The sequence below is a fragment of the Gastrolobium bilobum genome, unplaced genomic scaffold (assembly GCF_033153095.1).
Source record: "Gastrolobium bilobum isolate Gb01-03AN ecotype WA unplaced genomic scaffold, APGP_CSIRO_Gbil_v1 utg128429, whole genome shotgun sequence".
Taxonomy (NCBI): Eukaryota; Viridiplantae; Streptophyta; class Magnoliopsida; order Fabales; family Fabaceae; genus Gastrolobium; species Gastrolobium bilobum.
The window spans coordinates 2,894-74,982 of record NW_026899390.1 but is presented as its reverse complement, the minus strand read 5'-3'; the positions used below and the strand labels follow the sequence as shown (position 1 = coordinate 74,982).

At 35.3% G+C, this 72,089-nt stretch overlaps 5 protein-coding genes across 5 annotated transcripts; 2 read left to right on the top strand and 3 right to left on the bottom strand.

Moving 5' to 3' along the window:
* The first annotated feature begins 13,116 nt into the window (after positions 1 to 13,116).
* LOC133290155 (protein CHROMOSOME TRANSMISSION FIDELITY 7) lies at positions 13,117 to 16,081 on the top strand. The gene is made up of 7 exons (XM_061488211.1): positions 13,117 to 13,491; positions 13,594 to 13,695; positions 13,781 to 13,849; positions 14,437 to 14,786; positions 15,149 to 15,283; positions 15,617 to 15,713; positions 15,803 to 16,081. The coding sequence occupies exons 1-7, from the start codon at positions 13,117 to 13,119 to the stop codon at positions 16,079 to 16,081; spliced, it is 1,407 nt and encodes a 468-aa protein (XP_061344195.1).
* An 8,323-nt stretch (positions 16,082 to 24,404) lies between these two features.
* On the bottom strand, positions 24,405 to 25,897 carry LOC133290154 (small ribosomal subunit protein uS12). The gene is made up of 4 exons (XM_061488210.1): positions 25,798 to 25,897; positions 25,156 to 25,311; positions 24,922 to 25,048; positions 24,405 to 24,801 (listed from the first exon to the last, which is right to left on the bottom strand). Exons 1-4 carry the CDS (start codon positions 25,800 to 25,802, stop codon positions 24,661 to 24,663), a joined length of 429 nt encoding a protein of 142 aa, XP_061344194.1. The 5' UTR covers positions 25,803 to 25,897; the 3' UTR covers positions 24,405 to 24,660.
* A 2,236-nt stretch (positions 25,898 to 28,133) lies between these two features.
* Positions 28,134 to 32,876, bottom strand: LOC133290153 (interactor of constitutive active ROPs 2, chloroplastic-like). Its single transcript, XM_061488209.1, has 4 exons — positions 32,816 to 32,876; positions 31,340 to 31,442; positions 30,461 to 30,623; positions 28,134 to 30,244 (listed from the first exon to the last, which is right to left on the bottom strand). Exons 2-4 carry the CDS (start codon positions 31,357 to 31,359, stop codon positions 28,574 to 28,576), a joined length of 1,854 nt encoding a protein of 617 aa, XP_061344193.1. The 5' UTR covers positions 31,360 to 31,442; positions 32,816 to 32,876; the 3' UTR covers positions 28,134 to 28,573.
* A 15,311-nt stretch (positions 32,877 to 48,187) lies between these two features.
* On the top strand, positions 48,188 to 55,051 carry LOC133290151 (uncharacterized). The gene is made up of 6 exons (XM_061488206.1): positions 48,188 to 48,822; positions 48,918 to 49,106; positions 49,221 to 49,460; positions 52,649 to 52,866; positions 53,597 to 53,851; positions 54,494 to 55,051. The coding sequence occupies exons 1-6, from the start codon at positions 48,417 to 48,419 to the stop codon at positions 54,728 to 54,730; spliced, it is 1,545 nt and encodes a 514-aa protein (XP_061344190.1). The 5' UTR covers positions 48,188 to 48,416; the 3' UTR covers positions 54,731 to 55,051.
* A 1,172-nt stretch (positions 55,052 to 56,223) lies between these two features.
* Positions 56,224 to 58,033, bottom strand: LOC133290152 (mitochondrial import inner membrane translocase subunit TIM14-3-like). Its single transcript, XM_061488207.1, has 3 exons — positions 57,927 to 58,033; positions 57,184 to 57,356; positions 56,224 to 56,632 (listed from the first exon to the last, which is right to left on the bottom strand). Exons 1-3 carry the CDS (start codon positions 57,927 to 57,929, stop codon positions 56,476 to 56,478), a joined length of 333 nt encoding a protein of 110 aa, XP_061344191.1. The 5' UTR covers positions 57,930 to 58,033; the 3' UTR covers positions 56,224 to 56,475.
* Positions 58,034 to 72,089: the final 14,056 nt, after the last annotated feature.

Genomic DNA, 72,089 nt, shown 5'->3' with positions numbered 1-72,089 from the left:
AGAAAAGAAAGCAAGAAAAAGAAAAAGAGTAAAAGGTGGCTGAAAGGAATTAATTCCCGAAATTCTGTGGGAATGTTAGGGGAGCTACTATCCATATTTTCCTACCTGTTACCCCGGCCAAGTTACAACCTGTGAAGTCCTTTTGATCAATTGATGCATGTGTTTGATTCTTCATTTTTAAGAATTTTGAGAATATGACCAAGTCTATGGTAGTGTTATAGCTTTGAGTAGTTGAGTGCTCATGATATCCTTAAACACTGAGTGTTGAGTGAATATTATTATTATTTGTGTGAGGGGTAATCAATGTAGACTTGCATCTTTAAGAAGATGATGACATTATTGGGAGTTTATGATGTTGAGTCAGGCATGCATATCATTTTGTGTCTGAGAGTATCTCTGGAATGTTATGTTGGATTAATTAAATACTTTTCGGATTGAGTCTTGTACATTGCTGGGGACAGCAACGTTTAAATCTGGGAATGGTTTGATGTGCCTCTGGCAAGTGTGATTTTCTGTGTTAAAATTGATAAGAATTGAGTCATAAAAGAGCAACTTAAATACATATTTGCTAATTATATTGATTCTTTCTTTTCAATAATATTTCTCACCTATTGGTTGTGTTTTTACAGGAAAAAGAGGTTAAAATTATAAAAAGCCTGTTAACGCAATTCTACACGGGTACAACACACTACAAATGCCAGAGAAATTGCGCAACTTGGCGCCACAGTGGCACAAGTTAGCGCCGTGCAGCACACTACAAATTCCAGGAGAATGGCGCTGACTGGCGCCAAAACGAAGCCAAGTAGCGCCGAGGAGAAAAGTGGCGCTCAGTGGCACCAAAATGGCTCCAACTGGCGCCACATTCATCACCAAAATCATGGCGCCATGTAGCGCCTAAACCAAGGAGAACCGGCGCCAACCAGCGCCGAAATGCAGCATACTTTGGCTAGGAAAATGGCACCAAGTTGCGCCAAAATGGCGCCAACTGGCGCCAGTTTCCGAGAAAATGAGTCCGACTTTTCACAACGGCGCTAAGTGGCGCCACACCGGCGCCAACTGGCGCCGGTTTGGGGGAAAACTACTTCGTCTTGTTCCGGGGGGTATTTTTGAGAGAAGGAAAAGAGTCATATAAATAGGATCCTTATGACAGAATTAGGTATTCAGACCTATTCTTCTGAAGAGAGACGACAGAAATAGGATCCTTATTGCGTTCATTGCTTAATACCATGAGGAACATTGCAAGGAATTGGGGTTCCAATTGGGGATTAAAGGGTTAACCTTGCAAGGAATTGAGGGTTAACTAATAAATATTCTTAGATAATAATTTATCCGAGTAATTATATGAATAAGTATTGTGAATCAATCCAAAGTAAGAAGTGGGGATCATAAGGTGAGTGCGCTCTAGCTACAATGTTTTCTCATATTTTTAAAATCAATTCTCATTGTTATTGTTTTATTTCTCTTAAATAAAAATTCAAAAACAAGTCTTTACTTTTATTTCTTATTGTTACTCAAAATCAATTCGCAATTTTTCCAACAACAAACCGAGTTTTCTAACTTAAGAGGACTGGTTATTATAGTACTTGGTTTACAATCCCTGTGGAGACGATACTCTACTTACTTTCTATATTACTTGTGCGATCGGTATACTTTCCAGAGAGCATCACTACTTCCTAAAAATGTGCAACCAACTAATCCTACTCAGCACCTACAACCTAACCCAAATGGTAATCACTTATCCATTTGGGTTGCCTTCTGTGATGCTTGGCCCATCTAGTCTTGGGTGAGACTTGTTGACCTAGCTGGTTCACTTCATCATGGATCATTGGTTCTTCAATTTGTGGGCTCGTATCATCCACTTCCCTATCAGAACACACCTTGTCCTCAAGGCGGAAGGATGGATAAACAGATTGAAGATCAGAGAGAAATTCCCAAGTGGCATCTTCTGAGTGTAATCCTTGCCACTGCACCAGTACATTGTTCTGCGAAGGATCTTGTCCGGGTTGAGTATTCAAGATTGTTAGAGGCTGCACCAACGGTTGGTTATCTATCACAGTTATGGGTAACTGCTATGGCTGATCTGGAATTGGCGCATCAGCAGCATAAAAAGGTTTCAGCACAGAGGAGTGAAATACAGGATGGATTCTTGAACCCTCAGGAAGTGCCAACTCAAAAGCCATAGGGTTAATGCAACGTACAATTTTATATGGACCATAGAAACGTTTGGCTAATTTCTAAGTGTGTGAACCTGTCACAGAAACTTGTCGGTAGGATCGTAGGCGGATCATCACCCAATCACCTTCATGGAACTCGCACTGACGACAGTGTTGATCAACTGACCTCTTCATGTTTTCCTAGGTCTTCAGCAAACGACGCCGCAAGCGAGCTAAAAGGGCCTCTCTGGAGCTAAGTTCAAAATCCACGGCTTCTACTAGGTGCTGCCAACTGCATAAGAAGGAATACTTGGAGGTTTTCTACCACAGACAACTTGAAAGGGTGTCATACCAGTGGACGAATTAATGGTGGTGTTGTAACATGTTGCGAAATCGGCAAGTATACCGATCGTTCCAAGTAATAAAGTGATAAGAAAAGATCGTTCCTACGAGGATTAATGCACTAATTATTATTCTAACTAGTCCCTTTAATTTGGACAATCCAATTTGATTTAGAGAATAAATTTTGAATTAAAAGAAAAATAATTGAAAGTAAATTTAAAATCAATCAAGAACGTCAAAGAAAGTATGAGTAAATAATATAAAGAAACTGTAGCCAGGATGCACTTTACCTTTGGTCCTCCTTTATAAATCTGAATTAATTTTTATAATTAATTAACTCACTAGCTTAGACAATTCATCTTTCTTAAATCAATTAGTTAAACCCTAATGTCTTAAATATCCTTTAACCCAATTAGAATCCTAGTGTCCTAGTAATCCTTCTTGAATCAAAATCCCAATATGCCTATTGTGAGCTCTAACCCTCAAAGCCCTATAATAGAGTGATCAGTTCTAATAAGGATATGGAAAAATTCATTCAAGGTAAAATAAAACTAATTGAATTAAAATAATTATAAAAACAATTCAGAAATCATAAAGGTTCACATCGGATCCATAACCCTAACTACAAAAGAAAATTAGCCAGACATATCTGACTTTAGCAAAATAAAAAAATAAAAAGAAGAAGAAACCATAAAGAAGAAGAAGAATCAATGTTACTCAGTCTCCTTCAAGCTCATCTCTCTCTCAAATCTCCAACTCTGGTGTCCGGTGTTCTCCTCATTTGAATATGCGTGCCTCTGTCGAATTGTGTGTCTGTGTTTCCAAGAGATGCCTTTTATAGGGATGAAACCATATCTTTTAATTTTTCATAATATCTTCAATGAAATCTTCACTAGAATCTCTAATCATATCTTTGATCCAATCCTTCAAATCTTTCCCTTTTATTTAATGGAAAATTTTCCTTAAAAATATTCAAACGAAGATTTGATAAGATCCTGAATGATTTAGAGATTCAAAGCAACTCTACTTGATCTCTCCAATTTATCTCTTTATTGAGCTGAAATTTACTGCAAAATATAAGAAATCTTATGAGATATTATTGAAAATAAAATAACAATTTAATTATAATTCTCATAACTTTTAGATCAATTTCATGCTCATATTGACTCTTAATACATAGTAAATTAGGGACTCGTCAAATAATTCCCAGATTTAGACATTGTTGTCCTCAGCAATAAACTAGAATAAACACTATGAAGTAAAAACTTAATCTTGTGAGAAGAGACACATAAAATTCAAGCATAACATTGCATCAAAACAAACAATTTATAACAAAAGCTTATGAGAGTACTATGCTAAGCATGAATGATTTTCAGTGTTGAGAATTTCAAACAAGACTTTTCAGTTTCAAAGAGAAAATTAGAATCTAACTTGAATACTCCTCACTAAGATAAACAATACACTCAGCACTCAAGTGTTTGGGGTATAATCACTCAATCCATCACTGTAATAGTACTACCATGCCTCTCTAATAGAAATTCTCTCGAAGTCTGCCAATGGTTTTACTGATGCCAACATGTCCTGCTAACGGGGAAGCATATTAATAGAACTGGTTTTAGGGAAAAAGCAGCAGGAATAAAAATCTTATCTTTATACAGAAGCACTCCTTGCACCGCACGTATAAAAGGGTGAGAGGAAGGATTCTCCTCTAGCTCCTGCAAGATCTTTTGCACCTCAGAATCACTTATGTAAGTCTCTTTTAGTTTAGAGTTAAATTCAAATTAAGGTACAAAAAGCACCAATAATGTTACCGACGAGGTTTCCACCCGAGATAAAGCATCAACTACTTGATTTGAAGCTCCCGATTTGGAAGCAATAGTATAATCATCTAATAATTTTGATAAGTAGTATTGTTGTTCTAGGGACTAAATTATCTGGGTCATGAGCTCACAGAGGCTTCGTTGATCGGTGTGAATTGTGAAACGACGACCAAGTAAATACAATCACTGTTTACGTACAACTTCAGTAATGGCATGTATTTCCCGTACATATATAGAAGCTTGCAGTAAGCGATTACAAAAATTTTTGCTAGAGAAGCACACAGGGTGCCCTCCCTGTAACAGCACAACCCCCCATACCCAGGCTAGAGGCGTTTGTCTCCAGCACAAAATCAGAATCGAAGTCAGGTAGGCATAAGACAGGGGCTCGAGTCATCGCAGTTTTGAGGCGCTCGAAAGCATTTTGAGCATTCTCTAAGCACTCGAAAGCATATCGTTTCAACATATTTGTTAGAGGTACAACAATTGCAGTGTACCCCTGCACAAACTTCTTGTAAACACCAGTCAAGCCGAGGAAGCCACGTAATTTTTTAAGTGTCGCTGGCAAGGGCCACTCCACCATCAAGACCAACTCCACCCTTCGAGATGATGTGACCCAAGTAATCCATGGAATCCTGCGCAAAAGAACTCTTGGATCATTTTAGAAAGAATTTATTTTGTAGCAGACAATCAAACGTTTTCCTGAGATGATCCACATGCTCCTCCTCAGTCTTGTTGTAAACCAAAATAATAAAAAAAATAACAAATCGACGAAGATGGGGACGAAACAACTTATTCATAGTCGCCTAAAACATTATCAGAGCATTGCAGAGTCCGAACAGCATCACCAAAAATTCGTAGTGCCCTTCGTGGGTTCTGAAAGCTTTTTTGGAAACATCTGTGTGGTTCATGCGTATCTGGTGGTATCCAAAATGTAGATCTAACTTGAAGAACCACTGAGCACCATATAGCTTGTCCAGGAGTTCATCAATGGTGGGAATCGGGAAGTAATCTTTCAACGTTATGGAATTTAGGGCGTGATAATCCACGCAAAAATGCCATAATCCATCTTTCTTTCGGACCAACAACACTGGAGAGGAGAAGGAACTCGTGCTTCCTTGAATCAATCCGGTGGCAAGCATCTCACGAACTTGTTTTTCGATTTCGCGTTTCTGGAAGAAAGGGTACCGGTAGGGACAAACGTTGACCAGTGCCACTTCTTCGATTAATGGGATCTGGTGATCCACTTCGCGCGATGGAGGAAGATCGTCTGGCATTGCAAAGAGCTGATTAAATTTGTCCAACAGTGTGAGGACTATTGGGGCTACTTCTAGCTTATTCGAAGGTGCTACAGAGGCTGATACCGCTTGTAGCTGGAAAAGTTCCATGATGGATTATGTAGATGACATTCTCCTAAGTTGGGCCAAGGAAACCTCTTGAAGCCAATTAGGAATGGCCTCTGTTAATTGTACAATTTCACCATTCTTCACAAATTTCATAGTGAGGTCCCCATAATCAGTCAAAATGGGTCCCAACATTTTCAACCATCGGACTCCGAGGACCAGATCCGTACCACTGATATGCAAAACAAACAAATCCACTTCAATTTGGTATGACCCAAAATGCAATGGTACCCCTTGACATAATAGGGAACACTCAAGCTCATCTTCATTCCCCACTGCCACCAGAAATCCTTGGGTCTGTTGAGTCTCCAAGCCCAAAAATTTAGCTATTCTATCTTGGATGAAGTTGTGGGTACTTGTTGTGCAATTTGTAATCAATTAAATCAATCACACAAATACGCAAGTGCACGTGTCACAAGTAATAAAGGGATATGTGAGTCCAAGTATCATTCCCATGGAGATAAGTGTCAAGTAATGATTATTTAGGTGAAGAAAGTGAGTAAAGTGATTGATTATGATTGTTGGTTTTGTAGAATAAAAGACAACTAATAATAATAAGAAACTAAAATAATAGGTATTAAGATGATGGATGAGATATAGGTCAGGATCAATTTCCCTCATACAGCAATACTGATCTGATGCTTTAACAATGCTATATCGATGTTTAACTAGTAACCAAACACTAAGGTATGCTGGGGCTTTTGGCCAACCTAACATATATACCCAATAACTAATTCCCACATCTCTATGGTCAAACTAATCACTGAATTGTTCAAGTTCTAGGCTATGTGGTGTGAATGATCTCTCTACCCACAACTTAATTAAGTTAATTTAACTCGATTAATCCACACTATTCAACAAGGGTCTGGATTCGGAATCCTCTCGGCCCCAACCTCCTCAATATCACATATGTATCTCTCGACATGCACACATGAATAAGATTAAGCAAACTCGTTGAATAACTAATTAAACATTAACATAAACAAAGTTTAGGCATACATCTCAATGTTACAGCATAGGTACTTTATCACCTAACCTATGGAGCAATTTAGCTCATAATGGAATTAAATAAAACAGAGAAAAGAAAGAAAGAATTCATTGCAAAACAGAAAAGAAGTTGAAAACATTTTCTGTAGGAAGACGTCGTCACTGCCTTGCTTCAGCACTGCTCCAGCACTGCTCTTCCTCTTTCCAAGAACCTCACTATCTCCCTCTAAAACTCTCCTCCTTGCTTCTGACCTTCTGAACCTTCCACCTCTCTAACTGTGTTTCGAACTGTTTTTCTCTCGTGGAGGAGCTCTTCTTAAATAGGAAAAATGGTTGGGCTTTGGGCTTTTAGAGTTAAGAGTGGAGATTGTTGAATCTGGTTGCTGCAGCCTTATCTTATCCCTAAATTCTTGGGTTGTTGGCACTTGATTAGATAAGATCTTAATCTTCTTGATTATCTTGTGCCAATATTGTTGTTGACCGAACAAGAGTTTTGTTGTCATTGTTCTTTGGGATTTTGGGATAAGACTCAGTCCTTGAAATCGTCCTTGATCCTTGGGATTTTCAGATTTGTTGGCATTTAATTGGATAAGATCTTTATCTTCTTGGTTTTCTTGTGCCAATGTTGTTGACCGAATCAATGTTGTTGTCCTTGTTCTTTGGGGATTGGATAAGATTCAATCTTTGAATTTGTCTTTGACCCTTGTGATTTCTGAACTAAATCTCGAGAAACTTCATTTGCTTGCTGGTGTATTGTTGAAGAATAACTAACTTTTGAAATTCAAAAGTTCGGTTGTCCCTTTGTCCACGCTGTTATGCTGTAGCGCTTTTTATATCATTACTTCGCCAGCTTCTCTACTACAGCATTCCTACGTCAATTTTCCCTGCGAAGACAAACATTCAACAAGTCATCTTTTCTTACGCAAAATCAAGGGATATTGTCTTATTTTCCATACTTAGTCATCTCAAAGCACTTAATCATAAATATACAATAATTAGCTGAAATATCATGCAAAGTGGCTAACTTGTATGGAATTTATACAACAAATTCATCATAAAAATAACAAATTAACTCTCATATGGGAGAGTTATCAGTACTCCCACTAGCCACCAAGATTAAGAGTTTGTTGGGCAAGTGGCTTCTTACACAGGACGCTTACGGAACACCTAGAGGGGGGTGAATAGGTGTTCTAAACTTTTTCAAAAACTTTTTCTTAGTAGATCATTAAATTTGTAAAATCTAGACAAAGTTGAACAATTTAGCTCAATCACCACACCAACTAACTAGTTGACAAAAATCAATTTATATTACTATTTCAATTCAGTAAACAATCACACAATTTTTTCTTCAGTCCCTATATGCCCAAAATAATTTTTCACAATGCTAAGAACAATGAAGTAACAGAATGCGTACCTTAGCAATTTATAGAGTATAAATGCAGCAATGTAATTTTCTTAAACAAAACAGAAAAATATTAATTCTGCTACAACACTTTTAAACCAAAAATCATTGTTACTTTAAGTCTCTAAATGGAATATTTAGAAATTAAATCAGAGAGACAAGAGACACACGATATATCCTGGTTCACACCCACTAAGCCTAAGTAGGGTGCTACGTCTAGACTGAAGTCGCTGCAGATATATTATTTATCACAAGTGTACCTGTTTTACAAACACGCGTCACACAAGTAATCAAACAAAATATCAAAAACCTTCCTAGTGCCTACACTGCTCCAAGCTCTGAGAATACTCTCAAGCCGAACCTACGGAGTTCATCAACTCCTCTCACACAAGACCTCCATTCTCCCTAGTGGAATCTTGAGGCTCCAGGCCTTGAGACACACTCCCAAGCCAAGCACAAGGTTTTCAACCCACACGATTGCACCCACACACCTAGGACAGATTTACAACACACAACAACTCCACTTTAACAACCAATACAATATCTCAGATTTATAATAGAAAATTTATCAACCTATTACAAAGTCCTATCACACTTGATATATCAAATAAGGTACAACAACAAGCTCCAAAATGATATGATGTATGCAAAAAATTTAGAACACAAGTATATGTATCACAAACTATAAATTTTCAACAATAAGGAACTTGTATTTATTTATATCAAGTATCTAAATGATGGACACTAAAAATTCTGATTTAAACAGAAATTATCACACTATATCCAGAAAAATCAAAATTGTAATTTCTCTCAAAATTTCACAAAAAATTCAGAATTAGTTCTAGATAAATCTTTTAGTAATTATCTACAATAAATCTGAATTTTAAACACAATATACCTCAATTAAAACAGAAAATTTAGATTTAATATTCCAACAATAAAATTTCTAGAACAATTCAAGATTAGGTTTCTAAACAGTAAATCCCAAACAAAAAATCTGAATTAACACAATGTATAACAAGAAAAAGAAATTCAGATTTAATATTTATTTTTTTAATCAATCTTTCACAAAAAATTAGAAACACAAATCTTACACAAAGAGCATCAAGATTTCTACTATATTCACTTAATATCAAAACAAAGAAATTTGAATACTCACAATATAAAAAAATAACAGAAAATTAATTCAACAATATCAAGTCTCAAGAATATATCAAAGGATGCTCAAAACAAGGTTTAAGATATTACCTCAACAGATCTCAAATTTTCAGCAAAGTAAAACAGAAAATGTGGTTAGTGTTCTTCAACCTTGGTTCCAAGAATCATGAACAACACTCCAAATCACCCAATCTTGACTCGAAAATCGATGAAGAGACTCCTCAACAATGGTGCACTTTGTATAGGGTTCAAGAACAAAATTATTGATGGAAATTTGGGAATTTTGGGGAAGAAGATTAGAGGAACACCACAGATCACTCTCACACAAGGTAGCTTACAAGACTTGATCTCAATGAAAATTTTCGCTTATAATAGTTGTTGTATATTTTTGCAAATCGAAGAAGATGGATTTCTCTAGAATGATATTAGTGTAAACGAACACGAACGAAGGGGATCTCAAAAAGACGAACTGGATTTGTTTTTCAATTTCTTGTAAAAAGCTTTTCTCGATTTTTACCACTTTTTATACTAATAGAAAACAACAGACTGACTAGTCCTACTAAGACTACATCTACACGCTAAATGAGTTAGAGTGTTAAATTTTTATTATTATTATATAGTATAGCTTTTTTTTTTTGATAACAATATAGTATAGCTTTTAAAGAAATCTAAACTATACGGTGGAAAAGTCAATTTGGTAAAATAATATTTTATATATTAAAACCAAAAGTTTATATATATATATATATATATATATATATATATATAAGGTTCCTTATCTCTGCTGTCACAGCTGATAGAAAAACTTGCAGCAAATATATTTACATAAGATACGGAGCCGGATCCTTAAATTAAAAAAAAAATAAAAAATCCAAGATCCGGAACCGTATCCTGGTGGAAGTAAGTGTTGCTGCAAATTTTCTGATCTGCAGATATCGGAGAGCTATTAAAGCCATATATATATATATATATATATATATATATATATATATATATATATATATATATATATATATATACAATCAATCAATGTAACAAATTTTGAAAAGAACGCTGTAGACGTAAATTTTTGTTTCGTTTCTTTATATATATATATATATTATTTTTACTTTTTGGTTTTTATTAAAACAAATTTTTAATTTTCTTTTTCTTTTTTTATTAAAACAGATTTTTAATTGATTTGGATTTTATTTTTAAAGACCTGTTTATTTAATTTTTTATTTTTTATTAGGTCACTCAACATGGCTAAATACATGTTATGCAATGATATGCAATGGAGCTTGGAATCATGTTTAGTGATATATCTAATGTGTTACAAGAAATCTAAAAATTATCTAATCTGAAACTTTAGAATCTTCAAAATGAGTTCTTCATGCTTTGACATCATTAAAACCACTTAGGCATAATCTACTTGAATTTAGGAGGTCCTTCAGAGTTCACATTTTTTTACGCCCCTTGACCCGTAATGTCCGAGGTGCACTCTGGCCCACTAAGGCGTTGTAGCTGATCCGGGCTGGGTTGTCTTCTTGATCATCTGTGTCATCATTTGTGGAGCAGATTGATTCCATGGGCAGATTCAATTCAGGTTGTGGGCAAGCCTCTTCAAAATCTGGATCAGCAATCAACATCATGAACAGTCATTTGACTTGTGCCCTGGTCGAAACTTCTCGTCGCAGTTATAACACATGCCTTTCTCGCGTCTTGCTGATGCTTCTTCTGGGGACAATTGCTTCACCACGGTTCGTCCCCTTGCACCCATATGTGCTTTGGTGTTTGTGACGAACGTCAGAAGTGTTGATTTTAAGGGGGGCCACTGGTATGGCCCGGTTGACTAATTTTTCTTGCGTCATTACCTTCTCCTCCTGAAGACGTGCAAGCCCAATGACCTGCATGAGAGAATTTGGTTGTAGAGCCTGCACCTCGTGTCGAATATCTGCCCTTAAACATGAAACAAAATAGCTCAACAAGAAAGGGGGTGGGACCCCACGATTTGGTTAGCTAGCATTTCAAACTGAGTTTGGTAGTCACGAACCGAAGTGGTCTGGTAGAGCTTAAACAAAGCGCCTCTGGGGTCCTCATACTAGGAGGGAGCAAATTGAAGATCTAAGGCCTAAAGGAATTGCACCAAAGTATTGAGTTGACCATTGGAATGTATCCATTGGAACCACCCGAGGACTTCTCCCTCTATATAGAAGGATGCGATACACAATCACTGGTCTTCAGGTGTTCTGTGGAACTCCAAAAACTGAGAGATTTTGAAAGACCACCCCAGAGGGTCTGATCCATCAAAACAAGGTACATCTAGCTTCATGGTGGTGCGAAGTCCATATACCGAGTTTTGGTGTGGAGTACCGAAGGCGAGGGGTCTATTTTCTAACGCTGCCATTCGGTGTGTCATGTTTTGTATGTCTGTTTGTAGTGTGAGGTGAGCCTCCAGCAAACGAGAGAGGGTGATCACCATATTTTCATGGAATAATGCTCCCAATGAAAGCACCAGATAATAAGACCTCACTTTGAGGGTGAGAAAACCTCTTTAAAATGATAACACAAAGAATAGAGAAGAATAATGTTGATTGCTTAATTTCCAAACGAGAAGCCAAAGTACTAAAATACAACAAGGTGGGCATCTCACCAACACAACAAAACGAACAAGGTGCTCGTCGCACTACACAACAAACAGAATACAGTAAAACAAAATAACAAGGCAAGGCACAATACCTCTCATGCCAATTACTTCCTAAAAATGTGCAACCAACTGATCCTACTCAGCACCTACAACCTAACCCAAATGGTAATCACTCATCCATTTGGGTTGCCCTTTGTTATGCTTGGCCCATCTAGTCTTGGGTGTGACTTGTTGGTCTAGTTGGTCCACTGCATCATGGATCATTGGTTCTTCAATTTGTGGGCTCGTATCAAAATCTTTGGTTTTTCATTGGGAAAATTATGGAAGAAACAAGCGATTTTTAGGTTTTTATTTTATATATGATTTCTACATTGTTTTTTATTTTTTTTTTTTTTTTTTTGTAAATTGTTTTATTTTTTAATGGGATATGTTATCCTACTTACTTTTTTTCTGTCTATTTTTTCCCTTCACTTTTCAACATAATTATATTAGAATCTTAACTAACATTATCATTTCTCTCTCCTATTGAGATTTTGATCTAATACTGTTAGAGAGTGATAGACAAAAATAGGCAAAAAAAAAGAAGATAAAATAACCTATCTTTTTTGGAAACAGATACGATTACTACCAGAAAAGTTTATAACTTTTACAACTAATTTATTCACTATTAAATTCCGTCAATTTAACGGTTATAATTTATTGAGAATTAATAACATTTGTTTGGTCACACTTATTAATTAATTATTAATACTCAATAAATTATAATCGTTAGGTTGGTAGAAATTAACTGTAATTAATTGTAAGAGTGATAAATTTTTTAGTGGTTAGTATATCCGTCTCCATCCTTTTTTAATATAAAATAATGGGAGAGGTTATACTTACTACCTATTTTTCTTATTACTTATTACTACTAAATCTTAACCGTTGATTTACGTCAATCTAACGGTTATAATTTATGAGATCATACTTATTAATTGATTATTAATTTGTAATAAATCATAACCGTTAGATTAACGGAAATCAACAATTAAGATTTAATAGTAACAAGTAGTAAAAAAATAGGTAGTAAGTATAATCTTTCTCCAAAATAATATTAACGAGTTAGTATGGGTTAATAAAATCTAACCCGAAATTGAAGTTTGAAGCTGGTTTTGGCGGCAAATGAAAAAAGAGATTCATAAAATTACCAACATCAGCGGGAGAAGGAAGGAGCATCCAATCTATGCAGATGCAATCCAAGATCAGCGATTTCTTCAAAAATCCCTCTGCTTCCTCCGCTCCCACAACCCTCACCCACGATGACGACAATGACGAATTGAAAATCTGGGAGAACAAACACCACCACATCTTCAACACTTACCACCGACGAACCCGTTCGAACAACCCTAACGTTGTTTGTTCGAGTTCGCAACCGGAAACGGGAAGAACGGTCGTTAAGAACAAGAAGAGGAGCTATGCCCAGTTCCATCTGGATTTCGGTCAATCCGATTTTCTGTTACGCGATTGTTCTATTTGCGGAGTCAAGTTTACTCCTGGCGATGAGGAAGACGAGAAATCCCACAAGGAATTTCACAAACGTTACACGCAGGGGATTCAATTCCGAGTAATTAATTTCTCTGATTGATTTCATGCATCCAGTCTCTGTTCCATCCATACCCGCAATGCGTGATTTTATCTGATTCCTATTCCTATTTCTTTTATGCAGGGTTGGACCAGCGAAAGGGTTATCCCTATCCCTAACCCAAGCGTCAAACAGGGTCGAATCGTTTTGGTCTTAGAGACTGATCCTTCTGCTCACAGAAACAAGGTGGTTTTAGCTTCTCCCAATTTACTACTACTTTGGTGGGTGGGTTTTGCAGCAGCATTTAATTGACGAGTTGTTATACTAGCAGGTTGAAGAGGTTGTGAAGATGATGGAAATCGACCTCGGAAGTGGATGGATACTTCATGAACTCTGTAAGGTGGTATACAGTGTTTCCCTTTTCATCAAGAAGCTTATTTGCAACACAGATTTTATATATATATATATATATATATATATATATATATATATACACACACACGTGGGGAAAGATCCGTTTACAAACTTTTTTTTACAAATTACACTAATTATGACCGGTCATACTTAGTATAGTTTGTAAACAAAAAATTTGTAAATATAACTTTCCCCTATATATACATATATATAGAGAGAGGTAAAATCATTTCTGCAGTCGCTTTACGTACAGTGACCACAGGTGTATGATTATGATTCTTCACATTTAAAAGCTTTCATCCTTTGTATGATTATGATTCCCCACATTTAAATGCTTTCATCCTTGCATTTAATACTTTCAAATATATATATATATATATGACAAGTATTTGATTGCTGCACGTACAGCAGCTGCATATATATATATATATATATATATATATCGTGTTTGGTGGTTTTGATTATTTTTTACTGAATTATTTTACTTTTTAAGGTTTCTTGGTAAGATTTTGATTATTTGATGTTTTGAATACGAAATAAGTGCTTATTGGCATTATTGTAGTATATATACAGGTCTATATGTTCGTTTCTGTCCAGAGGATTATTGGGTGCCTGATTGCAGAACCAATCGAAGAAGCATTCAAAGTTGTGTCTTGCTCAATTGCTGGACATTCTGATAGTGCAAGGAAAAAGGAAACGAAGTCATATTCAACCTCTCTCCAGTTTGGGAATATTGTTTTCCAAAGGGAAGTTGAAAAAAGAGCTGTTTCTGTGAGTGATTCTGAGGTGATGGACGGATCACATGGTGGAGCAATCTTCTGTGAAAGCAATGCAGTCCCTGCTATTTGTGGGATTAGAGCAATTTGGGTCACTCCCTCCAACAGAAGAAAACGCATTGCTAGCCAATTACTAGATGCCGTGAGGTGAAGTAAATTTTTGCTTTGGTTTTTATATAGAGTAATTCTCATGGTTAACTAAAATTCATGTGACCCAATCCATGGCAATAGTTGGTATTACTGTTTCATAAGTCTAAGGCTGGTGAATTTCTGAAGTTTTTTGCCCCAATTCATCATAATTACGGAAACTTCAAAAATTGTATGCAACCACAATCCCCTGGCGTATTTAATTATGCGTAGATTCAACCGGAAGATGACATTAAGTAATATCATATATTTAAAGCTTTTAACACTAGCTGCATTGTATTAGTGCTACTTGGCTAATTACTCTTCGATCAATTGTCACCTTATTGATTTGTTTTCTTTTGTCTGTATTCAATTCTTTGCAGGAAAAGTTTCTGCATGGGTTTTGTGCTTGAACCTACCCAGCTAGCATTCTCTCAGCCAACCTCAGCTGGAAAGGCATTAGCATCTAGTTACACTGGCACTGGATCATTCTTGGTGTATAAGGACACAAAACAAGAGTCATAGATAAAGAGAAGTGAATACATCAAACCATATCTTGATTAGTGATTAAATTCTGCTGTCTGTTGATTAACACAAACGTAAACTATTATTCTTGCAAAGTATAATTTTATTTTATCACATAGTTTATATGCTATGAATCCGTGATCTCATCCTTTCCCTATCGCTGGGAGACTCGGTTATAATTCTGAGTTTATTTTCCGACTAGGTTCGTGAGTATCAAAGTGTTGGTAACTAAGAACAAGAACAAGGAAGCCTAATGCTTTAAAAGTTGCCGCAGTGGTGTGAGATACTTTGCATACTCTATCCGTATCTGTATTAAGGTTGAACAGGGGCCTAATATGCACGTTAATACGTGATAATAATACTATTGAAGGTTCCTCCGGAGCCCCGTTTGTTTATGGAGGTGCAGAACTTGATAAAGCTTTGGTTTTTGATTTTAATGATGGTATTCAGATTGAACTGGAGTGTGAGAAACCATGAAAGTTACTGAAACTGCCGCTTCGCTGAGCACTTAGGTTGCATCAAATAATGAGACTCAAGGAGTTGATACTGTTCTGAATGTGTGCAAGCAGGAAGTTAAAAATGCTACTTTGGTGAATTTAAGTGCAGTCGTGGAGGATGACTGCAAGATGAAAGCTGCGGATGGTTTGGTTACTAAAGATGGCCTCGAAGACTCTAGCGCCGCAAATTGCATGCTACCAATTACAGGATGGCATTCCATATATGGAAGTCATGGATCTCAATGCCAAATAATCTTTGCATCTGAACGACTCGTTTTCAAGAAATCACCTTGAGCTAGAAACTCCGTATGAGTTTAAACAGCCAGCCTTTCAGGTAGATGCACACGCAGAGGTGATGCAGAATCATACCATAGACGTCAATACGGCTGAAGCAGGGATTTTTGAGAATATTCAAAATGAGTGTCATGGTATTAATCTTGTTGTAGATCTTAATTCTTATAGAAACATGCAGGAGGTTGGCATGTACAGGGAATTGGTGTTTTCAGAACTGAGTTTCTGTGTGTCTGATTTAGTTTGGGGAAAGGTGAGGGGCCATCCTTGGTGGCCTGGTCAGATCTTTGATCCCTCAGCTGCATCAGACATGGCAAAGAGGAATCTTAAGGAAGACTGTTACCTAATTGCATATTTTGGGGATCAGATATTCTCTAGGAATGATGTGTCAACGATAAAGCCATTTCAGCCGTATTTCTCACAAATGGAGAAGCAGAGTGATTTGGAAGAATTCCAGCATGCTGTTGATTCTGCTTTATATGAGGTCTCAAGACGTGTTGAGTTTGGCCTATCCTGTCCTTGCATGCCTGAGGAAGTGTTTTCTAAGCTTAAAACTCAAGCAATTAGTAATGCTGGACTCCGCTAACATACAAGCAGAAGAAATGGAGGGGGCGGGTTTACGGACGCAAACGTCTTTCGAGCCCATGAAGCTACCGTTACAGAATTTTAGCGTCTGTCTCACTTGTTTTTTTTTTTTTTTTTTTAACAAGATTTTATACAAATACAACAATTTAACCCCATAATTTAATTATTCAAAGAAGAATTATAGTTGTTCGGCATCCGGGGTCGTGGACTGACCATAGAATCCTGTTCAAAAAAGCAGAATGCATCTACTATTCACTCTTAGATTGGACAGTAAGAGTTGGAGAAGGGCAATCACAAACCAAAGAATTGGGCGGAAGGGGGGTGAAGCTCCCCATTCCCGGTTCTCCTGTAACTGGATCCTTCATAATCACAAGAATCCTGAGTTAAAATGAGATTCCAACTTAGCATCTTTTGAGATGTTGAGAAGAGTTTCTCTTTGAAGAGAATTATAATAGCTCAACTTAATTAATTAGTAAATCAAGTGTAATTAATTAATTAAGCTTGTCTTACCGAGTGAAATTAAGTATAATGCTTAATTAAATGAATCTGAGTCACTTTGGAGTTAAAAAGTGTACTCAGTGAAAATTAAGGGGTATAAATGGGTACTGGTGAAAGTGCCCAAAATATAAAAACAAAAATAGTAATATTCCTAGAATAATATTCCAGACTTTTGGGTAAAGTTTGGTAATTATTGGAGTTGAATAGATAGACGAACCAATACCCGCTTAAAGCCACCTAACCTATGTTAAGTGACTTAAGCTACCAAAAGAACCCATTCCCCCCCCCCCCCCCATTCTCGTCGCCAGAAAACAGAGAGAAGGAGAAGAAGAAGGAGAAAGGAGGGAGAAGGAATGGAGGAAGAGAGAGAGATCAAACCTTGACCGTTTTGGATGATTCAAAAGCCTAAATCGCTTAGAATCTCGCCCTCTTTCATAATCCAAGCTTAGTTTTAAGTGGGGAGCTTTGTGTGGGGAGATATTGGCTCTCAAAAATTCGGCCCTTTGGTGAAAATTGGGGTTTTGAGAGTTTCTACCTCCATTGAAGCTTGAGGAGCCATCAATCCTTGGTTGTGTGACCATTGGTGGTAAGATTCTAACCCTTGAACCTCATGATTCCTTGAAATTGCATGAGTTAGGGTTTATGAATAGTAAATTGGGATTTTGATGAAATGTAGTTGAATTAGCTATGTTCTAGGAAGAATGGAGCTTAGAGCATGTTAGGGAAAATGCTAGGAATGTCATTTAATCGGTGAAAATGAGCTTAGATAGCTAAATGAGTATACTTGTAAAATGGCAAGAATATGATGCTTGATATTGGATTTCTTGCATTGTTGATAAATGGTATGGCTTGGTTAATTGATGATTGTGTCCTAATGATGTCTAGGATTGAGACATTTGGACCGACCGTGAGTGATCAACCTCTTGAGCAAGCTATGGAGCTTGAGTAGCTCCTTGGAATTGGTAAGCTCATACTTGTGTTGTGTTTTGAATTGAGTAATTGATGGTTGATTGTGGAATACTCTTGGATGCAATGTGTTGATTGCATTACACCATGTGTAGGTGTTGGTTTTGGAGTAGAGTATTGTTGACATTGGTGAGGAACAAAGGTCGACTGAAGCATTGAGGTAAGCCTTCGGACCTTGGGTGTAATTCCCTTGACTGTTCTACCAAGCCCTGAAAGGGTGGAGGTTGTGATTGTGTATATAAATGCAATAAAATAGTGTAATGCTTTGTTATACGTATGTGTATGCACTTGGTGTGGCATAGGATGGTGTTTCCCTATGTTGGTATGTTGCATGACGATGCGTAAATCATACTTGGTAGTTAGCTGGCCAGTAGGACTATTTGCATCTGAGTTTCCTTAGGACAGCTTGAGAGCTCGAGGGATTTCTCCTGGAGATGTATTGCACTTTGCATAGATATGTATTTACTGCATTATTATTGTTATTGCTATTACACTGATATGGAACTGTGGGGTGGAGAGATGCTCCAAGGACCCCTGGTTTACTGGATATATTCGTATATCTCACCCCGTGTTGTGGGGACCCCCTTTCAGGTAAGGATGCTGCAGGAGCCTCTGGTGGCAAGTGGCCATATCTGGATTATGCATGAAATGTGGCATTTCTTTTGAGTTTATGCATGCCTTTTGTAGTTGACATGTATAGGATTTTATTTTGAAAGCCCATGGTCATTTGTATATCTTGATTCATTGGATGAACTTAGCCTATGCTCATGCCTTTGGTTACACCTTTTGTTGATGGGAGCCAAGGGAATGATCATAGTGTTTTGTAAGCTAAGTTCCATGATTTGTAAAGGATATGTAATGTAAATGATGCCTACTTGAAATTCAATATATGCATGCTTGTTATGTATTGAGTGATTGAATTGGTTGAGCTGAGAATCAATTAGGTACCTTTTGTTTAAATTGGAAAACGATGAGAAAACAAAGGGTATGCTGCCCAAATTCTAGCTAAATCTCATGAGGAGAGGTTGGATGAGTGCTAGGATTTAGTTTTGGGGCATGGACAATTGGGGTTTGTAATGGGGATGCATCTTCCCCTAGGCTTGGACTTGAAAACTGTGGGAATTGGAATTCCCTGGCAGCGCGCTTACGCGCCCAGGAGCGCGCCCAAGCGCCCTGCTGCCCCCGCGAGTGCCAATGCATTCTGCCTCCTCGCGCTGGAGCGCCCAAGTGGGGGCTTAAGCGCCCAGGATTGCGCGCTGGAGCGCCCTGGCTTGCGCTTAAGCGCCCTTTGCTGCAGAAAGTTGGGATGCTTACTGTCCCCTCGTGTTTTAGCGCCCAGGGTTGCGCGCTTGAGCGCCCTGGTCCGCGCTTAAGCGCCCTTAGCCACTGAAGGAGGAGATGCTTCTGTCTCTGCGCGCTAAAACGTCCCAGTGGGAGCTTGAGCGCCCAGGATAGCGCGCCTGAGCGCCCTGTTGCGCGCTTAAGCGCCCATCCACACTGGAATGTCTGATGCTTACTGCCTCCGTGCGCTTAAGCGCCCAGATGGAGGCTTTAGCGCCCGATTGCGCGCGCTTGAGCGCCCGGTAGCGCGCTGAAGCGCGCGGGGCCTGTGACCAACACTCTCTTGTGTTGCTTCAAATTGTCCTAACTTGGGCTACAGTGCTCCGATTTGAGCACGGTTTGAAGCCACAGGTAGCTAATGAAGAAACCTACAATATAGTAGAAGTTGTGAATTAAATAAGAAGTAAATTAATGGTTCAAAAATGGAAAATGAACATGATGTTAAGCTTAATTTATCTGTTTCCGCAAGGTAATATGGTTATGATCACGATATTGGGTATTATAAGTTCGGTATGTTTTAAAATGAAAAATTTATCCGGATTTTAATTGAACCCATGTGATTGTAACTGCGCTTAATATCATAATGCGATGTTAACAAACCGGTTCTAGAACGGGGTGTTACAAGAATAGTACAATGAAAGTTGTAAGCTATGTTTAAGGGGAGTTATTGTCTATCGTCGGCCTCTATGATAGAATTAGTCAGGGCCTGGTAGGCGTTGATTTACCCTTTGGCGAATGTTAGCGGTCCGAGTTCGCTTGTCTCCAACTTGTGAACTTAGCCGATACAAAGCTATATGATAGCATCTTATTTTTTCGATTTGGCAGTTTGATCTATACTATGATTTCTCATTCATGAATATTGATAAGATCCTTTCATCTAGCAGCACCTTAGGATGGTACATAGCCTTACAGTGAAGGGTGAGGTTTAAATGAGGAAAGGTTTATGGTGGATACCTAGGAACCCAGAGTGAGGAGGGGCGTAGCAAGCGACGAAATGCTACGGGGAGTTGAAAATAAGCATAGATCCAAGGATTCTCGAATAGGTCAACCTTTCAAACTGCTACTGAATCCACGGGCAGACAAGAGACAACCTGGCGAACAAAACATGTTAGTAGCCAGAGGAAGAGAAAGAAAAAGTGATTCCCGTAGTAGCGGCGAGCGAAATGGGAGTAGCCTAAACCGTGTAAATGGGGTTGTTGGAGAGCTATACAAGCGTCTTGTTGCTAGGTGAAGTGGTGGAATGTTTCACCCTAGATGGCGAAAGTCCATTAGCCGAAAGCATCACTAGCTTATGCTATGACCCGAGTAGCACGTGACACGTGGAATCTTGTGTGAATCAGCAAGGACCACCTTGCAAGGCTAAATACTCTTGAGTGACCGATAATGAAGCAATACCGTGAGGGAAGGGTGAAAAGAAACCCCACTGGGGAGTGAAATAGAACATGAGATCGTAAGCTCCCAAGCAGTGGGAGGAGCCCTTGAAGAATGAGCTGGCGCCTCATAGGCAGTGGCTTAGTTAAGTGAAACTACTGGAGCTGTAGCGAAAACGAGCCTTCATAGTGCAATTGTCACTGCTTATGAACCTGAACTTGGGTGATTTATCCATGACCAAGATGAAGCTTGGGTGAAACTAAGTGGAGTTATGAACCGACTAATGTTGAAGAATCAACGGATAAGTTATGGTTAGAGGTGAAATGCCACTTGAACTCAGAGCTAGCCGGTTCTCCCCGAAATATGTTAAGGTTTAGCAGTCTATGATGCACGGACATTGACACGGGACACGACACGATACGTCGACACGTTAATTCTAAAAAATGTCATATTTCGACACGTTGGGACATATTTTAATATTAAATAATACTTTTAATATATATAATTTAATTTATATTGAATACATATAACAGCCCATAATAAGTTATATAACCAATCAAATACTCAAATTTTATAGCATAAATAGAAACAAAAATTATTTTTCGTACCTTGTTACTTTTTCATGTCAAATTTCATAACAGAAGAAAATTGATTTATAAATTATTTTTTATGTTTAGTTAATAAATTAAAATTAAGACCTAAAAAAAACGTGTCGGATGCGTGTCGGACCGTTGACCACGTGTCGGAAAAAGTTGACTGTGTGTCGAAAAAACGTGTCAGAGAGTTGACCGTGTGTCGGAACGTGTTAGAGCGTGTCGGTGTCTGACACCCAAATTTTGCAAAAGTTAGCATATCGGTGCTTGTTAATTAGCAGTAGACTGGACATCTAGCGGAAAAGCACTGTTTCGGTGCAGACCGCGAGGTTGGTACCAAATTGAGGCAAACTCTAAATACTAGATATGACCTCCAAACAACAAGAGTCAAGGTCGGCAGTGAGACAATGAGGGATAAGCTGATTCGGAATTCTCTTTCATTCCAAGGAATAACTTGTATCCATGCTCTTCATATTTTCCTGGAGTTTGCTCCAAGAATTATAGGCCCCCACCGGGCCGGCTCCCGTCAATCCCACAAGTCGCTTATGCATTCTCAATTATCATTCGACCACACAACATCAAATAGAAAAATGCACATTCGGTTTAGGGATAATCAGGATTGAACTGATAACTTCCACCATGTCAAGGTGACACTCTACCGCTAAGTTATATCTCTTCCCTTGCCTCCATCCAGAAATAGAACTGACTAATCTTAACGTAAAGGGCTGAGAAATTCAACGCCATTCTTCTTAAACAACTTGGAGTCGGACCTTCTTTTCACACTATTACCGATATGAAAATAATGGTTAAAACAGGATTCAATTGTCAACTTCTCCTATCGAAAATATGATTGACTACAGATTCGAGCAATAGCACATGATTTCAAAAAACTGTACGATTTTCCTGATCTAAACAAAGCAGGTTTTCTATAGATTTGGCTCAGCATGTTCTATTCGATACAGGTAGGAATAGCAAAGCGGGTTGCCCGCCCCGCATGTGAAAGTGAGCAAGAAAACTCAACCCGCCCGCCCCGTTTGGGCGGGCGGGGCGGGCTACCCGCCAAACCCGTGAGATTTTACACTAAAAAAAGAAAAAAGAAAAAGAAAAAAAATAAAAATCCAGCCCGGGCGAGCAGCAGGTTTGGAAAACTCAGCCCGCCCCGTTTGGCGGGTGGGCGGGCGGGCCCGGTGGGCTTAGCCAGTTTTGCCATCTCTAGATACAGGTAGGAGAAGAACCCGACTTGGTATTCTTAAAAAACAGAGAAATCAGAACCAAGTCAAGATGATACGAATCAACCCTTCTTCTTGCTTTCTTGCGCTAAAGATCTTCCCATTTTCGAAGTAATTGGAGTTACATCTATTTTTCTATTTCCATGCAAGAGTTCTTATGTGTTTACACCCCCCAACTCGAGACCGCGAAAACTGGACAAGTTCCTTTACTTTGGAACACATACAAGATTCGTCACCACAAAAGGATAAGAATGGTAACCCCCCTCCCCCGCGTGTTAACTACTTCAATTGAATAGTAATAAAAATAATGAATAGTAATAAAAATACATGTCCTACCAATACATAATTTGTAACTTGCTATCCTCTTACCTAGCGAGCACAAATTTACCTCTGTGCAAAGGATGATTCATTCGAATCGACATGAGAGTCCAACCACATTGCATTGCCAGAACCCATGTTGTATATTTGAAAGAGGTTGACCTCCTTGCTTCTCTCATGTTACAATCCTCTTGTCGCGGAGCTCTTTCTCCTCAGTCCACAGAGAAAAAAATTTGAACGGGTGCCAACAATTCATCATGAAAGAAAGGATTTGTTACACACTGCCACTTAGGGATGGCAAAACGAACCAATCCGGCTCGACCCTGCCCAACCCGTTTACAACTCGAAAAAAATGAGCCGGGTTGTGGTTGATTTGAAAAAAAAAAATGAGCCAAAAAACTCAACCCAACCCGACACGAGTTGAGTTAGGGTTGGCTCAAAAAAATATAACCTTTGTCACACTCAACACTTAATATAATCACTATTTACTAGCCATTAAATACGCTAAATATAACACCTATGCATACTCAAGTTTCAAGTCCAACAAAACATAATACTAAACCAAATCAAATTTCATGAGCATTAGATGCTAATGAAGAAGAGCATCTTATTTTCTTTTGTATTTTTTCAATAAATAAAGAAAAGAATAACCCGCGAACTGACCCATTTAACTCACGGGTTGACTCAATTTTTTTTTGAACGGGCTCGAATCAGGCTAGCTCGAGTTGTCATTGTCAACTCATTTTTGCTAATCCAACGCAATTCATTTTATGCGGGTTACCAGCCCGACAATTTTTGCCATCCCTGTTGCCACTAATGTTTTATCTAACTTCATTAAACGTGTTCTCGTAAAACTATCCGAATTCGAGAGAACTCATCCTGTTAGCAAACTCCCAAGAGTGGGAGCAAAACCTCAGCCAAATGAAATTGAAAAGCCAAAGAAAAGCAAGTTCGATTTGAACAAGTGTTTAGATTGGAATAAAGCTTTTTTAATAAGCGCTGGTATGTTAATTATAGTTATAATTACTAATTTTATTTATTGTTCAGTGCGATGTTAAATATGATTCCATGCAAGGAGCTTTTTTGGGTCAGGATGTTACTAGCATAGTTGGGGGTGTTATGAAAGATGAAAAACATGCAACTTAATGCTGGATCAAATGCCTTACATTGATGAAAATCATGCAACTCCATTTTCTAAGATTTTAATAGACAACCTCCACTTTCCAAAACTTTTTTATCCAAAAATAAAGTTTGAAATTGCAATTAGATAAATCTAATTATTTTTAGGGTTTAGAAACAGCTAGAGCGTAGCACCGGTGAAAATAGGATCAGATATCAAACTAGTTTTAGATTAAAGCTGATCTCATGTTGATCAATTCATTAACATTAGAAATTGCTAAATAGAATCGTAGTAAGCCTAACGAAGAATGTTGAATGGCCAGTTTATGCGGGGAAACTGACTGGATTTCATGCAATGGCCAAAAGCAACAGCACGACAGCCAGATAATGGGGAAAAAGCACAAGGAGACTATGACAAGTTACTAAAAATGTAAACTGATAAACTTCAGTAAAATAACTAGAAAAGATACAAAATTGTCGATAAAACCCATTCACCTTGAAACAAAATTCATCATACTTCAGAGAAACTAAAGAAAACGAATAGAAGAGGCATTCCACAAATTCAAGACCTTGGCTTCTCCTTCTTCTCCTTGAAAAGAGCCAGAAGAGAGACACCAGATACCTTCACAACCTTGAATCGAACACCAGGAATATCACCCACGGCATGACCCTTTCGTCCAAATCCAGCTATCAAGACTTCGTCCTACAACCATGAAAAAACAAAAGATTACTACTGAGATATGAAAAACTCAAGACAATTGCAGATGTTACAGTATAAAAGATGATAACAAAACTAGCAAAAATTATGCAAAAGAATACTCACATTCTCTTCTATGTAGTTTAAGCAACCATCATTTGGGACAAATGCAGCAATCTTCTTCCCATTCTTGATGAGCTGAACCCTAGCACACTTACGAATGGCAGAGTTGGGCTGCTTAGCCTCAATACCTCTGCACATAGAACAACATATTAATTTCTTAACACCAACTGTACAAATTGAAAACATATTCCACCAAAAAAAGATAAGCATATCAAGATCAATTTAAACTAATCTTACATCTTTTCAAGGACAATTCCTTTTGCATGGGATGAGCCAGCAAAAGGTTTCTTCCATTCATTGCCAAGATTGGATTTCTTGTATGCCTTGTCTGCCCACCTTTGTCTCCTGCGGTGGGACTTCAGCTTGCGAGCAGCTCCCATTCCACGTGTCTTCCTGTAGACAAGTGATAAGATCTAATTATATACATCTAATGTTCTTATGTGGTAGATCAACCATTTCCTAGTTCCCTTAATGCCAAAGGATATCGTGTCTAAAAGAGCAGATAACTAAATATGCTTCTTCAACGTTCATTGAATTTTTTTTATCATGGTAGCGATTAACATAGCACAATCCCTACTCAAAACGAAGGGAGAGTAAAGGGGGAAAAAACGCAATTTGTATCCTACACTGGTGAACATGAAAAATAAAAGTCCCATGCTAGAAAAATACAAACTTTCCACAGGAAAGAAGCCATTAGAAGATTTGATTGGACACGGATCCACACGAAGCAACCATAAATTTACGAACTGAACCACACACAACATGTTACGGGATTCGCCAAGTTCATCCTTTAATGTTCAATTTTGAGAGCGAGCAGAAAGAAAATGGCCAAAAACATGCAATAAAGTATGTTGAGAATATAGTGCATTGCTTCGTTACCCCATGGCTTCGTTCTTCTGTGCAGAGCTCGGAGGCTATGGAGGTTGAGCAGCAACTGCGAGCGAAACCCTAATTGTTAAAACGAAATTTCAGGCTTTATATAATGGACACAGTACTGGGTGTGTTCGGCCTTGTGTTCTGATGGGCTTGGCCCAATTACTTCAAGAAACACCTACATCACTAGGCCCCTCTTTTTTTAAAGTTAGGTTTTTTTTTAATATTGTATATAATTATCGGATTTCTCTTGTCTTTAGCTTCTTCTTCTTTTATTACAAACGAAATTTCCAGCTTTGTTATTTCATTTTTTTTTTAAAAATATCATTATTTATTATTATATTAATAATTTAAAGAAAATCTAGAACAACAAAACCTTAAGCCAGAGGCGGACATGCACTTACGTCAACGTGTGCAAGTATAGACACAAATTTTTGAAAAAAAGAGAGAGTAAAGTATCTTTTGAATTCTCAACAAAAATTACAAGACCCAATTTAATCCCTTAAAAAAAAATCGACCGGTAATCTCTTTAAATTCCAAAATAGACTCAGTTGGTCGAAATCGTGATCTCTCTGAAATTCAAAGAAGATCCACGTTAGTCCCTCAAAAGGACTAACATGGGTTTATTTTAAATTTCAAAGGAACCACGAGTCGACTTTTTTCTTAAGGGATTAAATTGAGCCCCGTAATATTTATTGTGTACCCAAAAATTTCAAAGGAACCAATTATTTATATTCTTTTATTTTTTAATACATTTAAAACTTTTCATTAAAAGAAACTTTTGGAAGCAACCCAAATCCCCGTTCCTAAATATGAGACATAAATAAAATTTTATGGTTCAATCATTCAATGCCTTAAACACATCTTATTATTCATTTAAAGATCTGAAAATAAGCACAACATGGATAAAATCGTAAATAGATTTTGTTTACCTAGCTATAATTTTTTTTTAAACACTTCTCACATCTTCGTTATATAATTATAATAAGGGTAAAGTTATCATCATGTAACATAATCTAATCAATTTTTTCTACTCAAACAAAAATGCATGTGGGTTCCATACATATAATAAAAATAAAAATTAAAAAATGCTGGTGCGGAAACTAATGGGTGAGTGGGTAAAAATATTTATATCATGTTACATAATATTAGTTTTCCCTTTATAATAATTCACTTCAAAATTATTTTTAAATTAATTTTTTAATCTTAATCTTATCAAAATTGAAATAAAATAAATACAAATTAACTGACGCGTAATTCCACTTAATACACTAGCCATTAGTCAATAACAAATAAAATGGAACAATTATAAATTTGGATAGTCACTCAACGAGTAGAAGCTAAACTTTATAGTGAAGTATGGAATTTTTTAATATGGTTCAGGATCATTATGGTTCTTTCACTAAAAAATTGATATCTGAATCACTTTTTTTTTCCTTCTCTCCCCTCTCTCCTCAACCTTTTCTCTCGTCTCAGTCCCATGAAAAAAAATTTCTCCCCAAGCACACAAACTTTGCTTGTGGAGTATTAAGTAACAACTTATTATGTAAATATATGCCTTATCTAAGCAACATAATTGAAAATATAATTTTTGCTTAAAAATAGTTGAGGCGACATGAAATTTGTTTTGACAATGCAGTTATTATTATTATTATTATTAGAAGAAAAAAAAAGTCTCATCTTACAGGAAATTTCTTATCTAATGTTATAAATACAACAAATATGAGATCCACCTATTTAAAACAAAAAAAAGAGTGACATACTTCTTTATGGTGTCTGCCGAAAGATTTGTATTATTATTGTGTCGATACATAGCAATTTATGGACAACAGTTAGAAGTTCATTTACTTTTAAATACTTAAACGGTGTTAAGTTGATCAAAGTAACTAATGTCCTGAAATAATTTTTGGCCAAGTTTAAATTTGCCCCCAAATATTAAAAATAATATAATTTCCCCCTCCCATTTGAGTTATTTGCATTAGCTGACTCATTGGGGGACCATGTTTATCAGGGTTTAGTGTTTTTCTGCTTTTTGTTTCTGTCTTTCGTCCTTAGTACCAAAATAATAACAATAATAATAGTTTAATGTTTTATAAAATAATCAACTGTATCTCATAACAGATTTATGAAGAATTTCTGTAATTACCAATGATGCCCTTTTTCCCCTTTTTTGGTATAATGCCCTTATTTCCCTTTATTTTATTTTATTTTTTGGTTTACTTATTTCCCTTTATTTAACAGGAATAGAGAACGAAAAGATATTAACAACATAAAATAAAGGAGGGCATATAACATCTGTAATACATGGATCATGATGGATAAAAGCATCATTGCAAGTTGGAAACAATACTGACATGACATTAGTCTCAAATAACAAGATCGAATACATGTACATAAACACTCACTGCTCTATTACAGAGCCGAAGCAAGCAGCAAGTTCGGGAACTGGAACCATTGAACCTCAGCATTTTCAATGTATCTTCAAAATATTTGTGACACAACCTTCTCAAGGCAAATGTCCCCCAAGGATTGTTTGAATGGTGATCAAACCAAAGGATACCTGACAATAACCAAAAGTAAACAAGTACAACGAAACAACATATATGATACATTGATACACTACTTGCCATACATATATCTATTAAGGGAAAAAATAGTATCCTTTAAAAGGACACAAGTCCTTTTAGGTGATTTACACAAAGTCTGACAGGTCAGACGTTGTGTAAGTCACTAAAAGGACATAACTTGTATCTTTTTAAAGGACGTCCACTTGACCCATCTATTAATGATTCTTCTTCCATAGCACTCCAATCTTCTTCAACATGTTTTTATTTTTCTTCTTGGGTGAGTCATCATCATCTGTGTCTTCCGAATAAGGTGAACTCATCTTGCCAGCAATAGAATGGTAGCTACTGTCAAGAGAACCTATTCTCTCCCCAAACTTTCCATTGTTTCCAGTAGAAAGCATAGCAGCAGCAGCTTCAGCTGCTTTTCTCCACTGGTCTGATTGCACTTTCAATCTCCTTAATTCAGCCTCTAGCTCGGAATTCGCAGCCTGTGCAGCATCTAACTGTTCAGTTACCCTTGATACCCTTCTGCTACTTTTATCAGCTTCTTCTGTTATGTAATCAAGTTTCATCAAAGCCTCGTGCTCCGAAGCCCTTGCTTCTTCTGCTGAAGCAACAGCCTCATTGGTGATTTTATTCTTCTCTAACTCCCCCTTGTTTATTTCCATCTTGAGAGTATTGTTTTCATTAGTTATATTTTGCAGTTCTGTCTCGCTGTCCAATAATCTTGCCTTCAACAAAGCTATATCAGCATCCAATTTTTTGAGCTCCACCACAAGTTCAGATTCTCTTTCACTAGGCTGGTTTTGCTTGATCCTTGACTTCAGCCCCTCATTCTCCTCTGATACACCCTGCAACTGAGTTTCCTTGTCCATCAGGCGTGCCGATAACTCCTCAATATCAGCTTTAGCTCTCTTTAATTCCTCATATAATTCAGCCTGTCTCTTATAAGATTCAGATTTTGTATGCTCCAGTTGTTCATAAGCACTTCTTATCTGCAAAGTGCTCTGGATGTACTCTTCTTGGTATCGTACCTCGGCAACATCCAACGCAGATTTTAACTTTGCTGCTTCAGATTTGGCTGAGACAAGATCAGCTTTGAGCTGGTTTTTCTCCTCGTTTTCTTCATTTTCAAGTGCAAGTCCTGTTTCATTGATTGGGCCTAACATATTTTTGTTAGCACCAATAACCAAATCAGCCTGAAGTTTGCTCACATGTTCCTCCAATGATTTTGCTTGAGTTCTTGATTGCTCCAACTCTAAAGCTAAGGATTTGTAAGCTTCTGAGGCTTTCACACCTTCTAACTTGAGTGTTTCCACAGTCTTATTTGCTGTTTCCAATTGCATTTGAGTTTTGCCAACTACTTCCAAAGCCCGGGATTCAGATTCTTTGCAATCCCTTACCTCATTTTTCAGCTTTTCCACTAAAGAGAGAGTTTCATCAAGCTCCATCCTCAAGTCCTGAATCTCATCATTAGCTGACTCAGCATTGTTAATCTGAGCAGCTTCAGATTCACGTACTCTTTCAAGTTGAATTTTCAGTTTCTGAATTTCATTCATGGCAGACAACAAAGCAGTTGAATCCATTGAGTGCTGCTTCTGAATAGCCTCTAGTTCAGATTGCCATGCTCGATCTCGATCCTGAGAAATTTTTCTGAGCTCTTGAAGCCGTTCTTCTTCAGAAGCAGATAGTTCCAGAAGCTGTTGCTGGGATTCCTCCAGCTCTTTTGACATGGCTAAAAGGTGCTTCTTTGCCTCTTCAGCTTCCTGCTGAGCTTTTCTCTTCCATGACTCAGATGAGTTAAGTTGTTCCTTAGCTCTCTTTAGATCTTCTTCAAGTTGAGAAAGTTGAGACACCAATTCCTGGACCTTACTTGGTCGCTTCTTCTAGAGCCACATGACAAAGGGCAAGTAGATAGAGTAAATAATAAACTTAACAAAATTAGCAATAATCTAAATATTTTGGATTTTATATATACATGTAGATAAGAGATTAACGAAGGACTTTCATAATTTTATTTAGTATCTACCATCCACGAGATTACCAATAGTCACAATGGCTATTCAGTTCTAGGCTTCTAGCCATGATCTAACTTAAAATACCTCAGAAATTGGACTTCTTGGTGACTTGCGTTCAATGACCTTTGGACTCTTATCTTTTGGAGTCTTGTTTGCTGGGTTTGGAGACGATGAAACTGAGTCAGAATCAGAGCCTGGTGTCTTCAATTGGCGAGCAGCGCGAGGAGTTGCAGGAGAAGTACCAGTTCTGCTCACAACCAACCATATGCCAGTCAGTATGCATAAATAAATGTAGAATACAGATCAAAAAGTATCTTGAGATAGCACAGTGAGGTGGTCAAATGAGGAGAAGTTCATTTTAAAGAGTCTCTTTCAAACTTTAGGAATAATCACAAGAAGAGTTATGGCTTGCATAAAGAAACAAGGCAATCTTTTCAAAAATATGTTTGATACATGGAGGGCAAAATAAGAAAAAAGAAAAGCATAGCATTGATATAAAATCATCTACTAGCCATCCTAACTATAATTAGTGAGGATAGGACAGACTTACCACAATATGATTCATTAGGAGTTCACCAAACAACTCCAATTAAAAACAGAAATGCCCCTAATTAGTTCTTCAGATTTCTTTGGAAAGCAACAAGCTCAAATTATACATTCAAATCTAATAGAAAGGATGTGGTATTCATTCCTCATTTAGATCCCAGAAATAATTATACTTAATTTGTTTGAATAGAATTACTGTAACACAATTCATTAGGAGTTCAGTAATCAACTGCAATTAAATAAATAGGCCTAAATTAAATTCTCAGATTTCTTTGCAAAGTAACAAAGCCTTAAATTATACAACAAAACCTAAAGAAAGAAAGAAAAGCAATTCATCCCTCATTTAGACCCAATAATTTGTTTTAAGACAACACAAAAAATAGAATGCTAGAAAAGTGCTAAATAGGGCAATCTTACCTTGCTTTTGGTGTCTGCATATTTTAATATCTGGGGTGATAGAAAGGTAAACTAAACAACCTCTCCTTTAAAGCCCCTGACCCACACTATCTGCAATAATAATCTGAGAAAGAAATAAAGACAATAAGGAGTTTGATTTATAACTATGAGAAGAAGCAAGAGTATGCACTTTGCAGCATATGACCACCTCGGATCCGCATTCAACAAAAAAACCTAACAAACAAATCGCATATAATCCCTTTAAAGAAACTCCAAGTAAACTAACTCCACTACTACCTACCAAATTCAAAAACACAACAATAAAAAATTGAAATAAATAGAACCTTGAACCAAAACAATTAGTAAATTATCGTTAACGGAAAACCATCTTCTAACTTTTCCAAATTTCTTTTAGACCTTCCCTCCTTTTTACTCCAGTACAATGGTACACTTGAGCCTCCATGGACCAGCAACAAACTACAATGTTAACCGGTTAGCATCCTTAAAAATGCCCATATTTACTAAAATGTAAGTGATTGTCTAAATCTATCACATGGTCAAAAAAACACTAATAACTACAAATGATAGGTATCCTATGCAGACAACCAATAATTTCACAGCTCTTTCATCTTTCAAGACAAAAAAACAAAAAACAAAAAAAAAAAAAAACCCAAGTTTTTTACAGCAACAAAAACCCAGAAACCGCGCTGTTAATAGGAAATTTCCAGATTCCTCTCCAAGCTTTTCAAAATGGAATAATACAGGTGAAGCCCATAAAGGTAGGAGCAAATTTTCTGGCCCCATTTTTCATTACAACTACTAAGTGAAACTCCAGGATGAAAAATGGAGGAAAGATACAAACTTTAATCATCCCATGAACGCAGACGAGACAACCACAGATCTATATGCAGTCTGAGACCAAATCACCGATCCTAAAGAATAGTAAACTAAACAAAAAACAGAGGGGGCACTAGCACTAGCAGAATAGGTCAGTAAAAACAAGCTCTTTTTAAATCAAAATGTTGTGTTGCAAAGTGAAAGTACTAACAACTTACCAAGTGTTGTTAAACAGAAAACAAGCAGAAAAATAAAATAAAAATAAACACAAAACTTGTGTCTTTAACATATACCCAAAAATCAGAGGGAAGTATCCAGGGCTTTACATAAGAAGCATGTGCATGAGTCATCATTTTCCTTCTTCAAAACACACACTAGGCAGAAAATGATAGGTCGTCCTTTTGGATTAAAAATGGAGAGAGAAAAAATACCACGAGGATAAGAAAAAGAAAAAGAAATTAATGAACCAACCACCAACAAGCCATAATGTTCTAACACCCACAGGAACTTGAGTCAGAACTCTATTATAAACTATACCCCCAAAGAAAAAATAAAATAAAACAAACTTCAATCTTGTATGCAAATATATGGAACAAGGAAAAGGAGGAACAAATGAGAAATGGAAATAGCTGAAGAACACAGCTACCAGAAAGCAGTTACCGGAGTAATGTTCCTGTGGTGTAATGTGTAATGTGTAAAACTCTGAACTGAAGAGTAGCAAATACTAGTTTTGAGAATGGAGGACAAGGGTCAAGCTTGGATAGTTGGCATTGATGGAATAGAATCAGGTGGCTGAGCTCTCTCTCTCTCTTCTTCTTCTATTCCTGTCACTGTTTTTTTTTTTTCTTGGTGACAGGGAACGTTTGAAACCAAGGCGCCATTAATGTTACGCTCCTTAACCTCCACGCGCTCGTCACGCTCCTGTTTTCATGGGACCTACTCAACCTCGATGTTTTATTGCAACTTGGAGCGGCAACTAGATGTGGTAAAGAGGGCGCCTCGCGAACACTGATCATTTTGTCATTGTTCATCATATTATTTATCAGAATGTCACATACTAAAAATTTTTCTAGAATGTCACGCAGGCTAATTCGCTACACAATATAGCGAATTATGCTTGCTGATGTGTCACTTCCCCAGTGGTCCACGTATTTCGCTACACAATGTAGCGAAATACGTGGTCAAATTGTCTGTCTGCACAGTCACCATGATAGACACGTGTCACATTCCTGTTGGATATATAATTTGTTACTCTGTGTAGCGAATTATGTGTCAGATGGTTCAGTTAATGTCCACTCAAAGTCAGGCCACGTGTCACAGCCCCAAGTAATTCGTTGTACTATGTAGCGAATTATGTGGCTATATTTGCTATGACTCATAGCAAAATATAAACGTATATAACTCATCAAAGCCAAGTGTCATCTCCCCTGTAATTCACTAGGGGCCATAGCGAATTATGTGCAGTAATTTGCTACCCCCATAGCGAATTAAGTTCTATAAATACTTTCATTTCACTGTGTAGCGAAATACGTGGACGACTGGGGAGGTGACACATCAGTAGGCATAATTCGCTACATAGTGTAGCGAATTATCTTGCATGGCATTCTGTGAATTTTTACTATGCGCATGTCATTCTGGTAAATAGTATGATGAATAGTGACAAAATGGTCACTGTTCCGCCGCCTCTCGCCCAGCTTCTGTCATCAATCCATTAAAAAATGAGTCTGTCTGTCCTATCCTATTTTTTGAAAGTTGGCTCAAAAATTTGGCTCGACATATCTTGTTTGGCGGGTTGGTCCGTCAGTCTGAACCTATTTTATACTGACCTGTCTCGGTCCTTCTATGTCCGCCATCAACCCACCACAAAATGAGCTCGTCCCACCCCGCTTTTGGGATGGGTTAAAAAACGCATCTCATTTCACCCTATTTAGGGTCTGTTTGGTGTGATGTATAAGGCTTGATAGTATAAGCTTATATTATACGTTATGATATTTTTAATTGTTTGGTGTGACCATCATATAGTATAAGCTTATACAGCAGGATCTCTTTATACATCAAAATAATGTATAACTTATTCAGGCCTAGGAGGGTAGGATTAGGCCTGATAAGAGATTGATGTATTAACCAATGCAATTTTCAAGAATTAATATATTATTTTAATTTTAGTATATTAAAATAAAAAATAAATTTTCAACATATAATTTTTTAAAATATTGGAGATTTTTATTTTTATAAAAATTAATATATTTTTTGGACACACAGACCAATATATTTCTATAAAAAAAGTAATATCATCTGATATATTTAGAAGAATTATGTAAATTCATTATTAAAAGATATTTTTGACAAAAATATTTATTTTTAACCTATCTAGTATTATATAGTATATTTTCAAATATTGGATGATATTATCTTATACAATATATTATTTTATATAATATCATGTCAAATACCGGATAATATTAAAATTTAATCAGGTCTTATACAATTATATCTTATATTATTATTTCTTATACTATCAGACCTTATCATATATTATATACCTAATATGCTCTTAACAGGTGAAACAGATTAACCTGCCGAGTCGAGTCCATTTTGCGAACTCGTGGGAACTAAGCATGTGTCTACTGTCCAAGTCAATCTTCATAATTGTCTTGTTACGCATCTCAATGAGTATTAAATAAGTTAATTTGCCTTATCTTGGCTCCTAAAGTTAAATGAACTAATGTTGAAAATAAGTCATTAGTGTCTACAATACATCGTGAATATAAAATCTCACATAAAATTTAAGGGAAATATAAGAATCATGTTGCAGGAATGACACTGTTCATTCATGTAATAAGGATCCGGCAACGTATCTTGAGGATACGGCGTCATATCCTGATTTTAGTTTGACTTTTTTTTTTTAAGCGTGGGACCCACACTTGATTTGTGTGTGCAGAAAAATAGTCTTATCATATGACATGACAAAAAGTGAATCCAAAATTTAATGTTATTTTCAATTATACATTTTTATTAAGATTAACGAAAAATATTTTTATATTAACGGAAATATTTAACAGAATGATAACATGTTTTCGACTGTTTAAGTTTTTTAAAATTTAATATGAAAGACATATATATTAATAGCTATAATCAATGATTAAATTGTTTACAATTATTTTTTATAAAGAGTTGTGAAACAGTGCAAATGTATTATTAATATTAATTCACAAAATATATAATGTCACTTGCTTGATGTTAGATCCCAACACAGTGGAATCCCAAAATATCGTTGAAAGTATGCATTGTCTGCACGCTGCTGGGGATAAATACAAACTTAGAGTAATAAAAAATGAATACGGATCTTACCAAAAATAAAAATATAGTATGATTATCAAATAATGGTAGCTCAGTTGGTGTATGAGAACTAGGCAGATGAGATAAGAGCATGAGTTTGATATTTTCCAGTACTATCTTTGTAAGAGATTTAAAGCCTTAATCTTGGACCCGCCCTAAACAGAATTGCCTCCTTTAAAAAATATACGTGGCTTATCCAAAAAAAATTGAATAATGTTCATGTTTATCAATTTAAAGAAGTATTAAATTTATCCAATGGAAATGATTCAGTTAGCAATACAATCTGAGTAGACGAGAAAAGAACTTAGATTCGATTCTTATCAAATATTTTTTGAGAGAGACAATGATCTTTAATTATGACTAAGTCAGACTCGAGATCGACTCAAAAAATCGAAACTTGTAAAAATACCCTATGTTAGATAAACCTCAAAAGGAACCCCAAAGAAATAATTAGGATCTCATAAAAAAATATATATCAAATTTTAAGCATGTGCCACATCCAGAAGGAGAGGACTACAGATAACTCAAATGGGCAAATGGCTAAACATGGCAGGGCCCTTCCTTGATTGAATTCAACCCTATTACTCAAATTGTGCTTTCTAAACCTAAAGCAAAACATGGCTTCGTGAGTGTTATAACCGTCTAATCAATCTTGACCTTACAATACATAGGATATATTTGATACACAAGATTCTTGCAATGATTATGTTAATGTTGGATGAGCCGCACAACTGAGTCATTGCCAATGAGAAGGTTTCATCTTTCAAATCCTGCTTGTTAAAGGTACCAAAGGGTTAGATATTTATTAAGGGTCGACCAATGACAAGTATTATATATCCATCACAATAATATAACACCTATTTCTTGCTTTCAGAAGATAAGTCCAAAAATGAAAGCGAGAAAGAAATGATGATGCATTCATGTGTTTTAAGCATAAAGCCTTTGCTTTGTTTATAATGGAAGCAACAAGAAAATATTCTTGTAGCTTGTATTTTTTATGATTTGCATTGAAGTATAAAGCAACTAATGCCAACGATGGACAACATGTTCTAAAGCGTACTATTACCCAAAAAAGAAAAAGGAAAAAAGAAAAAACAGTAATTATATGCCAATGGTGTTAGCTTAGATGTCCAACAAGAAAGCTCATGCAACTTTGTTTTTGATGCTTTTACATTGGGACTACTAATCTCTAAATTCTCATACAATAGAATCTATTTAAAAGAGAGGATTATTCACATCAATGTTCTTTTCATATTATTTTGTTACACCTTACTTGTTAAAAAAGGGGGGTGGGAGATAGTATGTATGTTGTGATGTGTTTATTTTCATAACCCACAATAACAAAAACATACCACGACAAATATAAGTAGAGTTATATTTATTTCATTCAACATGAGATAATTCATTTTTCTACATGTACATAATAAAGGTGGGTCACACCTCTATTTATTTTTTCTTCAATCATTTGTAAGTCTCTGTTATAATTTTATTTTACTAACATGAAATAACTCATTTCTAACAATATATGATTTTTTTTTCCCATATAAGTAACTATGAAAGAATGCCCACGCCGACTAATAATGAAATCCAAGGCCCAACTTCCACATCCCACACCACAAACTTGGCTTCACTGACAGCTTGAAACCGTATTGTTTAACTACTACCCAATAAATTATTGGATATTTTTCAAACAGTCGTATGAAATTACAGTCACTTTATTCATATTTTGTCATAACAAACTAAGATATTGGTGAGTTAACTACTATTCAATTTTAAGCTAATATGTCAAAATATGAATGATGTTAATACAATCTTATTTGATGCTTTAAGAATATACAATAATTTATTTCACCTCCCGCAATAGTTCACCGGGTCCCTCATACACCACATTAGAGATCAGATCATACCTCAATGAGAGCTTTGCACTAGCCACGCATGTAATGAAGCATGGAGTCATGGACAATATATAAAGTGACAACTCACGATTAGGGATAGGAATTGGTCTGATCTGGTTTGTTTAATACAAACTAGGTTGACACTTCTAAAAAGACATGAAACCTTGAGCTTGAAAACCGGGTTGTTTATATTACATTACCATATTTTTAATATATATTTGATGATTTTTTATATTTTTTTCTCCTTCACAAAATTAGAAAGAAAGACAAAAAGAGAGTATTATGAGGCACAAAGTATTTGATAAAAAAATTTTTACCAAAAAAACATACTTATTTTACTTAAAATGATACAAAGTTATGTTTAAAAGGTTTAATGTTTTAGCTTTTGCTACAAACAAATTTTTGTTATCACCCTCGTATAAAAGTGAGTGGGTCTCATTCAAAAGAAAAAAAAGAGAAAAAAATTAGTGAAACTCACTCTTTTTTATATTAATGTAGCACATAAATTTTTTTTCACAATAAAAGTAAAAACATTTTTTTCCTTTGTTTAAATCAGTGTTTAAAAACCCGGCTCAGCCGAGGTTAGGGTGTCACGGGTTCAACGGGGGGTCACTTCGCAGACCCAATTTTATACATTAAAAAATATAAATGTATATTCTATATGAAAATTCAAAAAAATCAAATCTCCAATCATTAAAGATTCAAAATATACTTAACATAATTCAACCAATTACATATACAAATCAATATTCACCAGCTAATCAAATTATCAAAGTATAAAACACATATTCCAATGGAGTTAATGAAAAGTTATATCGTCAAACTCATGCCCTTCTTGTTCTTCTCATGCACCTACAATAGTATGTGAAAGGAGATCCCTTACCTAATAGATAATAGCAGAGGAAAGGCGGCGACGCGATAAATTAACAGTGAGGAAAGAAGAACCAGCATGGAGGAGGTGATCATTAGAACAAGAAGACAAGAAGACTAAGTCTGAGTCAGGGAGAGAAGGTCGGAAGAGAAGAAAAATAACGATTCAGATTTCAGATCTAGTTCTAAATCTAGGCAGCAACAAGTTTTTTTTTTTTTTTTGTTTTTTTTTTTCACATCAAATGACGTCATTTTGTGTATAATTTTTTTTTAAAAAAAAAATGCAGTGACCCCTTTGACCCGGGAGTCAAGGGTTCAACCGGGAGATTTCGGGGGTTAGAGGGGTCAACGTGCAAGTAGGGTCTAACTACTAACCTGAACCCTCAGAGAGAGGGGGTCAGTGACCCAGAGGGGTCGATCCTGGGGTGTGGCGTGATTTTAAAACACTGGTTTAAATGACAAATAATTTTTCCTATAATCATAGTATTGTTACAATGTCAAAGTAGAAAAAAATTGTGCAGCCATTTAATCTTATATTGACGGATCATTAAATAACAAAGTTAATAGTTACATGAGAAGTTAAATTTAATAAATGATGTAATAACTATCATTAAATGCAAATCTAAAACCTTTTTACATGTATAAAAATTAAATTCTTATAACATTTGTAAAATTATTAGTTGCATAAACATTATACTAACTTTTTTGACAAAAATATTTTTAGCTTAACCATAATCATCATATAGTGGCGGAGCTGCCTTAGTGCCTACTGGTACCTTGGCACCAGCTCCCTTCCCACAAATTCTAGTTATTATATATAATTCTATAATTAATTATAATTTACCAGGGTTAAAAATATAATTTGGCACTGTCTAAACATTACTTTGAGAGACGGATGTGAGAGGATGGGTCAGTGTTGTCTCTGCACAAAGGAGTAGCAGCATGCCTGATGTAACAGCCCGTTACGTACCGGTATTGTTAACATTGATTATGATATTAAGCGCAGTTACAATCACAACAGTTCATTTATAAAAATACGAGTAAACTTTTTCCTTTTTATTACGCGAGCATTTAAAACAATAAAAAGCGTAATAAATAAAAGCTGTGATCGTAACTGAAAACTCATTGCGGAATAATAATATAAAATGCCTAGATATCATATAACACTCATCTCAAGTCACTAAGGGTTCCCATAAACCCACTTAGCTTAAATCTCACTTTTACGGTTTCTACCTATCCGAATATGGTTCGGTATTCTGGTTACTGCGGAAAATTCACATGCCGCAAACCTCTCATTTTTTAGTATGTTATTATAGACTTAATTATCTTTCTAACAAGCTATCACACGAGTCATAAAGTTCTCATTTGCTCCGGTTATCACTGTTTGAAGTTGGACAAGCAAATCTGCCAGCCAACCTCAAACAGGGCTCCAAATAGCCCTCACTCTCTCAATGATTCTGGAAAATATACTTTACCAATTGCTCTCAAATTTTTATAAAGTAAGCTAGACACCTCAAGCTTCAATTTGACATATCATGCACCTAATTTGACTAAGAAACGAAGCGGAAATAAATTTCTCAAAAACGCACAGTGACAGCCCCATGTGCAGGGGCGTTTTGAGCAGTCTGTGCTCTCTGGCTTCTACAGGGCTTCGTACTACTCCTATGGATCTCAAATTTTGACACAATATATTTAACTTCTCAAAATTTAAAATGGTGTATGAAACGTCCCTATTGGACCTTTGTGAAGGGAGATATGATCTCCCAAAGTTCACTCAAAAACTGCCAATTTATAGAAATTTCGCGAGAGTTTCCTTTGTTTTTCCAACATATCCCACTTTTACAAGTGTGTTATCTAACCTCAAATGGTACCTAATAGGCATGGCTGGCACTCAAGGACCAAAAATGTCTTGGTGCTCTTACAACCTTTCACAATTTATATCAAAAGCTTACTTTACAATTCAACATTTACATTGTCAAAGCTTAAACCATTTCAATCACATTAATTCCTTTGCATGCATTCTTTTTGGCATAAAACATTCTAGAATAGATCTACTGCCCTTTCATCATATACATGCTTCAATATTATACCAAGTCTCAAGATTACAAATTACAATTTACATTCCTCCAATGAGACATAATACAAATAAACCTCCAAATAAAATATGGTAAAACATAAGTTAAACTTAGATAAAATATGGCATGAACATCGATAATAAAATGCACAATCCTAACTCCACATACAGTGTTCATGCCCTAAGTCTAGCCTAGGCCCAATGGATAAAAAATGCAAAATGAACTCCGGCTATCATGCTCATCCTAAGGGGCCTCTTGCCCGCCGCTCCGGTACCACTGCCACTACCTGAAATAAAGTCCCCAAAACAGGGTGAGATATACGAATATATCTCAGTAACCCAGAGGTTCTGGAGATTACTCTGCCCAATGGCTCACTGCCCAATGGCTCACTTTGATGCACATCAATAATATAATACAACATTCAAAACGAGATTTAGTGAAGTAGGGAAGCATAGGGAATAAAATACGATGAAGCTGGAATGGTCGATGCCAATACCACGCAACATCCGACCTATTGGCCTCGGCATATAGCCTACGGGTTCTAATCCAAGGAAGTGTTCCCAGAAAATCAACCAAGGCACCTTCCATCCATATACACCCGAGACTTCCTAGTGTGCTCCTCTACGAGTGACACACCACGACCCCAAGTCAACTGAAACTCCCTCATGGAGACATATCCAGTGGCAGTCCGTAATGCCCGAAGGCAAACAGTCTACTGGCCAGAGACACGGTACATCATATGTACCACTATACATACAAATATGCATGATCATGTTATACTACATTACTAACATACACCTCCAACCACTACCCTCAACGGGCATGGTGGAGCACACACGAGGATTAAACCTCAGTACCAAGGGATTACTTGATTAATCTCCTTCTTAGCAGCTCCTACGTCACCGAGCTTGGTACTACTAGAAGTGCCTACACATAGGACATTCCCATTTCAATTTCCATTCACCAATGCATATATATGATTATAAAGGAATTCATGCACATGTTCATAATCACTTACCAAAATCCACCAAGCTCAAGGCTCCAAGTTCAATTCCGTGGGAGGCAACCTACAGTGATCACACGAGGATCATCAATACACGGTGCAATTTACCAACATTACAAAGCACCAAATTTCCACCTCCCCACATGCATAGGTTCGGCCTCTTTAGGCCTAATTTATCAAATAATTTTCTTAATTTTATTTTAATTTACCATTAGCATTCTAAATTTACCAAAACATCATTTCAAGTCCCATTTTCCATCCAACTCCACAACACCATTTTTCCAATTATTCCCTTCTAGGCCAATTCTTACATTTATGCCTATCCAATGGTTCCAACCATAAACCTCATGCATCCAACAAACTCACCACTCATTTAAATACCATACACAACAACGCAACACCAATTATACAAATTTTACCACATCAAACCATACATGCTCTCAGATGGCCGAATTCTTCAAGCTCAATATCCATAGGGTATTCAATCCAATTTAACACTTCCACACACTTTACAATCCTATAATTAACTCATACAAACACTCCACAACTCAATTACACAATCATTCAACATATGAATTCCACAAAGTCATGAAATCACAACTCAAAATTGCCTAAGTTATCCACCAAATTCTGCAATAATTTGTATGACTTTAATCACTCTAAAACATCATTCTAAGCCACTTTTATTTAATACATAATTTCAATTTGAGCTCTCTAACTACATCAATTCATACAAATCAACCCTAGGTCACCAAATTCAAATCAAAAGATTCAACCAATGAAATGTGTTGAAACTTACCCGCAAGTTTGGCCTAAGACTCCTCCAAGTGATACCAAATCAAAAGCTTGAACACAAAGCTCAAGAACTCCAAATCTCCCACCAAAGTCGCGGCTGAAAATGTGTATTTTCTCCTAATCTATCAAGTTTCAAGGCTCAAGACTACCATGGTTGTGTTTGAATAATGATTTCCTTCAACTTTGATGACAAACTTTGTTGGATTTGAGTGAGTATTGAGTGAGTTATGAGAGAAAGAAAGCTTGAACAATTTTCCCTCAAGGAACAATGGAGGGTGCGGGTTCTTGGTGAGAAAGGAGAGAAAATGGTTCAGATTTTTATATCTTGCCATGTGGCCAAGTCCACTTAAGTGAGGTGGGCCCCACTGCCACCTCACGCGATTTCAAACTAATTTAAATCTTCCGCCTATTCCACTAAAAGTTCATAATTTCATAAACTATTTAGAAACTCTAATTTTTAACATTAATCATTGTCCTTTAATTGTCTTTGATCAGATGAATCCGGAGTGTTCCGATCGTTCGGAGAAATCGCAATTTTAAGCTGTTATGCGCACTGTGGGCACGCTTCCCCAAACACTCTAATTTCCATCAATTTTCACCAGAAATCATATTTTCTAGTCCTATGTATCATTTATAACTTATATCTAAACCTAAAGCTCAAAATTCATTCGGCACGCTTTACGGTGCAACTGTACCGCGATATTTTTACCCGGTAAAAACACTATTCACCGAATTTTCAAAAACTTGCATAACCACTCAATTTTTTGTTCTGAATCCATTTTCAGGGTTAGTTTTTCCATTTGAGACCTCCTACTCAGTTTAACTTCCTACGGTTACGTGTTTGGTTAATTACTGTTTTACCCTTCATTTGTATTTTGACCTTAATTTCAGGCTTTTCATTAATCCTACCCTTTCATCCAAATTTAATGTATTAGTATATGTTTTAGAAATGTGAGGTGTTATACCTGACACAAGCAAACGACTAGGTTATTCCAGACAATACAAAGGAGGAAGAATAGAAAAGAAAGAAGGAAAACTATAAGGAGAAGGCGTAAGAGATAGGTGCCGTAACACTCAATTGAAAAACAAAGAAAGGACAGGTCCTATTACTTTGCTATCTAGGAATCATTTTTTCTTCTTTTACGTGAAGTGCTTTGGCCTTTGAGGGTTCATTCGTTTTATTTTAGAGGGAATCATGGCCATTTTTTTATCAGGAGAGACATCACAAGAGAAACATCAGGAGCCAGAAATAAAGAAAAGAGAGGAGGACAATTTCATAACTAAAATACTTGAAAGCTTGAGAGTTCTTTCTTTTCTAAAAACTAAAAAAGTTTGTATTGGTGAAATTCCTTTTATTGGGAGGTATTGTAAGAGGGGCAGAAAGAAGAAAAAAGAATGGGGAAAAAGCAGTGAGAAGTTTGAAAAAGAAAACAAGACCAGAGGATATCTTCTAGAGGTAAGAATTCTATATATTATTTTTAGAAATATTTTGAGTAAGTTAGCCTTTAGAAAATTAACCTTTATAAAATCACACTGCTTGTAAGCTTCAATATGCATCACAACGTTTCCCACCATGGCTGAATACGTTACAAGAAATGAATGGTGTCTAAACTTTTAAAATTTAGATGGTTTGGTATAAGAGTTTTATACATTGGATTGGAAGGGATGACCGAAGCTTTAAAAAAAAATAATAATAAAAAATGTAAGTAAAGTTTGCATGTGAACTGAAGATTCTAGATTAGTTCCCTATGTGACTCTTGCAGTTTAATGTTGAGGACGGCTTTATTTTTTGCATTCCTAAGAGTCATGTTGTCAATATATGAAATCACCACTTATACAAGCATTTTCGTGAACCTTTTTTCAAAATTTGCAGCACCTGTTGTTATCTTTCTTTTTTGTCACTTTGTTATTGTTGTGGAGTTATATTCTTTAAAAAAAAAAAAAAATTGATGCTGAAAGGGTCCACTATTAATTTTTCAAAAAGCTGATTTTTCAAATAATTTCAGCATCAAATTGATTGAAATAATTGACATAATTTGTAACTAATTTATCTCTTTCTTATATGTGCTTGCTAATCGGAGCTGTGACTGGCTAAATTTTTTTGTCACTGGCTATAATGATTTCCTAGCTCCCCCACTGGCCACTGTCATCATACCCTCACTTCTTAGTTCATCACAGCGACGGCACACTTTCTAGCTACTAACGCCGTATATTTGTTTGCTTGAGATCATTAGAGAAGTTTGCTCTCCCATCTCAATTCAAGTTAATGGTAGATTTTGCTAACATGGAGTGGCTCTTCATTGGTGGATTTGGTTTCATAGATTCGTTTTTGTATAATGAAACTACAAGTCTTTGTTTTTCATTGGGAAAATTATGGAAGAAGCAAGCCATTCTTTGGTTTTTATTTTTTATTTGTTTTCGACATTGCTTCATTTTTTTTAATATAACGAGAAATAATGAATGAGTTAAGATTATTTAATAGAAGTAAGTTATACTCATTTTATTTATATTTAACTGCTTTAATTTTTTAATTCCGTGAGTTATAAGATACAAGTAGATAGAGTAAGATTTATTATTTTTGTACATATAATTTATCACATAATAAATAAATAAAATTTAAATTTCAAATAATAAACTAATGAAAGATTGCGACTGTGAACATACACACAGACTAATGTTTGCCACATTACATGTCAGTTAGTAACTTAAGGACATATGGATGGACAAGTTTGTTAAGGTTATAACTTAAAAAATTAATCAAGACAGTTTTAAAATTCATGAAAATAATTTATCCACAGGCAAAAGTTTGAGAAATCTGTATGTAATTTTTTAAAATTTAGATTGCACACTTAATTTAAGAATTAAATTAAATGAAATTCATTTTCATATACTTAATTGTGATTAAAATGATGATATATCACACTTAATTTAGTCGCTCAGAACGGACCTCCCAGAAGGTAATTTTAACGTTACCGATTTTTCTTCTTTTGCAATCAGTTTCGCTACAGCGCCCGAACAGATTTGATAAATATTGATAACTCTCGGATAGAGTATTAGAAAGGAAAAATCCATTAGATTGGTAGCATAATTTTTTTTTCCCTAAAATTCCTTGGATGGGTAAATAAGAATGCATCGTTTGAAACAGGATTTTTTAAAAAAATTTGGGAATCTGATTTTTTCGAAATCTTATTTTGTATGTAATTTTTTTTGAAAATATCATCCAAGAATATCAACCAGGGGTGGTATTCTAGAATTTTCATGATAAGAAAAATTAAATACAATCAAACATAGCATCAAAAAAATTAATTCAATATTTTTAGAAATATTTTAACCTATCAAATAATTTTTTGATAATATTCCTAGAAAATTTATTTTTAATCATATTCCTAAAAATCGTGATTTTCATATAATTTTTTTTCTTCTACAAAACGTGCCCTGAATGCCAAGAAATTTCCGAGTTAAATAAAAAAGAAAACTCAAAATTGTACACTCAGTGAAAATCCTTACCAAGATTTTTTGAACTACTTGATCTAATTGGGTTGACACATTTTCACATGGTAAAGTAGGACTTTGTTCTATTAATTATTATTGCTACATATATAAGCCCATTGTTTAGGTATTTGAGCCGATCCAACGTGACGTAAGGATACTGGATTAGGACCACCACTAAGGCCATACTAACTCCATTTCATTTTTTTTGCAGATAAACTCCATTTCATTGTTTCTACTTACTTTGGGACTTTCTGCAAGGCTGGTGGACCACCATAAATTTGAAAAGGTTTTCAAGTTATGATTTGGTCATATCTTAACCTTCAATCATATCTTTTACTATTCACAAGAAAATATGAAAAATAAAATAAAATACCACAACCCACACGCTGACTCAGTCATGACTCATGGGTCATCATCACTCATGAATCCAAGACCACATTTGATAGTTTTCTACCAAGTGATGACATAGGATCAATTTTTTTATTATTATTATCTCTTTTGAGGTGAGTAAGTTTTTTTTTTTTTCTGTATTTTTATAAATTTTGACTTTTTGATTTAATTATGAAACTAATTCAGAAACAAAAATGATTATGGATAAAGATTTTAAATTTCTCTTAAAGTTGACATGTGAAAATCAAATCAATTTTTTTTTATTGTTCAGCTCTCATCCACTAACTAAGTTATTAGTATTTGGTATTAGATCAAAATCTATAATCAAGTTTACCAGCAAAATATATGCATGACTGCGTAAGTTAAACATCTATCAAAACTGACTGAACCGTTATGCTAAGGTCAACCTTAACAAAAACTTACCAACAAAACTACGCCAACTATAATAGAATACAAGACATTAAATTTACGTTGTTGTATTTTATATTTTAAAGTTTACAAAAATTAGTTTTGAGATTAAAATTCATATTTAATGGGAAATAGTTATATCATATTGTAGGAAATTAATTGTATTATGCTATAGACACAATCAATATGGACTCCACTATTTTTTTTCTTTTTATTTTAAAAGTGGTGAAGTCTACATTAGTTGTGTCTATAGCATGATATAATCAATTTCCTACAACATGATACAACTATTTCCTTATATTAATCGCCCAAAGAATTTGACATTTCTCTACGATAGGAGGATTATTTTCACCAATCCCAAAATAATGTGATTTTGGAGTTTAGGAAAAAAGATATAAGGTATTTTAGTAAAGGGTTTTATAATTCTCAAGTTATATGAGAATTTTTATCTTTTGTTATAGAGACAAAAAGTATGTGAGACTCATATATTTAAAAAAATTATGCGTAAGACTCATGTCAACACGAAAATTGAAAGATGTGTAAAAAGATTTAAATTCTCATGTTGAATGAAAATTATAAAACCCTTTAATAAATTAATGATACAAAAGGAATGTAAGATTACTAAAATATTCAATATATTTTTTAAAAAAAATCTTAAAATAACGTTGTTTTAAGATTATTAGAGATAATTATTCTTTTGTTTATAATCATTGTTAGAAATAATTTTATCTCCTGGAGAAAACCTTTCCCTTATTTATTTTAGTAGAAGATACTAACTTTTTTTTATTATAGACAAGACAAAATTATTTTAAAAAGTACTTGTTTTTATATATCTACTACTATTTATTCGATAAAATTAAAGAACACTCGTGTAAAAGTAATTTATTTATTTTATCTCAAAGAATGATTAGTAATTTTTGTTATATTCTCACCAAAATACGATATATGTTATTATTATTATTATTATTTTGAAATGAAAATGAAAATATATTTTAAATAAATATAATTTTTAATATTATAGCTGAATTTCAGAAAAAGAAAACATATAATACATACCTTACTCTCAACTAAGATCAAAAGATCACTTGAAAATATTTTTATAATTATACTCAAAACAATTATTCATAAGTTTGATAAATTTAATTCATAAAATTAAATAATTTAATTCCATAATTAAAACTCCATTGACAATATCCTTGCAACTCATAATATAAAAAATATAATTGTTGCCCCAACTAGTCATAAAATAATTGAAATATCTTAAAAAAAAGTCGTAATTATATCAACTTTTTATAATTGAAGAATTAAATAAGTTTTTATTTTTTAAGCGACATACCACCTGTATATTTCATAACCAAAATTCTAAAATGCAAGTTTACTTTTTATTTTTTTTATTATTATTTTGTTACAATTTCCTTTCACTGGTCACCATTCGCTAGTCACACACACTACTACATAGATTCCCATGGAACCGACAACTTTAAATAAATTCCCCTCAACCGCCAAAGCAGACTCGTCGACGAAATAATGCGCTAGTGGTTTGTTTCACGTTCCTATCGTGTCTGACGTGGCCACATATTCACCGTCAACCTCTATCAAATTCGAAAAAACAAAAAATCCTCATTCTCCAGTCCTCACTCAAACAACTAGAGAGAGAGAGTGAAAAATATAAAAATAAAAGAGGAATAACAACGTACGAATTTCCTTTATGAAATTTTTTCGTTCGTTTTGAATATTGGTCGGATATTATTATTATTATTCTTTATTTAGATTATTTTATTAAAAAGTTTAGCTTCAAGATCACGCTTGTGAGTAAAAAAACAAAAACAAAAGATGTTGCAGTTGGGTTGTGCTGTGTTGTGTAGCGGTTGTGCTTGTGTGCATTATCATCGTGACACGAGTAACTTTATTGGGATAGAGTGAGGTTTTTTGAGATTTGAGAATTGAGAATTGAGATAGAGTGAGAAGGAGTGGTTAATGTGGAAGAAAAAAAAATGGTGGAAGTGAGAGGGAGGAACTCGTGGACGGAGGAGCTGGCGAGTTTGATTGAGGATTCAGGGGTGCATTACGCCGGAGATCCACCGGACATGGACGTGTCTTCGACGGCGTCGTTTCATGTGAGGAGTGAGTCGGTGGTGGAATCAAGGGAGAGCTTGAAGGAACAAGTTTTGGGGTTTGTGATGGCTTGGTTTGAGATACTCTTGGAGTTGGTTCGAGGTTGTAGGGACATTCTGCAACAGAACTTCATCAACCACGAATCCTATGTAGTTAAGAAGCTTCGTGGACCTTGTGCTAAGGTTTCTAAGAGGTTGAGGTTTCTCAATGATTTTCTCCCCGAGGATCGTGACCCTCTTCATGCTTGGTCTGTTGTGTTCTTCGTTTTCATTCTTGCCCTCGCAGGTGCATTCAACTTGTGTGTGTGTGTGTTTTTTTTTCCCTATTATAATTGCTTATGCTAGGCTTACTTACTTTTTATTTTCATGAGTTATTTGCAGCTATAAGTGTAGATCCCAATCGTGAATCTGTAGCCCCAGTGGTGAAGGTGCGCAAGCATCCTCTTAGTGCTAGTCGCATACTACTTCCTGATGGTAGATACATGGCTTACCATGAGCAAGGTGTTTCAGCTGACAGAGCTAGATTTTCACTTGTTGCTCCACATTCTTTTCTTTCATCCAGGCTAGCAGGTAACATTTGAGTTTAGATTCTTAATTATTAGAAAAATTTCTTGGGTATAATCTTTATGATGAACACAAGTAGAAATTTAATTCTTATCTTTCATTTTTTTCCCCCAATTGAAGGTTTACCTGGAGTTAAAGCATCATTGCTTGAGGAGTATGGTGTTCGCTTGGTTACATATGATCTGCCTGGTTTTGGGGAGAGTGATCCTCATCCTAACAGAAGTCTCAACTCATCAGCTATGGATATGCTTCATCTAGTCAATGCTATAAATGTTAGTGATAAGTTCTGGTTGCTGTGCCATTCTAGTGGATGCATTCATGCTTGGGCTTCTCTCAGATATATTCCTGAGAGAATTGCAGGTTGTACTGCATCTTTTTAAATCTTTTTAATTTCTAGATATCTTTAAAGTGCTCATAAAAAATCATCTTGTTGACACTAATTAAAATTAGATTAGACCACTAATTATTGATACCCCTGGCCAGTTGGCAGAGTTATTGTATATTGGATTTATTATCTGGATGTAGAATCCAATGGTCAATGATATTGCCAGTTGGGCAGGGATATCAATTATTAAGTGGAGCACAGAAACCTCCTTTCATTTGCTGTTAGTGAACAAAGGCCATTATTGATTGAGGGTTTTTGGGGGGGACAAACTTGTGTATCTGGAGTCTGGGCTATTCCATGGTCTAGTTACGTTAGTTCACTTCCATTCTTTTCATCCGGAATCTTTCACATCAAGAATTGCTAAAGTCCTTGCAGAGACAGTTGGAGTTCTTACTGTATGTGATATGTAGCAGATAGTTTATTAAGTAGTATGACCTTTGCGTCCAAAACAACTTAAAGGGTGGGCAGAGTGATTAAAACACATTTACTGACTTGTTTGAATGTGCAAAGAGAATCAACATCAACAACACCTTTATCCCAAATTAATTGGGGTCCGTGGTAGATGAACCCACATGAAAGATACAAAACGGTTGAAAAAAAGTAAAAAAAAATAAAAAATAAAAAAAAAAAAAATAAATAAATAAAAATACACAAATAAAATAATAAAATAAAATAAAATGAAATAAAAATATATGTATATATAAATAAATAAAAGTAAAAAAGAAAGGGACAAGAAGAAGTGGGGGAAATGAAGGGGAAAAGGACTAAAAAAGGACCATCTGGAACATAGGAATAACAGCGAGTCTAACCCTCCACCATACTTATAGCTTTTCTCCATTCCTTTCTAAGACATACTGTCCGCCAATCTATATCCCACTCCATTAAATCTTGTTTTACTACTTTCCCCCAAGTAAGCTTCGGCCTACCTCTGCCTCTTTTTGTGTTTAGCTCTTGGTAACAAACTTCTGTTCTTACAGGAGCATCCATGGGTCTTCTCATCACGTGCCCAAACCACCTCAATCTATGTTCTCTCATCTTCTCGGCTACCGGTACTACTCCGACCTTTCGTCGAATATCTTCATTTCTTATCTTATCCATCCTTGTGTACCCATACATCCACCTTAACATCCTCATCTCTGCTACTCCCATCTTATGCTCATGTTGCCTATGTGCTGGCCAGCATTCCGCTCCATATAGCATTGCCGGTCGTACTGCCGTTTTATAGAATTTTCCTTTTAACTTCAGGGGAATTTTGCGGTCACACAAAAATGCAGATGCACTACGCCATTTCATCCACCCTGCTCTGATTCTGTGATTTACATCCTCATCTTTCCACAAGAACTGTAATTGAACTTTACCCTTTTTTATCTTTCCAATTAACTTGTAAGAATGTAGATGGAGTCACAGTAATGATTTTGTTGGCATTAGATTTGTATATGGCCCAAAAGGTTAACATGACTAATTTGTTATGAGCCTCTCTCAGGGTCTGCAACATTATGGGTAGAAAGCCTTAATAGGACCAACACTTGCAGTCAGTAGACCAACAAATCAAATTTCCCTGATAGCTTTATTCTTCAAAGAAGTCCGCTCCACAGATTATTAGATTTGTTATAGAGAGAGAGCAAAGAGAATACAAATAATAATCTTTTTTCTCAATGAAAGGAAGGGGTGGGGGAAGAAAAAAGTAAAATCTGAAATATTTCCTTCAGAATAGAGCATATATGTTGTATAGGTATGAATCTCTTGTGACATGGTTAACAAGATGTGGCTACAGATTTGCACTTGTACCCAGTAGGGAAAGTATCATCTTCTTTGAAGAATAAAGCTATCAGGGAAATTTGATTTGTTGGTCTACTGACTGCAAGTGTTGGTCCTATTAAGGCTTTCTACCCATAATGTTGCAGACCCTGAGAGAGGCTCATAACAAATTAGTCATGTTAACCTTTTGGGCCATATACAAATCTAATGCCAACAAAATCATTACTGTGACTCCATCTACATTCTTACAAGTTAATTGGAAAGATAAAAAAGGGTAAAGTTCAATTACAGTTCTTGTGGTTTACTCTAAAATCACTTATGCCCTAACCTTTGTTTTTATCTCTTACCTACACTTTTTTTCTCTATTGAAGTCGACCTAAATGCCGTAAAAAATTACATAAATTTGTATATTTTGCCCCTGCTAACAATAAACAAAGTATGAACAATTTGCTGTGCAAGATGAGAATCATGAGATCAGAAGAGCAAAGATAGAATAAGGTAGAGAGTGAGAGATGGGATAATGAAATTTGGGGAAATTTGATTTATAACAATCATAACGTACACACCGATGCAAGATCTTATAATAATCATAAGATGAATATTGCCTAATGCAGTGTAGCCTCTGTTATCTATATTACAAGTTCACAATACAACTAGACCTGTCATTTTCTGTCATGATCGTACGTAGCACAAAGTGGAAGAAATTAACATCACCTGTTCTTGGTAGTAATATTCGTGATCAACATAGGAACCTGCACCCTTCATAAGCCCACTGGGATGAGCTTGACTATTAGTAATTTGCTTGGCTCCGCAGTGTGAGCCTAAAAATGCCCTCTTCTGCCACCATTGCCTCCTCCATTTCCATGTGTAAGTCACTTGGTTTGCTCTTGTACAATTGGGTCTGCTCCTGGAATCTGAATGAAAATAATTTTTAATTAGTAAGTGCCAAATATTCTTGCAGAAACAACTGCAGCCAACACTGTTTACATACACATTCTAAAAGCATCCATAGAAATTTTGAAATGAGAAAACAAACTCATGATCACGTGATTGATACAATCTGCATATATATTTTATTTGTTTGCTGTTCATGGGACAAAATGGACAGTTTATGTAATATTAAATGGTGTTTAGGTTGACTTGGATGGAAAAAAAACCACAGGGAAGGTAAGTTATAATAATTTTTTTTTGGGAATAAGTGATTTTAGAGTAAATCATTCTTGGGTTATTCGGACTTTACCCAAAAAAAGAGGTCATACCAATAAAATCAATTTTCTATTTGTTTGCCCACCTTTGTTTAACGTTTATTCCCTTTTCTAGTATTTATACCCTCCACCCCCCCAAACAAAGAAAAGAAACACATTGTGGAACTTGATGTAATTTATGATATTGTCCAACATTTCAGGTGCAGCTATGTTGGCTCCTATGATTAATCCATATGAGCCACACTTAACTAAGGATGAGATGAAAAGAACTTGGGAGATGTGGTTGCCAAGGAGGAAACTAATGTATTCCTTGGCTCGTAGATTTCCAAAACTTCTCTCTTTTTTCTACCGGAAAAGCTTCTTGTCTGAAAAGCATGATGAGATTAATAAGCAGTTATCTTTTTCACTAGGAAAGAAGGTGAGTCTGGTATATCCTTGAACTATTTACAGAGGATAAATACTTCTAAAAAATGTTGCATCTTTCATCAATGTATATGAACTTTTTCTGTATTGCAATTGTTGAGTGGATTCATGTCCGCTTCAAACAAATAGGGTTTGCTGGGCATTTGGTTCAAATTTGTGAGGTCTGATTTCTGTCTATGATAACTTGTTGTTAACTAGAAGCCGATGCTTTACCAGATGGATACTGAATCACAGTTGTTTTTATTTCAGATTGTCAACTGTCAATATCTGGTTAAAAACTATGGTGCCATCCAATATAATTGTCTTTCTTGAAATTGCTTTATCTAACTCATTGAAGCTACAGAGCCTTAGAACCGTTGACTTCAATCTTGTAGTATTATGGAAGTGAATGAATAATTGTGCAGTGGAATATCCTTATATAATCATCATTCTTCTGATTGTATATTATATGTGATAGCTTCATCTCAGCAACATCCGTCAGCGAATACTTATTGTTGTTAATTGTTAAAATATTAGTCTTGTGGGAAACTGCTTTTCCTCTGTCCCTTGCCTTCCTTGGTGACATTTGAACGTAGAAGTAAAGCTGACTTTAAAAATTAAATCCAAAACAGAAAATTATGTAGTATAAATTACCTCATTTCACTTGCAGCTTGCAAAAGTGTTTGAGAGTAAAAGGCATTTATCTCTTTCATGATCTGTTAACATAATCATTTTCACATGTTCAGGATAAACTTCTGATTGAAGAACCAAAGTTTGAGGAATTTTGGCAGAGGGATGTGGAAGAGTCAGTTCGTCAGGAAAACATACAGCCATTTGTAGAGGAAGCTGTTCTGCAGGTATCAAATTGGGGTTTTAAGCTCAAAGAACTTCATGTGCAGAAGAAGTGTCAAACAAGAGGCATACTTCTTTGGTTGAAATCCATGTACGGTCAGGTGGAATGTGAACTAGCAGGATTTCTTGGTCTAACACACTTGTGGCAGGTTTGGACTTTGAAGACATTGTTCTACTTTGGATACTACAGCTATTACGTGTTGTATTTTCTATCTACAATATCTTTTTCGTAGTTTTCATTCATCTGCAGCTGAAGGATAAATAACCCTTTTATGTGCGTCCATCCCTTGCCGTTGTTGACATTCTGCATGCTAAGTTGTAGGTGTTCAAAGTTGTAGGAATGTCTAGAGATAGCATACTTGATAATATACACACCTGTAGTTTTTAAGATCAACAAATGGTTAGAGAATCCCTCTTCCAGGAAGGAGGACAATAGAAATCAGGAAATTCGACTCTCTTAACCAATGTTTTTGCATTAGCAATTGCTCCAAAAAATTCAGTCACTGGTTTGTCTTTCACGATTCTTCTAAATTGATGTTTATCTATTTACCCAACTTAAATATGTTTTAAGGGATTCTTGTGTACACTTAGTAAGTAGATTAAATAAGTAAATTGACACATCATAAATTCATCTCATATATAAAATGGTTGTGTGGCGCAAACATTTAGACAATAATTAAATGTAAAATGGTGATGTGTGTATTTATTGGCACAAGAATTTCTCCTGTTTTAATCAAGTTAAACTTGTTATTACATGTAAATCCTACGTTTAACTTTTCAATCCTTAACAGGGATTGGACGATAGGGTGGTTCCACCATCAATGATGGAATATATAGAACGAGTTTTACCAGAAGCAGTCATCCATAAGCTTCCAAATGAGGGCCACTTCTCCTATTTCTTTTTCTGTGATGAGTGCCATAGGCAAGTGTTCACCACTCTCTTTGGAACCCCTCAAGGCCCGGTTGAACGACAAGAGGAAACTGCATTCGAGGAAGATAAGGAAGAGGTTTTACAAATATCTGTTTGACTGTTTCTAATGTGAAATGACACATAACCGCTGATATACAACATAGGTTGGATGTAGATACCACAGGCGGTTCCACTGCTCGGTGGAGCTTGAAAGAAGAGAGGTGCTCATTATAATTCTCAAAATTTTGAATTGCTCAAGAGCTTTTGGAGATATAAGTAAAAGCAAGAATGTCACATTGTTTTTCGTACTCCCCCTCTCTCCATAAGCAAATTGTATGTTAAAACCTTGTCTAATTGGTTCTAGTTCCACTTTAATTTCCTCATTTTCTTGTACTCAGTTTCTCTCCCTTTTAATTTTGAACCTTCTTACTCTTCAACTAGTCACTCCTTTTATTATATATAAAAGGAAAAATATGATATTTCTCTTTAAGTTTTACCCTACAAATAAGCTGAAGCCAGTAAATTAGTAATCAACATTCCCATCTTTTTTAAAACATATTTATCTTGAATTTCTGATAGGGTAGTCCATGGTTGTAGTTGAAGCGGTCACGTGCTGATTTGAAGTTTGTGAGGTTCCTGGGTCCGAACCATGTTCTGGACACTTCGTGGATAGTAGTTATACTTGAAAATTGTTCATAGGTAGGCTATTTACTAGTTGAAACATAATAGATGACATTCAAAGTGAAATACGTAAAATTATCATGGTGAAGTGGGCTTTAATTTAAACCAGAGGGGAGAGAGATGGTGGAAAATATTTTCGGTATTCCCATCCTACCATCATTTACTAAATATATCAAAAATTAACACTTTTACATTACTCTTACCTTATTCTCATCCATATCCTTTATTTTTCTTTTTTTGGCAAAGATATATATATTCTTAATGCACCAAAAATGAGCTCCATAGATGTACTCGTAATGCACAAAAAATGAGCTCATAAAAGTGCAAGAATTGTACTAAAAAGTACAAGAAAAATCACTTTTATTGATAGCTTTCTCAACTCTCAACTTCAATGGAAAAAGCCAAGTTTTTTTTGGTAAACAAATGGCAAAAGCCAAGTTACAACAGAGCTTCGTCATCTCGATAAATGCATAACCATGTTCAATTTTCCCACTATATAATTGGGTCCGCAAGAAATGATTTGGCGATGAACAAAAAATTTAAAATTGACATTTAGTGAGACTACTATCTAAACTATTAGGGGGTGTTTGGTATGAATATTTTAATTGAAATGATGAAAAAGTGAAGTGAAAAAATTTATATACCATGTTTGGTATGATAAAAATGATGAAAATCCCAGCAAATTTTTTTTGCCCATTATTTTCCTTTTCAACTACAAACGGCTAAAATTTTTTCCTCCCACAACCATGGTACTTTTTTCATCCCATTAACTAGGATTCTGATCCTAAGAGAGACAGTTATCGCAGCTGTTCATATCACTGTATTTGAACTCATTATCACTGATCAAATATTGGTATTGATTTTCATCGCAGATCGCAGATCTCGGTTGTCGGATATGAGACCAAAATTCAAATATAATGACTAATTGACTTACACAATATTCAGATATAATGGATTTTTTTGATAATTTCATTTCACATTTCCATCATCAATCAGACATAACATCAGTAAAATTAATCTAACTTTCCCAAATTTTTTTTTCCTAACCAAACACTTTTTCATAACTTATCTAGAATAAAAAAATTCCTCCCAAATCGTTAACAATCTCTCTTCCCCAGTAAAAAAAAAAATTCTCTTGTTACAAACGCCTTAAGATAATGGGCAGAAGGGCTTCTACGAGCTTCAAAATGCTGACCCACCACCCTTGGTTTTTCCAAGTAACAATTCTTTTGCTTCATTTATTTTGGATGCAAGGTAATGGCTGCCACCTGCATCTGGATGGTTTGCAACCATCACCCTCCTATGGGCTTCTTTGATCTTATCTGTTGGGGTGCGTTCTCTGCCATAGTGACAATTGGAAATCAGCAAGAGAAACATAGTAAATATCCGGAGAAAAATTTGTGAAGAGCATAGAAACAAAAATTCAATATTAACCAATGAAATTCCATTAGATATAACATGGAGGGAAAATATAGACAAGCAAAACACAATTAAGGACAGTCACCACCATCTCCTACATGTTTTGCTTGTCCTTAGAATCTCTTATCCACTTATATCCCAAACTTTGCAACATCAAACTAAACTAAAACACTGATTAAAAAGGGACTTTGCCATGTAATTTTAACATTAAAAGAGACTCAACCTTCATTATATGTTGGGAATGCATATGTTCAGGATTGTAAATATATCACAAGAAAGTCCAATACTTCAAATAAATATACATCATAGATTAATTCAATCAGTCAATCAATCCCCCAAAAGAAAAGTTGACAAACAGTGCTAAAGTCCGTCATAAACAAATATCAACATTTTATTTTTTCCCCCCCTTTATCACTGCAATGAGTTGACACAATCAAACATATTAGAATCATCAAACAAAAACGACGGTACCTAACACCCAGAATCAAAGCAGCTTCCCTCCTCGTCATCGTGGCTTGGAAACCACCTTCATAAAATCTCCGCATTGCAGGTGGTCTGGCCTTGAAAGCTTGCCAAGCCTGGATCCCGTATCTACCCGCATACGCTGCTGCCGCTACTGCAAGGCCTGCTATCAACGGTGTAGCCTGTTTCAAATTTCAAATTTTAGTTCCACAAATGATAAGACAATTTGAAAATAAAAAAAAGTTCAAAAATTTCCCCCAACCCCTGGCAGTCACAACACAACACCACAATAAGAAGGAAAACTAAAATCCAAATCATACTTATCAATGGCAACAAGGATAAAAATTCAGGTTCTATGTTAAACCCCACTTCCCAAAACATTCAGAAAATTGGAAGACTGAACAATCCGATACAATAAACAATTTATATTACATGCAATAAGAAATTATGGAGTAAAATAAAAAGGTGGGTACACGGACAGAGAGAGAGGGAGAGAGGGGAAAGAGGATCTTCACATGAAGTCTGGCAAAAATAAGCAAGATCCGGTTTTTAGCTCAAACGCAAAGAGACCGTAAGAAAATCAGCTCTATTGGATCGAAACTTAGGAGAAAGGGGAAAAAAAAAACATCATTAGAAAAGTGTTGGGAGATTATAGACAAACCCAGAGAAAGTTAAGAGGAGGAGGAGGGTTTCCTAGATCGAAATCGAAGTAAAAGGGATGCAATTTGAAGAATAAGGATGAAGAGGCTTACCATAATGTTAAAACCTTGAACAAATGCAAATGGAGAATCGGAATAGGGTTTTTTGCCTGTTACTCGCAGAGAGGGCTGAGTTGAGGAACATGAAATACAATTGGGTCTTATTTATATGTTTTTTTAAACGCCTTGCTCCTCAAGTCTGTTTTCTCTAGAAATCTCTAGAAACAAGTATGTCAGTATGAACAATTTTTTATTTTTTTTTAACTTTTATTTATGCATAATATTACTTATTTTTAATCGTTTTAACATAAAGAATTCGCCTACCATAGCAATATTTTTTTTTAATTACAAAAAAAATATAAAATTACTTATTATTGTTCATACTGAGATACTTAAACTGGTATTATTTATTAAAAAAAAATTATTTGTTACCATGGGAGATATATAAAGGTGCTTGAGGTAGGCTATAGACTTTAGAAGGTGAAATAGTCTTGCATCACTCCATCGCTCAAGTCACTTTGTGGTTAAATATTTTGGGACGTATTGAGTATCTCGACATGCAATTTTGATCGTTTCCGACGTGATTAAGGATAAATATTTTATAAAATTAAAATTATTCTAAAATAAAACAAAATTTTAAAACAAATTTTTTTTTTCGTGGACCTACCCGTCGCTTTGTCAAAGATGACGATGGCCTCATCAATAGGCCCGAATGCGGAAAAGACCTCATGGAGGGAGGTGTTGGTGGTTTCGAGTCCGAGGTTCTGGACGAAGAGCTTTTGAGGAGCAATGTCACAGTCGATGACGGAATATATGGCATCGAGAATATTAGGGTGACAAAGTGTTGTGGTTTTGAGAATGTCGATGAGCTTATTTCGGCTGAAGGGTTCGATGATTTTGCGGATTTCTTCTAGGGTAGGGGATACGATGACAGCAAAGGACGATGGCGGAGGGGAATCGAAGTCGCCATCCTCGTCGATCTTTCGTTTTTTTCTAAAGAGGGGATTTTTTTTTTATAATTAGAGATTTTGATTTCTAAATTCAAAACGCGTTTAATGTGTACAACATTAAATGCTTTCTAGTTTCAAAATATTTATTTATGTTAAAATAATTATATTCTTTCAATTACTTTATCACTTTGTTAAAAAAATAATAACAAATATTTTGTAAATGGATAGTATCTTTAATATTCCAATGATGGGCAATTTAATTAATTATGATTTGAAATAAAATTAAGGCTATTTAATGGCTATCTTATTTATTGTATATTACCTTAAATGATAAATATTTTTATAAAGTACTAAATAATCAATAATATTTTATAAATAATATTATAAGCTCTATAATCAATACTTTTAGCACACTCATGCGCCATATGTTTATAGATAAGAATATTCAAGATATTTATTGGTTATATGACTTTTAATGGGCTACTATTTGTATTAAATGTGCACTATATTGTATATATTAAAAATATTATTTAAACCCCCAAGGGTAGCTTAGTTGGCAGCTGAGCTCCCAAGGGATTGCTTGGTGCAGGGATCAAACCCTGCCTCGAGCAGTTTCTTGGAAAATCTTTGGGGGCCAGAGGATAAGCCAAAAATCTTCGGTTGGGGGATTAGTCTCGTCCTTTCTCCGGTTGCGAAGCTTAGTGCACCCACTGTTACAATGAGGGGCTAGCCCAAACGGGCCGTACCCCGAGGGCATGGTGCCCGGAGAAGGTTGAATGGGGATACCTCCTGGCAATGTACCCAAAAAAAAATATTATTTAATATTAAAACATGTTCTAACGTGTCGAAATCTAATACTTTTTAAAATTAACGCATTGCCTGTTGTGTCTCGTTTCGGTAATGACATTTGAAGCATGGACACACTGGATTTTATAAAAATTTCGACACGCTCCTACACACGTTCGACACGCGGTCAACATTTGGGGACACGTGGTCAACTCTCCGACACATTTTTCCGACACACAGTCAACTTTTTCGACATGTGGTCAACGCTCCGACACATTTTTTCTAGGTCGTAATTTTAATTTATCAACCAAACATAAAAAAATAATTTATAAATCAATTTTTTTCTGTTATGAAATTTGACTTGAAAAACTAACAAGGTACGAATTTTTTTTATATATATTTATGTTATGAAGTTTGAATATTTGATTGGTTATATGACTTATTATGGGTTGTTATATGTATTAAATATAAACTATATTATATATATTAAAAATATTATTTAATATTAAAACGTGTCCCAACGTGTTGAAATATGATATTTTTTAGAATTAACGTGTCATGTCCCGTGTCAGTGTTAGTGCAACATAGTTATTGACTCAAAATAGCTCAAGTCACTAAATGAATGAGAGTCTGTAATGCACAAAGATTGGAAGGGAATGAGAATTTGAGAGGGAGAATGAGAAAATAAGGGGCATAAAATGAATCAATGAGAAGAAGGGACGAGAAATATGGAGAGAGAAAATTAGGATAGAGAATAATTTGAGCAATTTTTTTCATATCCATTTATTCTGATGATTAGAATATATAGCCATGATTCAATTATAACCAAATTGAAAACAAAATTGCAAATATCATAATAAAAAACATAAAATGGAAATAACAAATAAAAAGAAATTGGAAAAATTAAAGTAGGACTTATGTTTGGCCAAAATGGCTGATATGGTAACTGTGCATTGTGAGTGGGATTGGCAGATCTCGAAAGATATGCTGAGCTCTCTCAACCCTCATCTCAGTCATGAAGGCCTGTATCATATCCTGATTATTTTTCATCAGGTTCTCAGTCATAGTCTTATTTGCAGCAGTCTCCGCCTGCAGAGCATTAAGAACTGTAGTAATCGGATCAGGCGGTGAAGGATCTGCACCTCGTGTCCCATGGCCACCACGAATCATCCTCATGATAATTGTACATGTAACACAAATGAATGAGCTGATCAGACTCACACTGAGGAATCACATTACATTAATCATAAAGAGTTTACAGATAGCTATGCAACACAAAATACAGTCATACATAATCAGAGTTCCCTAGTAAAACCGCTCCGATACCATAAAATGTAACATCCCGTTATGTACCGGTAATGTTAACATTGCATATGGTATTAAGCGCAGTTACAATCACAATAATTGAGTTAATTAAATTACGGGTAAACTTTATTTTATTTTATTAAATCCTTGTAGTTAACCATTAACCATTTTCATAATCAATTAACACCAACACCGTAATTATAATTGCAAAACTCGTGGAAGCATAATACTTATTCTTTATAACACCACCAAGCAACATGTAAGAACCCGCACCATTAATTAAGGAAGTTAATTAATTAACTATGTGAAATTAGAAAATAATTTCATAATTGACCCTAATAATTATTATGAGGCTTAAATAAATATAGAAAGTGATTAATAATGCTGAAAGTCGCTTTTCTGACGAAAAGTGCAGATACCGGTTCTGCTACTCGGTATAAATGCGTACTGGTGAAGTATCCCGGAAAATTATAATAAGTGCATGAATATTTCTAGAATAATATATAGGACTTGTAAAACAAGTTTGAAGTCAAAATAATGAGAATTGATGTCAGAACTAATACTGTCAATGTTAAAACGCGTACCGAAAAGTGTTGCGAAAAATTAATATAAAAATATGGCAAATCCTAAAAAAATGGCTAGGTTCAGAATATGAAGTTTGAGATTAAAATGATAAGCGTAGCTATTATTGCTAATACTGTGCGATTAATCTTAAGTGGACTATATATACTTGGGCACAAAGCTCTAGGTCAGAATTTGCATTCCTTCTACATGAGATTCTGAACCCCTTGGCTGCCACCTTCACCTCCATTGCAAGGGTGGAGCTTTTCTCCATTTTCTAGCCCAAGTTCCCACCTTTTCCCTTACTTCCTTCACCAAAGTTCCTTGTATGAGTGTGCTCTAGCCATGAGTGGTTGGAAGTTTACTCATTTCTGAGTTTTTGGTCACTGGTTTGGTGGGGTTAAGGGCTGCATTTCTGAGTTTGGTGTGAGGGGTCATCTTCTTGGCACTTTTGAGCTTCATGGTGCCATTTTAATAGAGAAAGGTCCAACCTTGTGGTGTATTTTCGTGCTCTTGCAAAGTCAGAATTTTTTAGCATTGTTGGAGAGCTCCAAGAGCCTTCTTTGTTGCTGAGTTTGGACCCCATTGGTATACCTTGGACTTTCCTTTAATTTTTCTTGAAAATAAGCTTGTTTATATTATGAAATGAGATAACTTTAATCATTCAAGCTTAAGGTTGTTAATCTAAGGCTAATAAGTGTTAATGAATATCTGTTTTGGGTCAAAACCAAACTTTGGGTCATTGGGTGAAATTTTTGCTTCGGATTGTGCAGAAAAATTCTGCAGAAAACTGTTCTGCCCGCGTGGTAATCGATTACTTTTGGTTGGTAATCGATTACCATGTGCAGTAATCGATTACCATGTCCTTGGTAATCGATTACCACCTGTGAAAATGACCGGAAACCAGTTTTATGCGTGGGTTAGTCCCCTTTTGGGCATGATGGCCTAAGAAGTTTGTATTACTATTGAAAAACAATGATACCTTTAATTATGGGACTTAATACTTGATAATTATGAACTAGAAACGATGTAATCGAATAAGGAAATGTTGTTATAATGAAATGAACCTTTAAAGTATGGTTATTGATGATATTTCTGATATAAACAGATTGTGATTGTGCTGTTTGTGGGCCTTGAGCTTGTGCGGGCTTTTGGCTTGGATAGTTAGCTTGCAAGGTAAGCTTTCGTGTCCTCGGTTTAGCCATGTTGTGGTTCCACCATACCCCATGGGGGAATGGTTTATATGCATGCTGTGTTACACACCTTGGATATTTTGAAATGCTTTTGAGCTGATATGTGCAATGACTTATAATATGTATGTGTTGTTTGCACTTAGTCGGTAAGCTTAAGTATGTAGCGTCATACAAGATGGTGAGCCCGTGGGTGGGTGTAAGTAGCGTCTTGCATATTGTGTGGGTAATTGACGTATTCCTGCATTTCTCTGATTAGTAGAATAGAATTGACACAGATGACATGATTATCTGTTGCATTGCACTATTTTGGAAATTATATTGTTAAACTGCTTTTGAACTTATATTACACATGTAAGTGGGCTTGGGGTGGAAGATCCTTGAGGACCCCTTGTCTTACTGAGATTTCTTGTTTAGAGATCTCACCCCACGTTTGGGGGTGCTTATTTCAAGTTCAGGTAATTTGGGGGCTGATGCCTCTGGCAGCAGGAGGCCGGAGCTTAGTTGATGTTTATTGCTGTTTATATGCTGACATGTTTGCATGCTGGATCTATCTGCTGATGTTATGCTTTTAGCTTTATTTTATATTGATGCTGTTGTTGAGACTATGTTGGGCTTGTTGCCTTATTTGTGTGAGCATGGGGTTTGTCCATGCCACTTGATGTTAGTACTTTGGGTTGAGTTGTATAAACTGTTAGTTTGTCTGATCTACGTGTTGTAGCTCTGTGACTAGAGACATATTTATGTTGTTTAATTATTGAGGTATTTCAGTTAGCTGTCTTTTGCAATTTACATACATGCAATGTTTTATTAATTGATTAAGTAAGCAAGTTGGTAATGATTAATGACGTCATAATTGAAAAGAAAAAAATATTCTGCATTTTTAATTAAGCACAGCTTAATACGATGATATGATAACATTACCGGATATATACGGGGTGTTACACAACACCCTCAACCCAGGGTTATAATTCAACATCTTTGTCAAATCTGCAGTGAGGTAATCGATTACCCTTCTTGAGGTAATCAATTACTGCACTTGGTAATCGATTCCTATTTTTCAGGTAATCGATTACCAGCATGTTATTGTAGAAGTTAGTAGCTCAATTTTGGCTCCCCTGTTTTGGTAATCGATTACATACTCTAGTTAGGTAATCGACTACCATCCTAAATGTAAATACATCGATTACAAAAGACATAGAATATAGTCATGAACACCCAAAAGCATGGCAATATCAACATGCAATATGTTCATAACCCAAGTCCAAAATACTAGATACAATGCAATGTGCATCAAATATAACTCTCCAAAATGCTACGCTCTCCATATGCACACCATGGTCAACTCCTCCGCTATGCAGGCCTTTTGCCCGAAAATCCTTTTTGCTCATTATAACCTGAAATGATGCCCCAAACATGGGGTGAGAAATACAAATATGTCTCAGTAAATTAAGGGTACTAGAGGGTCACTCCACTCAATGGCTCACTCAATGGCTCACTCAATGTGCATACAATGATCATCATGAAAATGCATAACATAGAAATATCACATAACACTGGGCTCACATCCAAGAACATCCACCCAAGGATTCTGTTTAAGGACCCCATCTTATAACTCCCCGGAAGCTTTCTGGCGCCTCTCCCATGGTTGAGACGACCCATGACAAAACCCAACTGGAACTCCAAAGAGACCTATCCAGTGAAAGTCCCACGTTTGGATCTTCCTGGTACCGCTCCCAGAGACGGCCTTACGGCAAAACTCGACCGGAATTCCCCAAAGGAATATCACCAGCGGAAATCCAAACCACACACATCTACTGGCCAGAGATCACAAATATGTCACACAACATGTTCCAAGCATGTCACACAATCATGTCAATAATGCATGAACGTACATTTTCATACAATGTCAAGGAGCACACAATCCAACCACTACCCTCCACTGGGTGTGGCGGAACACACAAGGAAATAAACTCTAGTACCAAGAGTTTACCTCAAGTAACTCCTTCACAAGCCCCGCTTCCTTTCTCCCTAAGAAGCTCTCCAATGTAAGCTCCAAGCTCAATCCTCCACAATGGAGTCCGTGGGAGGAAATCTACAAGACCATATACAATATGATCAATCAATAACTGGCGTACCAAGCAACCCAATTTCACAACAATAATACTTAACCTATCCACTCATTTTAGTCATTAAACTAACTCACATTTTCACCATTTATGCACCAAGACATCAACCATTAATTACACAATATTTTTCACATCATTTTCCTCAAAATTCCCTATAGGTCGATGGGTTCCTCCTCAATCACCTAAGGGGATTTTCAACTATTTTAATATAATTCTACCATCATTAATGATCCTCATCAATATCTCAACAACCAACCATAATTCCCTACCATCACATTTATGGTTTTCAAGACAATTCCCATGATAAATTTGCCAGTTACTAATCCATTTCACCAATAATTTTTATTACTTCAATCATCATTATTTATCATTCTAAGCATTAAATTCCAAAGGAGAAAAATCTTTAAAAGCCCCCAACCACATCAACCAACCAACACATACACTTAGGTTTAACAAAATGTGATCTCTTCATAAATCAATTAATAGTTGGAAAACTTGCCACCAATAGCCCCCTATGGTCCAAGGGAATGATTTCCAACCAATGGATCAAACCAAGAAAACACCAAAATCCACAAAATACCAAATTTTCTTGGCTGAAAATGGAGATTATCTCCTCACACAATGCTCCCCCACAAGATGCATTCTAGATGAAAGTCATTCACAAGATCAAGGGGAACAACTTTGTAGTTGGAAGTTTATCTCAAAAGTGTATAGAAAAAAGAGGTGAAAATCAAAAAGCTCAAATCCCCTTCAATGGCCAAGAAGCTCAACGGTGGAGAAGAAAGGAGGAGAGAGAAACTTCAGATTTTTTGACCAATTTTGCATATTCACTCACTTAAGTCACTTAAAAGAGTCTCACATGTCACTTAAATTTCTTAAATAATCCATTTTAACCCACAAATTCAAAATCTACATATTTTTCTCATTCCTATTATATTTTTACTTCTTAGAAATACTGATCATATTTTCGCACTTATCGGTACAATTATACCTCATTATTTTACAGCGATAAAATTACTATTCATCAAATTTACAGAAACTTGCCTAACCACTCAATTTTTCATTCTGAATCCATTTCCAGGGTTAGTTTTTCCATTTGAGACCTCCTACTCAATTTTTCTTTTCTAGGGTTAAGTGTTTGCTAAATTACCATTTTACCCTTCTTATGTTTTGTGACCTAGTTCAAGATTTTCACTAATCCTACCCTTTAATCCACATTCTCATATGTAATTATACGTTTAAGAAATACGAGGTGTTATAAGCCTCAAATACCATTTCCTACTTGCCTGTTTTAGCCTATATAGCGATTTTTGTAACCTACAAACTTGGTTTGACTTCGGTGAATCAACTCCTGGTGGCAAGGACATGTAAACTTCTTCATGTAACTCACCATGGAGAAACACATTGTTTACATCCAGCTATTCTAAGATCCACCTCGTCACAATTTCAAAACTTAGAATAGTTCTTTATAAATAAGTTATTGTGATGTGAAAAGATCGACTCCTGCACAATTGCAATTGTTCTATCCTACTATTGCACATGAAGATAAATTGATGGGTTAGCATCAATGTGGCATGAAAAGGAAGGACGTGTGATATGCATTATGATCATTTCCTATGGAAATCCAAACGTGAGTGAGGCATGTTGACAACCCACCTTCTCTTACGCAGAAGCATGGATCTTCAACCGGAAGACACAATTGTTGGTGGATCTACATGAACAATTCATCTCGAAAGAGAACATCCTACGATGTATATCATGCTTGAATTTTAAGAAATGTATTCTGTCTTTGCATGGAGGATTGCATCTGTTGCTGAAGATCGTATATATGATGTTCAAAATCATCAAGTTTCTCGAAGGAAGAGGAAGAACTAGAGAGCAAAGAGGGAGAGAAAGTTTACAAAGCACTATCTTAACACACAAAAATTGAAAGAAAAGAGAATCGGAGAGGGAGTAGAGATCTAGAGGAGAAGAATGAGACAATTAAGTTCCCAAGAGGAAGAGAATCACGAAGAGAGAAAATTCGATTGGAGAGTAAATTGAGCAATTTTGTTCATATCCATTTTTTCTATGATGAGAAAATACAGTCATGATGATGTCGAAAGTGCATAGAAAATGTGACTAAACAGAGAGTTGGGATACAATAAAAGAGTAACCCCCGGTTCTTAATTTCTAATTCTCAAATATCAAAATTCAACTCCTACAATAAGAGTCATAAGCACCTTTTTATAGACTAATTATAAATCAATTCAAAATCTAAAATCTTAAAAATAAGAAAAACTCTTAAAATAAATATAACAGTAATTAACATCTAAAAATCTCATTCAAAACACGTCCCAAATCTTAGATCTTAAATCATGTCAAATGTATTACTTTCCTTTTCTTGCCAAATAAATCACAATCATATCTGCTGCTTCATTTGGACTTGGATTTGATCGTAATTTGTTATATTTCAAATTACTGCTTCTTTTAACAAATGAGTCATATTTATAGGACCACAATTCTGGTTGATTATGGGCTTCATAAATCAATGGTTGAGCCATGTGTAATGGGCCAACTGTAAGTGCATCATTATCTCCTGTTAAGAAAAGATTCGCCTTTAAATCTTCTTTATCTTCATTGATCTCAATCACTTTAATTAGAAGCTGAAATGACAATTCTTCCTCAATTAAATCTCCACCATCTAATTTGCCATTAGATTTATCATAAACAAAATAATCATCATAAATCATAAAATCATCATAAATCGGATAATTATCGTAAATTGGATAATCGTCATAAATTGGATTATCATCATAGATCGGATAATCATCATAAACTGGATTATGATCAGAGACTTCAAAGTCAAGAATGTTGATTTGCATTTTGATATTTTGAAAAGTGGACTGATTTTCAGGTCGTACTTTTCAATTATGTCCCTGGTTTAGAATCCCTAAGAGTTTGATGTCCTCCTCTTAGTCATCAGATGCATTCCCTAATTCCATTCCTTCTTCAGATTTAATGCCCAACTTTGTCCATGAAAGTTATCACTCCAAATGTTGGTTTTTATGCTCTGCGCCTCCACAAGAGCTCGCTTCAAAATTTGGATTTTCATGCATCCCAGCACGATTCGTCGCACAAGTAGTCTCTCCAAAACTTGGATTTTCTTGTCCAACGCTTGCTCAAGTTGTTGCTTCAAATCCTGGATGCTCCTTCCGAGTTTGTCATTTTCTATGTCACGCGGGTCTATCTGACACGATTGTATGTCTCCTTTAGGAACGAATCCACATCCCTTATCTTCACGACTCCACCATCGATGACCTCTACGATTCTGTTCAGCCATTGGTTGAAGGCAACCTAGTGCTCTGATACCAAATGATGCAGAAAGCGCATAGAAAAGTGACTAAACCGAAAGTTGTGATTTCATAAAAGAGTAACCCTCGGGTTCTCGATTTCAATTATCAAAATAACAAAATATTTAACTCCTACAATAAGGGTCATAAGCACCCTTTATAGACTAATTACAATTCAAAATCTAAAATCCTAAAAATAAGAAAAATTCTTAAAATAAATATAACAGTAATTAACATATAAAAATAAATAAATAATTACAATTAAATAATTCAAAACACGTCCCAAATCTTAGATATCAAATCATGTCAATTGTGTTGCTTTTCTTTTCTTGCCAAACAAATCACAATCATATATGCTGCTTCATTTGGACTTGGATTTGATCATAATTTGTTATATTTCAAATTACTATTTCTTTTAACAAATAGGCCATATCTATAGGACCACAATTCTGGTTGATTATGGGCTTCATAAATCAATGGTTGAGCCATGTGTAATGGGTCAACTCTAAGTGCATAACATGATTTAGCAGCAATTGAATTGAAGATAGAATTGCAAATATCCTTATAAAAGAGGGGAAAATATTTATTTTATTAAGAAATTGTCATTTTAGTTAAAATTAGTGTTTTTTATTTAAAATTTAAATAATAAAAAAAATCACCCGCTTTCTCCCCATAATTTTTATTGTGAATCTCTTTCTCTGACGTAAAATAACTCTTTAAAAGGACAAACACCAAACCTTATAAAAAAAGCATAAAACAGAAATAACAAACAAAAAATAGAAATTGAAGAAATTATAATAGGGAAGGATTGGGCTATGTTGGCTTCTGGATTGGTATACAGATAGGAGAGACTTGCCATAGAAGCTTTGTTGTGAAAATGAGACGCGCATCCATACAAGCGGATTGCTAAATGCCTGTTTGGATCCTTTCTTTTTTTAAGCTAGAAGCTACTGAAAAGCATAAGCTAGGCCAAACAGGTTTTGAGAAAAACTCTTATTATGAAAAGCTATTTTTTTATAATGAAAGAAAAGCTAAAAGCTCTTATCTGCTTTTCTTGAATTGTGTGCTTTTTTTTATATAATGAAGAGCTATAGAGATAGAGAGATAATTTTCTTGAAATATGTATTTTTAAGCTAATTTTTTTATGTAATTACCAAATAACTTTTAGCTTTTTTTAAACTTTTTTTTTTAAACTTTAATGTATAAGTAACTTCTATCTTAAAAAAGAGAGGATCTAAACAAGTTCTAAGAAGGGAAATTAATTCCCTGGTCCCTTTCTCTCTCTTTCTTCTTCTTCCTCTCTCTCTTTCCTCCCCTATCTTTCTGGGCGACCCATGTGGGCCGGGTGCACCACATATTTGCTCGCAAAGAAGATATTAGGTGATGAGACTTTAGGCTTTGTTTGGGAGTTAGGAGGGGATCAGAATGAAGGGAATCCAAGGGGGAAGGAGAGGAAGGAAATTAGAGGGTATTCCCTTCCCTTGTTTGAGAGTTTAATGGTAAAAGGAAAAAATGAAGGATTAATGCGATATTTTTACCATTTTAACTTTTTTTAAATTAAAATAATAATAAATTTTACAAATTAAATTACATTTACAATTTTTAACAAAATTATTTATGTACTTTTCCCACTACAAAAAAAGATCATATTTTCGACGAAAATTCCATCGAAAAAGTATTTTTTCGTCAAAATAGTTTTCATTTAAAGGCGACAAAATTTTTTATCCGTTGAATTTTTTTACAGAAAAAAAATTTCTTCAAAATTTTTGACGGAATTTAGTTTCCGTCAAAAATTTTAACGAAAAAGATTTCTTAAATATTTTCGACGAAAAAAAATTCCATCAAAAATTTTGACAGAATGTTTTTCGTCCAAAATTTTCCATGGAAATGTATTTTGACAAAATTTTTGAGGGAAATGTCTGTCGAAAATTTCGATGAAATTTAGATTTTGTAAAGAATTTTAATGGAATATTTTTTCTATTGAATTTTTTTTACAGAATTAGTTTTCGTCAAAAATTTTAGATGGAAATGTCTTTCATTGAAAATTTTGACGCAATCTAGATTCCGTAAAGAATTTTGACGAAATTTTTTTCCCGTCAAAATTATTTATTGAAATGTTTTTCATCAAAAAAATATATGGAAATATTTTCTGTCAAAAAATTTCAATGGAAATGTATTCCATTGAAAATTTTGTTGGAAATGTTTTTCGTTAAAAGTTTCGTCGTATATTTTTTTCATCAAACATTTTGTGAGAAATGGTTCGTCAAAATTTTTGACGCATAAAGGTTTGACGAAAATGTTTCGATTGAAAGTTTCGACAAAATTTAAATTCTATCAAGAATTTTAACTGAATTTTCCCCCTCAAAAATTTATGTCAATGATTATAACAAAATCTTGTTTCGTCTCTATTTTTCGATGTAATGTGATTTTTGTCAAAACTTTTGTCATTATTTTCAACAAAATATTTTTCGGTATTTGAGACTTTTCTAATAGTGTCACATTTAAAAATGATTACATTTATGTAGTTTTTACATTTTAATGCTAATGGTAGATAAATAATTTCTAATATTTTTTTCCTCAAACTCTCCAAATTGGGAGAACTTTAATTTTAAGAGAAAGAAGGATTTTGGAAAAATCCCCAATTCCCTCCCTTCCATTTTTTTTAAACTCACAAACAATGAAAATGAGTAATAAAATTCTCTGATTCCTTTTTTTTTTTCATCCTAAAACTAACTCCCAAACAAAGTCTAGTGTCAAGGTTACAAAGATGTAAGGACACGACTATTGGGTCAATCCATTAATTCATAACAATACATTTAAAAAAAAGAATAATTACACATGAAAAATTTAATGTTGTAATTTATTTAATTAATTTATCCATTAAAGTAAATAAGCTAATCTATGTATGATTTATTTAAATAATGAGCCAAAATTTTAAATTTACAATCAACTCATTAATTCATGATAATAATATTTCAAATTGTTATTGAAATAAGTTATGAGTAGATTATAATCATACTCATTTGTTTTCGCTCACTCTATACCACTTTTTTTTTTTCAAAACATGTAATACTTTTTTTTTTGAATACTTAAAAAATGTAATTACTTTTAATATTGGCATTTTGCTCTTGACCTGTATTTGTCAAGGAAGGAGTTAGGAAAAAATAGAAAATAATTAATATATAACTTTAAAAAATTAAATATGTTGTTAATTTGTTTTGGGTTTTTCCTATCAAATATTTCTCTTCCACCAAATCTTACATTAATTTTTCATTTCCTTGTTTATTATTTTATTTAGGATAATAACTAATTTGATTTTGTTATATTCTGAAATCATTGGGGCATAGATGTAAGAATAGCTTTATTTTCGCACAATATATTAAGTTTATAATCTTCAAATATCATGAGTTAAGACGCTTTTTTTCGCCATCCATCACAATATTCATTTTTATTATGTATTGGAGATATTTCCAAGTTAAAAGAATACGAGGAATGTGAAGAAAATGGGATGCACATATATCATTACCTTATACTAACGTTGCGGATAGGTAAGGGATTTTTGACCCTTTTTCCCCTCATTAATTAATTAATAACCAATTTGCCCCTGATCAAGAACTATCCACCAACCTGCCCCCTTTTAGTCGACTACCTTGCTGTTTTTGTCGAGCAAATGGTCAATCTTCAGAAAGTGGACTACCGCAAATTTAGTCGACTAAAAAATCATCTTAATCGACTACATTTTTGGGATATTTAGTCGACTAAGTAACGATATTTAGTCGACTAAATGTCGACTGAAACCCTATATTTTCCATGTTTTCGGTCTCATTTCGATTGTTGTTGTTGTGTAAACCTAAATAGCTCCCTTTGTTCATGTGTAATCCTCTCAATCCGATTGTATTTCATCCCACCATCTCTACAGACCTAATATTGTGAAATCATTGTCATTGCCCAATTCCAAACCCCA

Bases quoted from the DNA above. Each gene is read 5' to 3' on its own strand.
- LOC133290151 (XM_061488206.1), top strand. From the start codon at position 48,417: ATGGTGGAAGTGAGAGGGAGGAACTCGTGGACGGAGGAGCTGGCGAGT. The intron at 52,867-53,596 runs GTGAGTCTGGTA...TCACATGTTCAG, and splicing joins CTTTTTCACTAGGAAAGAAG to GATAAACTTCTGATTGAAGA. The intron at 53,852-54,493 runs GTTTGGACTTTG...AATCCTTAACAG, and splicing joins GTCTAACACACTTGTGGCAG to GGATTGGACGATAGGGTGGT.
- LOC133290155 (XM_061488211.1), top strand. From the start codon at position 13,117: ATGCAATCCAAGATCAGCGATTTCTTCAAAAATCCCTCTGCTTCCTCC. The intron at 13,696-13,780 runs GTGGTTTTAGCT...TTATACTAGCAG, and splicing joins CTTCTGCTCACAGAAACAAG to GTTGAAGAGGTTGTGAAGAT. The intron at 13,850-14,436 runs GTGGTATACAGT...GTATATATACAG, and splicing joins TACTTCATGAACTCTGTAAG to GTCTATATGTTCGTTTCTGT.
- LOC133290153 (XM_061488209.1), bottom strand. From the start codon at position 31,359: ATGCAGACACCAAAAGCAAG. The intron at 30,624-31,339 runs GTAAGATTGCCC...GGTTGTGAGCAG, and splicing joins ATGCAGACACCAAAAGCAAG to AACTGGTACTTCTCCTGCAA. The intron at 30,245-30,460 runs GTATTTTAAGTT...ATGTGGCTCTAG, and splicing joins CAAGAAGTCCAATTTCTGAG to AAGAAGCGACCAAGTAAGGT.
- LOC133290154 (XM_061488210.1), bottom strand. The intron at 25,049-25,155 runs GTAAGATTAGTT...TTCTATGTGCAG, and splicing joins GGAATTGTCCTTGAAAAGAT to AGGTATTGAGGCTAAGCAGC. The intron at 24,802-24,921 runs GTGAGTATTCTT...TCATGGTTGTAG, and splicing joins TAAACTACATAGAAGAGAAT to GACGAAGTCTTGATAGCTGG.
- LOC133290152 (XM_061488207.1), bottom strand. The intron at 56,633-57,183 runs GTACCGTCGTTT...TCACTATGGCAG, and splicing joins GCTTTGATTCTGGGTGTTAG to AGAACGCACCCCAACAGATA.